The 72,089-nt window shown below is 43.2% G+C and overlaps 1 long non-coding RNA gene across 1 annotated transcript; it reads left to right on the top strand.

Annotated features, from left to right (window-relative positions):
* The first annotated feature begins 23,720 nt into the window (after positions 1 to 23,720).
* On the top strand, positions 23,721 to 55,069 carry LOC119259525 (uncharacterized). The gene is made up of 5 exons (XR_008554146.1): positions 23,721 to 23,841; positions 49,500 to 49,624; positions 51,300 to 51,414; positions 52,303 to 52,946; positions 54,503 to 55,069. It is a non-coding gene; the product is annotated as an uncharacterized LOC119259525 (long non-coding RNA).
* The last annotated feature ends 17,020 nt before the right edge of the window (positions 55,070 to 72,089 follow it).

A 72,089-nucleotide genomic window follows, 5' to 3' on the forward strand; every position in this document is an offset into this window, starting at 1 on the left:
AGAAGTAGGGAAAGAAGGCATTTAGGGTACATGGGTGTTCCTTGACTTGTGAATGGGTCATGCTGGATAAACCTATTGTAATCTATGAATGCGTTAAATGCACATAAGCTACCAAACATCGCAGCTTAGCCTCGTTTACTTTAAATGTGCTCAGAATACTTATGTTAGCCTCCAGTTGGGCTAAATCATTTGACACAGTCCTACTTTATAATAAAGTGCTGGATGTCTCATGTAATGTGCTGACTATTGTACTGAAAGTGAAAAAGCAAACGTGACGAGATGCAAAAACAAGAAACATGACATCCAAAAAACACTGACAACACAGGGCACTAGAGGGTGTGCATTGATTGCCCTGGTGATCCTGTGGCCGAGAGGGAGCTGCGGCTCACGCTCATTGCCCCGTATCAGAAAGTTTCTCCTGCATATCAGTGGTCTGGAGAAAGAACAAAACTCAGATCTGAAGGATGGTTTCTACTGAATGTGTATCACTTTTGCATTATCATAAGCCAAACCATCACAAGTCAGGGATCATCTGTGATGGAAAAATGAGAACCAGATAAATCTGAAACAGAAAGACTTGCAAGACAAGGTGGTATATTCTAACTCTAGAGAACCACGTAGCTGGTGAATAAGGAGGAGAGGCTTTCTTTCTCTCACACACCTGGCCAGTAACAAGTCCTCTTGATGACGTCCCTGAGACTCAAATTGCCACTGTTCTCCATTCTGTCACTACTACCAAAACCTATGCCATATCACCCCCTTGTTGTGAGAGCCCCAGCTAAAGTTTTCTTGCCTCCATGCTATTCTTAAATAATAACCAAAATATTCTATGTAAAAAAATAAAGGCTATCATGTCACCTCTTTGCTTATAAACCTTCAATCACTTCCTCTTAGAAGCAGAAAATTCATACTGTATCAGGGCCTAGAAAAACCAGCTCAATCTGACCCCTGCTGGTCCTTCTTACTTGTCTCCTGCCACTTCTGCAGGGCAACAGATTCCCTCCTCCCCCTTCCTCTCACCCTCGGGTGGCTTGTCCATTCTTACCTTGCTTGACTCATGTCATATCCCGCGTGCCCAGGGCCATCTCCCCTGAGCACTCTACCCCTTGCTACTGCGCCTTAAGTGTAAGAAGTGGAGTGTGTGTGTGAGTGTGTTGTGAGAAGGGGACAAGGAGACACACAGGTGGGAGGCTTACAGGAGGACAAAACTGGGGTTTTCCCCGTGCAGGGAGGGAACTGTAGGTCTTACCTGCAAAAGACACATTCCCCCAAATAAGTTACAGAATATTTTTTACCACCAAAATTCCCTCATGCTCCTTTCTAACCAATCCTCACAGATGTGACTGTGTTTTTATTTTTGTCACCAGTCCTTTGGACTTCTGGAAGTTCATCAGGGGAAAGTGGTGGTCATCCTGGGGTTGGACTGGATTTCAGTCCTTCGGCACAGTCCGTGTGACTCCCTAAACTTCTGGTTTGTCTCTTACATAGTAGATTATTACCACCCCATCCTCCCCGCACCCATGTTGGCAAACGCCACCGACTTATAGCAAATAGCCAGCATTTGTCAATGAGCCCAAGAAAGGACGTTTTCTTCATTGCAAATTTAGACAATGTCATAATTTTTGCTTCCGCAGTTATCTGATGTCTTCAAAAACCTTGTCTTAAAACACTTTTCTATTTTTTCTCCTCCTCTCTGCTCTGAGCTGGAGATTTTACTGCCCTTAGTTCATCAGGCAGCATAATCCTATTGTCTAACGTTTTAAAAAATGACAATTGCTCCTGTTTTCATTGTTCTCATGAATGTTTTCCCTTTTGTATATGATTGTAGTGGCAAACTAAAGATGGGATAGTTGGAAAACATTTGGGGTGTAGGCAATAGGGGTACATGGCCAGTAGAACATTTATAAACAATAATAAAACCAACTGAAAGTCTGGTTTTCATTATCACCAAAGTCAGAGATAAAATGCTCCCTTCCCTGCCCCCAAAGTATCTTTTTAAAAATCTAAGTTCTCAGCAATTTCTTTGGTTACTGCCTAGTTTTAATAATATATATGTATGTTTCAAATAAGCACATTTTTTACTACTTATTCTCTAACAAACAATGGAGTCTACAGGGAAATTAATTGGAAGCCTCCCAATTATACAGTGACCCCAGCACAAATGGGCTCAGCCACAGACGTTTGTTTGGAGAGTAAGTTTGTGAAGGTTCAGAATCACTCAAGCTTGCTTTTGGCCCCATTTGTGACTCCAGTGCCCGTGGCTCCACATATTCCTGCATTTAAACAGTAGATTTGAAATAAGCAGTGATAACTCAGCATTCTCAAGACAGAGAAGGAGGGCTTGAGCTGTTTCAATGTTCTCATTCCATGTGACTACACTCAGTCTGTTTATGTTTAAATTTAAGACAGCGACAGAGATATAAGCACACCTACCACACCATCAATTCTAGGGGGAGGAGGAAAAGGACGAACACCCCAAAGTCATTATTTGTATGCAATAAATAACAGAAAAAAGAGTGAAGTACTCAAGTGGCAGGGTTAAATTTTCTCAACCACTTTATATTGGATCTTGAAATGGAAAATAGTCTTTTTAAAATAGGAAAAAGTTTATGTTCTAGAAAATTCATAACTGTAACATTCATACCTAATCTATCGATGAAGAAACTGAGGCTGAAAGAGGCAAATTTTCTTGTTTTCAAGTTCAGAGTGCTTCCTCCTAGAAATGGTGAAGGAGAACAGAAGAGAAACTGAGCAAATAAAGAGAGAGGCTTTTACTACCAGAAGAAAATACCAGCCTGGACTGACTGAAAAAAATGATACAGTGGGGAATTTTCCAATATATATTTTTTCTCAGTGTGCGATTTTGCATTTCTTCTGGATATTCAAAAATTATAACTACCCTAAATGCTTCTAAATTGCAAGTAAAAGGAAATTCCCTGAAATAAAACAGGATTGCCTTATATTAACAGTGGCTCAGAAGTCTTTCCAATAAACCTTATAATTCTCCCAATACAAGAAAAAAAATGATACATTGTCAGGGATGCTATTGAAAATAAGTAACATTCAGTAGAGCAGAGGTTTTCACCAATCAAGACAAACCAACTGTGAACCTGTTAGGGGGAAATGATGTCCTGAGTTAATCCCATACACAAACCATTCGCATAACTACACAATCAGCCAAATATATTTGCCTGATTTATACCAAATATCAGTTCTGTGGCCAGATGATTTCTTCCTCTGCCATTAGCACTCGGCTACTCACATGGATTCTTAACTGAACAGTGGGAAAACATTCCAAACAGTAAGTCAATGTCTTGTAGTAATTTCATAATACTTTAACCCATTCAACTGAGTCTTCCATTCAAATATTCTCCTATGCCAATCTCATTTGATTAAGAGTAACACTTTTACTCCCTTTGAGCATAAGGGAAAATTATGGTAATCAAGACACCTTCTGTTCAAATGTTGCTCATTTTCAATTCCAGAGGGTAGCTTTGCCTGACAAGAGACTACCAGTTAATATCATTCAGGTCTACCTTGTGTTATTTAATCCAGACAGTTTAAAGATTGAGCAAATGGTGGGAGAAGAGATAGCTGTATGGAAGTCAATGCAAATTAAAGGAGCTTTCTTTTGGAAAGATAAGGCTGTGTTTGGATAAAATCAATGTTTCTCAAGTCCTGATGGGGTAAAGAAGGTAAAACGGAGGCTTACTTAGCCTCACGAACATGAATACTAGATAATCAAGAGTGGTAAATCCAGAATAAATAAAAGGAAGATAAGATTGGAAGTGAGAGGGAAGCCATACACTTCTGAAACCAATTTAACTGGCTAAAATACAAGTTGATTACAGAATTTAACTGGCTAAAATACAAGTTGATTACAGAATTCGGCTTCTTTGGTGGATGGCAGGGATCTCGTAGATTATCAAGAGGCAGGGGTGATAGAGACCTTCCTCTCCTTCGAGGGTTATGTTGAATGTGGCGTCCAGTCCCGGCTGCTCTAGGACTCTCTGGGAGTCCTCCTTGGACACTGTCTCCTGAAGTGTAAGAACCCAAGGGCTGGCCCGGAAGCACTGTTCTGATGGTCTCATGTTTCATCTTACTGGGCTAAATATTAACTTTCAGCCTGAAGTGTCTGTCACCAAGTCATCTGTCTTGGTAAATGCTGTTGGGGTCTCTGCATTGCAAGGAGGCAATGAATCTTCCCTGCTGACAGTGAGAATATCCACACCAAGCTGCCATCGAGATTTCTGCTTCCCACAGTGTTCCTGACAGTAAATTAGGCTTCAGAGTGCACCAAAGATTGTTTACATAACCCCTGATACCTGGTAGATTTGTCAGCCTCACTTCCATGGACTGTGACTTTAGTAGAGCCAGAAAATGTTTAAACTATAAGGCTGCAGATAATGTATAAAATTATCGGTGTGCTTTACAACAACTCACACTACTTTATTTGGACCTTCCCCTCAGATCTCATAAATTTCCTGCTTCCTTTTTCTCTTTGGTTCTCTCAATATCTTGCAGATTTCTTCTGGCTTCTTTATGAGTTCCAATTCCACTCCCAAAGAGAGTGGCTTGGGCTGGCCTTGAATGAAGCTTGTCATCTGCCTGCGTGCATAGCTCTTATTGGTAGAAAGTTTGTCCTTTGACATTGGAATCTGATTTTTTTAAGAGTCAAGGTTATCTGGTTCTAACTTTTACACAGTTCTTACTTCAATCAGGCTAAATTTTTTTGCCCTACGTGTTTTATTCCTTTGATGTAATTGAAATGGCTGCTTTGTTCTCAGAACAGCAGAGGAGCTGCTGATCTTGAGATGAATGATACACATATAACATTATTGAGATAAATACTTGGTATGGAGGAAAATTTTTTTTTTTTTAATAGAGGCATTTTTATTTATTTATTTATTTATTTGTTTGTTTGTTTGTTTTTTTTATACATGCACTGGGTACAGTCAGAAGCGCGGGAGGGTGAGAGAATTCACCAGAGCCAGAGCGGGGAGCAGAGCAGGCAGAAAGACCGAAGCACACTGCTGAGGGGAGCAGCGGGCGGCAGGAGAGGTCTGCGCGCCATGTGGGACCCTCCTCAAGTGTCCGGGGAGCAGCCGGGGATCGAACCGGCGCCGCAGAGGTCGCCGGCAGCTTCACAACCCAGCGCTCAACCGCTGCGCCACCGGGGAGGCCTGGAGGAAAATTTTGATTCTTTGATTCTAACAATTCATTATATCTGTTGTTTATAGATTTGAGCAGGTCATGACTAATTAATGGATTGTGAAATTTAAAATTTGATGGCTACAAACCAAAATTTGTTTCTTTTAAACAGAGTGGGATGAAATAGAAGAGCATGGATACAATATTTCCCCCGAGTTTTATTGAGATACTCTTAAAATAGGAGATAATCAAATGAAACAATAAAATAGGATACCGCTTCTGTTGTGCTCCTACCCTATTAATTAGTTGACTGAATAATCAACAAAGTAATGATTTTCATAAATTCATAATAGAGTTGAGGACACAATGTAAACCAGATAAAGCCATAGCACAAACACTTTAACTAAAAGAAAGCCAGAGTTGTTCTGTTAGTATCAATCAAAATTGACTTCAAAAGGACATCATATAACTATAGAGTGGTGAAAAATTATAAAAAAGAAACAGTTCATAATGTGTATGCACTTGAAAACCTTAGAGAACTGAATGAAGAAATGAACAAGTAAGTCCATAATTATAGGAGGCTATCTCACTTGGTAATGGAGAGAAGATGTAGATAAGAAATTAGATATAAGAAAAAAATATAGATAAGAAAAAGATATAAATCAATTGAACTACTCTGTTAACCAACTTTAGCCAATTGGTATTTATAGAATATTTCACTTTTATAGATGTCTCCTATAGATGCCTTTACTTTTATAGAATATAACACTTCAGTAACAGAATATAAATTCTTTACCTAGAATACAAGTTCTCTACCCATGAAACATTTGATAAGATGCTACTTTTGGGCCATAAAACAAAACTGAACACATAATGAGGAACTGAAATTACACAGATGATGCTCTTTTGATAAATGTTTTAAAGAAGAATCATTAACAAAGCTCTTGGAAAGAGTATTGTAAAAAAATCAAATATTTCAAATTAAATGACATACTTCTAAACAACATGTGTCAAGTTACCACCAGGGAAATTAGGAGATATTTTGAATTAAATGAAAATTAAACCACAATATATAAATATTTGTGTGATGTGATTATGGTGATAGGAGAAAATGTATAGTATGGTGGAATAGAATAGAAAATGAGTATTCAGTTATACAAGTTTAACATATATGAGAATTAGATTTAGCAAAGATTTCAATTTCATCCTGGACTTAGGAAGAAAATATGTTAGTCAACATAAATTAACCTGGGTACAAGATTTAAAAAAAAATGCTAGTAATAGACTGAAAATACATTGGAAAGTACATTGGAGTTACTAAATGGTTAGCATCTACTCATTAAGTGGCTCCATTTCAAAAACACTTAAAAATACATCATAAATCTTGAGATTCTCAAAAAATTTTGCTGATTGTCACGGGTAGTTTTAAAAATGCATGAAGTGATTTTTAATTTCTTAAAGGAGTTTTACTAGATAACTGTTTTGGGAAAATATTTTGTTAAGTATAGTTAAACTTTATTGTTTACTAAATCGTTCCAAAAGTCCTTGGCTTTGTGGGAGAGAAAGTACTAAGTGGGGCAGAGAAACTAATGACGGAACTTCATATTTTTAGTTGTAAAGGAATTCCATTTGGAAAATATTTCAACAGATGTTACATGGTTAACAAGTTTGGTTACTTCACTGATATTTTTAGCATTGTTAACAATTTTAATTTAAAACTATGGGAGAAACCAGTGCTATATTTCAACATGTCAAATGTATCCAAGAAGTTCCAAAGGATGTTGTGATGGCAAGCAAGATTCAAAAATAGTCACCCAGTTGCTATGTTTTCCCAACACTGCTGTAATATATTGAAAAGAATGCTATTAATGAAGCCAATTTGAATGAAATAAATTTAGAGATATTGTTACATTTCACTTTTATGTCCCAAGTTTGAATAACTTTTTTCCAGAAGAGAAATTTGAAACATTAAAGAAAAAAGGTTTCTTTGCAAATCTTCAATTAATAATTGATTTAAACGTGGCCCACAGAAAATAAAATAAATTATTGTATCTGAGCACTTGATTTATATCAAAGATGCTTTGTAAAACATAGCTATAACTTAGCATTATTTTGAATTAAGAATATAAGAGAATTCCCATAGCTAAATAGAAAAAGTGTCTATCTATAATTACTGTTCCCAGTCACGATGGCACATTTGTATAAACTAGAATTTTCAGTATTGAATTGATCAAAAATAAAGGAAGGCAATAGGAAGTCATATGTTTCTAGCTAATGAGAAATATCAGGGAATAGGGTTACCGTGTAATACCATGTGCTCCTCCTTCACAGACTTTATCATAACTGTGATGTGATTTTATGTGAGAGAAGTTATGTAGGTCATTTCTGTCTCTTTCACTCACTCTATGCTTCATGAAGGGAATTGACCAGATCTGTTTTTCCCTGGGTCCCTAGCAATTAACCCCAGGACTGACACATTTACAACCAGTAAATATTTCTGAAATGAATGGATGAATGTGTGGCTATAAAGTATAAAGACTTTGGGGATACCAAGACATTCTTATCTAACCACAGTTGAATCTGACCTTGAACCTCTCTAGCTAATCCAGCCAACCACATCACGCTTCTTCCTGGCTGGAGTCCTCTTTGCTGTTGACAACCAGAATATCAGGTCCTGGCTATCCTCTAAACTCCGAGGGTTCCGGTAACTTCTCAGCTCATTGGACCCCGCCTTGCCAACACTGCGCCTGCTCACTGAGCATGCCTGAGTGCATCATGCATGTCACATGTGGCAGGCTGACTGGCAGAGAGATGGTATGCTCAGTAGGAGTGTGAACTGGCAGCTTTGGAGCCTGATCATCCTGAAGCCTGTCCTCCTTTGCCTGACAGACAGGATCTCCCAGTGCTCTGGATGCTATTCATTGGCGATTCCCTCTCCTTGGGCCAAGATCCATTCATGTACATCCAGCTTTAATTTAACAAACACAAACCTTCACGTGCTGTTATGGTATGTGTTTCATTTTCCCCTGGTGTTTTTAATGGTGTGCATTTCTTATGTCTCAGGTGCTTCTGAGAAGCTGGGTGGTCTTGCCTTTCTTCCCCTCTTGCCCCACCCAGCGCAGCACCCTGTTGGTGACCCAGTCTCAGGTAGTGTTTGCTGACTTGAGCAGACTGATGACAAGTAGGTGGCATCTAAGTGTCCTACCAGAGCCCTGGATTGTGAGCTGGGGGACGTGGAGGCCAAGTCAACAAGCTTTAATTTCCTTAGAGAAGATAATTTCTGCTCTAGTCACAATAATGCATAAATAGTAGAAGCATGGATGTGGGTGATGGGTGTGGATATCCTGTGAAATATAAAGTATACTGCAAGTGTAAGGGGTTATTATAATTTCCAAATGCAAATATACAAAGCAACAAGGGCTGAAGTAGCTAAGACTTTAACTTGCAGTACCTCTGAGTTACAGCTCAAGGCGGGTGCCAGCGGTGACTGGCTTTGCTCTTTATACAGCCAAAGAGAGTGATTCATTAGCTGCTGTTACGAGACCTATATATGTAGTACCACCTGGGTGTGTGGTCATTGGTGCCAAAGTTATTTGGTCACTGGAATTTGTGAGAAATGCCTGGAGCACGTCACTAGTGCTTTGTGGGTGGTGATAGTAAACTTCCTTCAGAAGGACTAGGAGATTAGATCTGAAGCTATTATGGGTTAAAGGCCCTGTTGAAAGTGGATGAGTGAAAGAACGTGCCTCCAGCAGGTGGGGGGTGGGGGCGGAGAATGGTTTACAGCCTGCAGCAAAGTTTCCCCCTCCCCCCCAAAGCTCTGCCCACAGGTCTGAATTTGCCATTCTTTATTGAGGTGGTTTCTTTCTTCTACTCCCAATTAGTCATGAATTCCTTAGGGCTGGGGGCAGTCATATGATAATTTGCAGCCCTTGAAACCTATCAGTAACTTTTGGTGACTATTTGGAGGACTTAATAAAAAAGATAGCGGAGACTAGGTCCTTGGTCCCACAGTGTGGCAGACCCGTGACCAGCTAGCTACTGAACTGTGTGCTATGTGTGAGGGTAGAGGCTCCAGAGAAGCCTTCCTTGGGAAGATGATGCTGGAATAGGGCCTCCCCAGTGGCGCAGCGGTTGAACGCTGGGTTGTGAAGCTGTCTGCAGCCTCTGCAGCGCCGGTTCGATCCCCGGCCACCGGGTGAGGGTCCCACATGGCGCAACAGACCTCTCCTGTCTCGCCTGCAGCTCCCCTCAGCAGTGTATTTCATCAGTCTGTCTGTTCTGCTCCCCGCTCTGTCTCTGGTGAATTCTCTCACCCTCCCACACTTCTGACTGTACCCAGTGCTTGCATAAATAAATAAATAAATCTTTAAAAAAAAAAAAAAAAAAAAAAGATGATGCTGGAATAACATCTTGAAGGAGAAGAAGGCTGAGGCCAGGGGAGCAAAGAGGGGATGGTGGCTTGGAGGATTCTGTCATATTACACACTTAACATGCTTAAATATTTCACGATAACTTTGCATCGATCATCTCAATTCTCACAGGAATTCAGCGTGGATGGGGTAATCCTTAGAGCCCCTTTCATAGAGCAGGAAACCAAACCTTTACACATGCATAAAGGACTTGACTAAAGTCACACTACAAGCTGTAGGAAAACCCAGACTTAGAATTTCTTGTAACTTTTATTTCCTCACTCTTCACTGTAGAAAACATGGTGCAGAAGGTCTGACTCCACACCCAGAGCGGTTCTTTTGAGAGCTCCAGAACTGCCTTGGGAGGAGTCACAAGAAGCGATTAGAAGTTGGGCAGATCAATGAGCTGTTTAGCAGAGTTCAGAATGGAAGGATTTAATGAGTAACTGGGACTTTATTTACAAACAAGAGGAAGTCACTGCTAAGAATGTAGAGCCCAGTGCGGTGAAGTCCAGAGGCCAATCCCTGGGCCCTGAGCAAGCCCTGTGAGTGAGGACACCACAGCTGAACACGTTAGTTGTTGTCCAGCGTTTGAAACTTAAAAAAAAAAAATTCTGTTGGACTTAAAAAAACTCAAAGTTCCTTCTACAGAACTCTATTCCCTTCATCCCTAAATTTATGAACATTTAAAGAAAAATCAAATCCATATGTTTTGGGATTAACAACGTTTAAATCATAAAACAACATTGCCTAAGCACTCCTTGATGTCCGAGAGTAGGCAGCCTTTCGTCTTCTAAATCAGAGCTCATTTGTGAGATACATCTCCAGAATGTTCTGGCCTGTATAGAGTCTTAATATTCCTGGGCTTTCTCAGATGAAATGCATGATCTGGAAGCAAATTGTTTTCATTCTCTGGGCCTCTATGTTCTGGTCTGTAAACGAGTTTACTAGCTGGTCTCCATGTTCCCTCCTCCCCATAATATCACCTGCTTTTGGTATCGTGGAGATTTCTGACTTACAAACATGAGACTGTCTGGGTTTGAGCTCTGGCTCTGCCCTCTGTTAAGTTTTTCATGATTCAGTCTTTTTGGTCTGTTTCTTTGTTTATAGTAATGCAGTGATAATGTCACCTGGTAGGGTTGTGGGCTTAAATGGGTTCCCACAGGCAGAATGCTGAGATCCAGGCCTGACGTGCAGAAAGCATAAAACAAGTGCAAGTCATTATTGCACATTTGCCTTCCCTTGACTGTGATAGAAACAACCACAACCACAGCCACCATTTATCCAGGGCTCCCAACTGGGCAGGTGTTACACACTTCACCTGCATAGTCTCACTCAGTGTTCACAACGAACCTACCTGGGAGGGGATATTTTTATCTCTTGTACAAGAGGAGACTGAGATGTAAGAAGCTTGTTCCATATATGTGCTAGAGCTGGGAATTAAAATGAATCTCTGATGTCAGCAGTTTTCAACCCCCGCCCCGCCCCCCCCCCCCCACACACACACACACATACTCCCTCGTCTAAGGAAAGCACTGACTATATCCAGGGTTGGAGACAGGGGTCTGCTGTCATTTGAACCTGGGCTGTGCTGGAAATTATGATTCAGAAAGCAATAAATAAACACCAATCTGTAGCATAGATCCGCATTATTCATAAATTGTCAGTGGTCCTAATTTATTCCTCTCATAAAAGTCACTTTCTTCCTTTAACGTTAACTTGTTGATTATTCCTGTGTTTCTGCTGAACATTTTCCCCAGCAACTTACCATCTTACAGTCAAATCCAGCCAAAAGCTCAAGGATATGCCACCTGTGGACAAGGAAGAACATTGCAGCATTTTATTTTTTGACAGTAGCATCACCCCAGACAAAGGCAACCCAGCACACGGTCTTTTTTATTTTTATTGAGGCAGCACTGGTTTACAACTCTGTATAATGACCCCCCCTCAGGTGTTGTTACCACCACCAAGACACTCACAGTCCATCATAGTCCATATTGCGACCTCCCCACTCTGATCTCCCCCTACCTGTTCCCCTTGGTAGCCTCAGTTCTGCAGTCAGATTTCTAGGGTCTTTTATAGCTTTGGCTTTATCGGACCCTTTGTTCATTTCATTATTTTTCACATATGAGTGACACATTGGGTATTTGTCTTTCTCCTTCTGACTTATTTTGCCTAGCATCATCCCCTCCAGTTCCAACCTTGTTGCAAATGTCAAGAGATGATCTTTTTTTCCTAGCTGAGCAGTACTCCATTGTGTATTTCTGCAACATCTTCCCCATCCACTCATCTTTCCTTGGGAACTTAGGTTGTTTCACAGCTTGGCTATTGTAACAGAGCTGTAATGAAGACGATCTTAACCAAACAAATGAATGATCTTCTATGTTTCTGTTGAAAACAAATGCTAGGGCCTCCCTGGTGGTGCAGGTGGTTGAGCGCCGCACTGTGAAGCTGTCCACAGCTACTGCGGCGTGGGTTCCATCCCAGCCGGCCGGCGAGAATCCCACATGGCGTGGCAGACCTCTCCTGTCTCGCCCGCTGCTCCCCTCAGCAGTGTATTTCTTCAGTCACCTGTTCTGTTCCCCGCTCTGTCTCCAGTGAATCCTCTCACCCTCCTGCACATCTGGCCTGTACCCCAGTTCTTGTATAAAAATTAAAAAAAAAAAAAGAAATGCTAGCTTTATGTACCTACACATTTCTTAATACGTAGAAGAAAAATCATTCTGTGGGTATCTCAGGCAGTGGGAATGGGAGGCATGGACACAGGTTCCTCAGTTTATCTCCACAGCCTCATCTCGTGACATTCTAGTCCCCTCTCTTTGAACTTCAGTCCCACTGACCTTTTAATGCTCCATACATGCTATTCTCCTTCCTACCTCAGGGCCTTTGCACATGATTCTCTGCCTCCGTTTTCCCCAAGTTTCCCTTAACCTTTACTCTAGGCCTTCTTAATTTCTATGAATTTTCCAAAGGTCAGCTCAAAATACCCCTATCAGGAAGCCTGGGCAGAATCTTGTGGTTGCATGTTCTCACAAACACAGGTGTTAATCAATCTGCTTGAAAGTAAGCTAGTTCCTTGATAACCTGGAACTTTCTTTTCCCTCATTTTCACCATTATATCCTTTGTGCCAAATGAAATAATTTGTATGCCTGGTAATGAATGAAAAGTTAATAGTTTCCTTAAGGTGAACATTTTGTTTCACTTCTGGAACCCAGTGCAACTCAAATATTAGTTCTTAAAGAGATATAAGGGAGTTTCCATTTGGAGTCCAGAATCTACCTTTTTAAATTAATCTCGTTTGGCCCACACTAGCAAATAATACCTCAGGCATTGTGGTAAAGCACAAAGAACATGTGTCATAGAGTTAAGACCTGATTTTAAGCCCATTCATTTATTAATTCTAAAGGTATTTGGGGTTCAGTCACTGTGCCGGGTGCTGGAGAGACAGCAGCCAGCAATCTGTGGCCCTTTCTGCAAGAACCTTATGGTCTGGTGAGGAAGACACTAGTTAACAGTTGAGATTCACAGGACATGTGCTAGGAGAGGGGTCACTGACAGGTGCTCTGGGGCCCAGTGGAAGGGAGACTCCTACCATCTCCTGGTGGTCTGGAAGGCTCTCCAAAGAGCAGATCCCTGGGACTTGGGTGCCTCAGGACGCATGGCTGATGGTGCAAATTGGGGAGCAGAATGGACAGGACAGGGTAGGCCAGCTCACCATAGTGCCAGCTCTGGGAAGAGGGCATAGGGGATGGCAGTGAATGTCCTAAATGGCAGGCCTTCTAGAAGGCTTCCAAAATTTCAAACTTTTCTCTTTCTCTTAGATACTTAGAAATCAGGTCATCTGCCCTCTTTCTGCCTCCAGGCTCATCCTGAAGTTTAAAGGATACTTTTTTTCTCCTATGTTGTTTTAACGAAATTGCAAAGATCAGAGATTAGTCCCCATGAGATGGTTTGCAAACACTGAAGCAATAAAGTTAAGAAAGTGGGTGACAGCACAGAATTTCATAAGGATTAAAAGTTAATTTAGGGCTTTTATATGAAACCCCCCAAAGGTTCTGGTCATAAATTCTCATTCTCTTTTCCCTGGCCACTCCTTCCCCATCCCAAACTCTCGTGGACTTCAAAGTCTCCCCAGCCGCAGAGCAGCTCCCTGGCCATGAGCAGGCTCAGGGAGCACGGGGACTGGCAGAGTGAGGGCTCTCCTCTCTGCTTTCAGAAAGACACCGCCTGTCACGCAGGTCACTGTCCTCGGGATGAAGGCACATTTTCAAAACATTCGGAGTCAATGACTCTAGACCTGTTGGTCTCTTGCTAATATGGGATAATAAATTTCTAAATTCAGCAATGACAAATAACCCTTCGCACATTATTAATACTTCATAAAGCAAAGTTTCCAACTTGGGTTTCGTTCCTGGGTTTCTCTTATTATCTTCCCTCCTATTGTTCTGTTTTTCTCCTAGTTTTTCTTTTCTCAGCTTCTTGCAGCTGACTTTTCTGAGACTCCCTTCAGTTGCATTGTTAAAATGTTTTGATTGTTAAAATGTTTTGATCATTAAGATGTTTTGATTGTTAAGATGTCTTGATTGTTAAAATGTTTTTCCAAGTAAACACTCTGCTAATTGAGACTTTGATAACTTCTTTGAATGCCCAAGTGAGATTAGTTTTTATAAATTACTTGTCTTTCTTGCCATTGTTGCGGCTTGGCTTTAGGCTTTCTTTTATTATCGAGTTGATGGGGACTTTATAATTTGTCCTTTTTTTTTAATTTAACTCACAGGATTTTTTTTTTAATTTACTTAGTTCTTTGAAATCCTTTGTTCCACTCTTACACTTTCTTTCCTCTTCTCCCTGCCCTGTACCATACTTTATTTATCTCACAGCTTTCCCTCCATTTTCCCTTCTCTTCTCTTTTATTCTCCTTTCCTTCTTCGCTCTTGCCTGTTGATTTTCTCACTGGGAAGCTTTACTATTATGAAAGGTAAAAAAGATTGTGACATTTCACTGGAAGCCCTACCAGACCAGCTGTGACTCTGAGGAAGGGTTTCCATGAAAGTTCTTTTAAAATCCATGCTATGTGACTTGAAAAAAGTTTACCATGGGATAGCACAGTCTGACATTCTTAGCAGAAGCCCCTCAAAACTGCACATGCAGATCAGCAGTTTCGTTCCATAACTCGTTTCCATTGAAAACATGTTCCTTCTCTCTGCTGCCTTGATTCAAGCCGGGCGTTGCTGGGAGTTCAAGAACATGTGCTCCATGTAAACGCCAATCTTCCCCTTCTGAAAGTATGCCTCCTGCAAGTCACAGCACTTGCTCTCTTAAGCAGGCGTCACTAGCACTTTCCTGCCACTTCTTAACTCTCTGTGTTTTATAGCCTTCCAGGGAGACAGGAGTTGGAGTGCTTAAGTACCCCTCCCGGTGGATGGACAGCAGCTCCAAATATCTAACAGATGTCGTGCTGTATCTCGGGATGAATCCATTATTGATTCGGAACTCTTGCTAGGGTAACTTTCGCCAGGTTTCCCTTCACACTTGCAACGAGGAAGCAGATTGAGCATCAGCAAGGAGACAAGACAATAACAATAAACAGACACAGTTTAAAGCAAGGCAGGAAGAACAAAAACAATCCCTGGTCCCCTCAACAGTCGCTCTCCTGCCAACGCCAGGCTGCAAATCACTTTCTGTTTCCTTCTCCCTGAGCTCACACACATTTCAGAGACACAGGATCTGAAAACGTGCCCATTTGAGTTCTTGTTCAAGGAAATATTTGGATAAGAGAGACAGAGCTAAAGAAATTCAGAGTCATCTTGGAGGAAGTTATCAAAAGAGATGGTGGTGTTCGGTCTGGGAAGTGAAAAGGACGACTTAATTCTCTGTTCCTGCCTAATCAGAATCACTTGCAGCCTCAAAAGGAGGTCCTGATTACAGTGGACGCCAAAGGCATTTTTCCATGTTCAAAGCGGAATCCATCATCTTCTCCCCCTTCTTCCAAACCTGCAGTCTCTCATCCAATTTACCTAATACATCACTGTCACGTTCGTTTTTCTAAAGCTCCTGACTCCGTCTTGGATGTTTCCAGGAAGTTGGCGTGATAAAAATATATGAATTAGTTTATCCAGCCTTTATGAATCAGATGCCTGCATGAGGGGACCTGGAAACCATGGAGCCGAGTGTAGAGAGAAAATGGTCATGTTAAGGAATCAAAATAAAACGAGAAGTAGAATCACAGAGCTTTTTTGTGATGTTACAGAGAAGGCGTTATCTCAGCAGAAGGGGTGAGGCTAGGCATTATCAGGGATGGCTTCTTGGAGGAGGTGACATATAATCTGAATTTCCAAGGATAAGCAGTGTTTTCCTACACAGACTAGGTAGCTACTCATAGGGAGATATGGAGGTGTGAGCAGTCATGGTGTTGAATGGGAGGGTGATGAATTCCAGACCCAAGCATAGGGACCACAGAGATGGATGTTTGAGGGGGTTCTGGATAGGCAGGTAGGCAAAGTTCAGAAGGTGGCAGACTGCACAACATGCTGAAGATTATCCTAAAGGAAAGGGGCACTAGTCTTGGGTTTTAAGCTGGGGAATGATGTAATCACATTTCTACTTAAGATTGATGACTTGAGGATAGGGGAGAAGATGGGGGCATGAAAGGAAAGGTCTTGCATGGGAAGGCACTGACATGAGCCACTAGGAACAAAGTGCTGTAGACAGTATGGAACAGGATTGATAGGGGTTGGGGAGAAATTAATGTGAGAAGCTGAATAATGATAAATAATAAATGAATGAGGGCTGCTAACCTGATCTAAAAAAAAAAAAAAAAAAAAAAAGACCTTCAATGGTCTCACATGACTTACCAAATTAAGCTGAAAATATTTAGGCTGATATTCAACACCCTCAAGAATGTGGGTCCAATCTATCTTTTTGACTTTATTTCCCAATATTCCTCTGCTGGGAGAAAATGTTGAGGAATGTTAATTGCTTTCCCTTGTGTTTTCTTGATTCCCTGTCATTCCTCAAACTTTTGCTCTGTGTTCCCAGTTAATTCTCCTGGTCCAAAGCTTCCCTTTGGCCAACGCATCCAGGCTCCTTTGTCATCTCCCCAACTGAATGGAACCTTTCCTGCCTTGGAGGTTTTGTAGGAACCTGATTCATTTCTCTAATGTCATTTAATTCTATAATCTCTGTAGTTGTTTACAAGTCTTTTCTCCTTTCCATCCCCCTTTTCAGTTAAGATATAGTCTTATGGAGCGCTGCGATTCTCTTATTTTTTTATTCCTTTTCACACCTCACATGTAGAATGCTGTGTATTTCTGCTGTGAAGTCAATGTTTTTTCAAATTAAAAAATTTCACTTCCGCTGAATTTTCCTAATTACCTGGAATAAAATGGAGAATTAGAACATATAGGCAGATAATCCAAATGAAAATGTCTACTTTGGTCATATCTGGCCATTGCTAAGTGAAATTTAATGGCAAAATTAACCCAGAAAGGATTTATTAATTGAGCAAAGGAAAACACATATAAAGTTTTATGCTCCAAAATATTGTATCCATCAATAAATCTTGGTTATGTTTGGCACATTTCAGAGAGACAAACAGATTGTAAAGATATTATTGATAAGATTCTATAAACTAATATCCTGCTATTAATTTTTATTCCAAATTCCTATTGACTTTAATGAGGATTCTGATTTTTTTTTTAAGACTGTGACTCCATAAAAGTTTGAAGTGAATTTGTTTTTAGTCCTATAGTGAGGTATGTGTGGGTACAAGCAGAGAAAAGTGTTTTAGGACGTATTTATGAACCATACGTGTTTACTGATTTAAAGGTATTTGAGTAAAAACTCCCCACAAAGGACACAAACATGAACCATTACGTGACTGTTTGCATCATTTCCATTTTATTCCCCAATATGATGATCATTATGATATTTATATGGTGTTGGGTTTTGAATCACAATGAGCACATCTATTTAAAAATGAAAAAGATTTGTTTCATCTCTACATGATTCTTAAGAATCAACCTTATTGCCGTTTAACTGATGTGGAACCAAAGCATAAAATGGTGAAGCTAATTGCTTGAGAGCATGTGACGTGATTGATGGAGTTTCTTTGTCAAGATTTTAGCAAAGTTTCTAAGTCCAGTTCAACTCCACTTCTTCCCAATAGGCTTGCCTGACCATCCTGAGCCACACAGATCCTGCTCACTGTGTTGTCTCGAAAGCCTTGTGTCACTGGCTCTTTGGGCTACAAATTCCTTTAGAGACATAAAGGCTCATGATTAGGGAGTATTTAGCAGGGCCAGGTTCTGAGGATAGTGGATGGAAGAACCCAGTGCAGTACCTTCTCAAAGTCCCTTCTGGAGAAAAGCTTGAGGTGTCATGGGCTCACAGAGGGGAGCTTCACACTTAAGCTACCCAAATGGACTGGAGGCTCACAGAGGGCCAGCAGCTTGCTCAGTCAACAGCCAAGTATGCAGTCATTGCAGGGATTGAACCGTGATCACCAAGCCTGAGATCCCAGGCCTTTTCCCCTGTGTCATTACTCTCTGGAACACCTTACTGTGTCCTATGAGACAGTCTCCAGTACACAGAGATGGTTGCTTTATTGAAAAGGAGGTGATGTTGTTTCTTACTGCATTTCACTCCAAATATTAAATTAATGTTAAGTGACTCACTAAACCATTTGCGTGTTTTCAAAAGGTGAAAACCACCCTGGAGGCATGCTTTTCTGGAATGAGGAAGGTTGGGAGGTCAGGACATGAAATTGAAGGAAAGGTACAAACAAGGTCACTGTTTAACTCCTTGGCTGAAATGGGGCAGCCCTGGAGGCTTGCGAGGAGTGTTGGGGAGAAGACTTGCAAAATGAGTGAGCGGATTTGAAAGCAAGGGGCTGGCTTCTCCATCTTCTGTCAATTTCAGCTCTGTTTCTATATGTATCAGGCAGGGAAGATGCAAGTGCAGGGTGAATTTTGGATGTAAGTGGTCCCTTTTTTATGCCCATTGCTCCATCATTAACCCTCCCACTTGGTCTTGGAAATGCAAAGCCCAGCATCTTCCATCTGCTCCATGTTATTTATGATGATGCCTCTAATTATGTCCAATTGAGTTGCTGTCGATGATTAAAGGTAATAGGTAATAATAACTTGGCCTCATCATTACCACCATTATTATTAGCTCATTGATTGCAATAATTTCTAAAATTACCCCTTGGAATAAAATATGTTAAGCACCTGGTTTATCCTTTTTAGGGACATCTGCTCTAAATGTGTGATCGCAAAGGACTAACGTGTCTTGTTCTGAAAGGAAAGCAAACAATGTTGACATTGGGAGTCCTGTATGTGCTGGTATGGGTATATTGTAAGATGATGAGAGGAGGAAATGATAATCAGTCTCAAGTTCAATGCTAGAATTGGAGCTGTTAAAAAAGGGGGAAGGGGAAGAAATACATAGGCATGCATGCACACACACACACACACACACACACACACACACCCCAGAATATTCTGCAGCTACTGCAATCTCTGCTCCTTCACATCTTGAAAATGCCCCAACTTTTGCCATGGCAGTGCCTCTCTAGGATTGTATAACAGAACACTGGGAAGGATGGGAGGCAGGAAGGATTACAGAGAGAGCCATGAATGGAGTGAGGAGGACAGTGGTCTGTAGGAGACCCTTGAGGAGGATCCTCTTCCTGCCTCAGTTCTAGAAATCCTACCACTGGCCTTTCATTCTTTTTGATGAAGTGTGGTCTTCTCAAGGCTCCCTCGGGTAACAGCCTGCCATGGGGGGCCACAAGGTATGTTTAAGCCTCGTCTGCTTTTCTGTCCTGTGTAAGCTTGGAAGTCACAGTGGAGATAGACACTGCCTATTCTTGGTGGTGTAAGGTACCAGGTGAATATAAGCCCCAGAACAATCCTTACGATGTAGCTGTTTCAAGCGTGTAGCTTGCCAGCAGTGCTCAGTGTAACTGGACACTAGCCACATGTGGCTATTTGTATTTATATGAATTAAAATGAATTAAAACTAAAACTTCATTTTGTCAGTTGTACCTCTCTTACTTCAAAAGCTGAATAGCCAGTGGTGTTTACATTTTGATCAGTGCAAATGTAGAACATTCCATCACCACGGTAAACGCTATGCAATAATGCTGGAGATGTTGAAATGTTGATTAAGGATGAGTGTGGGGACCTTCTACTAGGTGCTGACTGCTGATTTGCCAGAGGATACCCCCAAATGTATGAGTCACATATAATCTATCTGAATCCATCCAATTCTGAGAGTCTCAGACTCTTTTAAAAAAAGGAAAAAGAAATAAGATATATGATTCTATTACCTATATAAAATAAAATAATGTGTAATAGTGAACTTTTATATTTGTTGTCTCATTAACTACTCACAATAATCCTGAGAGAGTGGATAAATCCATTTTATAAATGAATAAACTGATCCAGAGGGGTTAGATAACTATCCAAGGTCATACATACCTGGTATACCATAGGAAGTGGGAGAGCCAGTCAGGCCTTTCGAATTCATGCTAAGCAGAATAATCCAGATGGAAAAAGACAAAAATACAGGATGACCTCACATGTTGAATATAGAGACACATCACAAAGGGTCAGTCAAAACCAAACCAATAATAAACTCTTAACACCTGATTACAAACTGAGACTACCAGCGGGGAAGGTGGTAGGAGGGGGTGGGGAAGGAAAGGGGCTGATGGAACGTGGTGGAGTATTGTTGGGGCACCGGTGATGGTCAGGGCATGAAAGTGTACATTTGTAGAGGTTTCAGCCTATAACCCCCAAAGACACAATGGTGTGAATCAACTTTGCCTTAATAAACATAATTTGAAAAAATGCATCCTACATATCTGTAGGTTATATCTGCATATTTACTCTTTTTATCTAGATTTCTATGCCCCAAGTGAACTCGACCATAATGTGATCAGACCAAATGCAAATTAAATCTGAGAAATAAAGGGAAAATGTTTATCATTTTTTAAAATTCTGAATTTAGTTATTTTCCAAATCGCTCATGCTGGCTCAGGAACAAGCAGTTCATTTTTAAAAACAGCGATTGAGTGAAAACACTGAGTTCAACAAGAAGTAAATTTTCTAATTTCATAGATTTTGTCCCATTTCAGAATGACAATGGGGGAAGTTTAACTTCCTTTCTAATTTTTACTTCTTTCTCTTGGACCAGGTCATCAGTTCCCTGAAGTTAAGTGTGGTTCTGGTCTGCTCTGCCCAATCTGGGCTACTCCCAGGTCCCAGGCCATGGTTACCCTGGTTTTTAGGACTTTCCATATAAATCCTCTGATTGCATTCACAGAAACCAAGGAATGTACATGTCACTGGTATATACACACTTGTGGAACCTCTATGTGACTCCAGGGGTGTGATTTGGCCTGGCCTCCAGTCCCTTTAATACTTTCAGGGTCCCTGAAGCATGTCATGTTTCAGCAAAGAGCTCTAGTCACGTTGTATCATTAACTTTATGAAGTGTTGTGGAATAACATTTAGTTTGATTCTGATAGAATAAAGGTGCAAATCCACACGCATAAGTTAAAAATGAAAATCCCTTTTCTGGTACCGTATAAATAGGTGCCAGGTGTGAAAGGAGAACCAAAGTGGTCTCTGAGGATGCTCTTCCGAGGAGGCTGAGCTTTCGCACCAGCCCCTCCCAGCCCCGTGGGGCACAGGTGTGAGGGGCTGCCCGTTCCTGCGGTTGCATCTGACATCACTCCAACCAGGTTTTCAGGGAACCCCCTACATCTTCCCCATCCTTCTTTCTCCACCATTAGTAAAAATCAAAAGTGAATTTCTGGAGGGAAACCATTCTTCCTCGATTGGGTTGCAAAGCAGAAAGGATCAGATGGGACAGTTCTCAAAGTTCTTCTGTGGCTTCCGGGGCTACACTGCAGGGGAGTCATTTCCTTGTTTGCAAGAGAGTTGAGGCTTCAGTTCAAGAGCTGAATGGTTACACACTGCCTAGTAAGGTAGGGATTTCAGGACAAGAGTTCTCCCGGTGCCTCTGGACCTGACCCCCACTCTCCCCAGTCCAACCCCCATCCATCGCCAGGCGTCCTTGTCTCTGCCAAGCCTCCCATTCCCCTTAGCAGCGCCCAGTGGTGTTCTCTGAACTCTGCGCAGTCCCTTGAGAAATATGGGCAGAGTTCCTTCCAGCTCCTCCAAACGCCACCCTGTGGGCCTCCCTTCCCTTCTCTGGGGTCCCCATGTTTTTTTCTTCGGTTTTTCTGCCTCTCAAGGTGACCCAAGACAGGCCATGGTTTACCATTGTTTCTTCACAATGAAGTGTAGGGACTTATCAGGGCCCTTAGTGAGGAGGCTCCGATTCAAAGGCACACCCCAGTGAGGGGGATGTTTTGTTCCAAGGACTGAATAAAGTCTGCCCTGTAGACCCATGAATCTGAGAAAATTTGTGGGCACAGAGCTTCATCAATACGGGGAATCTCTCTTAAGGTTGACAGTTGTTTTCTAAGCTATTGTTTGGCTGAGGGGGCAGGGAACAAGCTTCTGTGGGGCCTGAGCATGCGGAGAAGGCCTAGATGAATAGTCAGCAGTGGAGGAGGCCCCCAGCGCAAAGCACTTGGAAGAAGAGTGGGAACATGTGGTCCACTGGTGAGCTGTGTTTATTCGTCTGTCTGGTGTGTTCTGAGAGGAGGGCCAGGCCAGCCAGAGGTCGGGAGTCAGAACCCTTTGAAGACAGACCCAGCTTCTGAAATGGATCTGGCCATCCCTGGCTGGCTCTGAGTCCCCGGCCGTCTGCAGCCTCCTCAGTCCTTACCTCTTGCACGTGAATTGTCTATAAATTTCGCTGGTAGGGAGGTAGATAGGCAAAAGCGTGACTTTATTTTTCTGGAACTGAACATTCTCTTGAACCTGTTTCTGTCTGATAGCAGGGATTTTAGTCACTTCTAAGCTGGTTTAAAATGAGGCCCCCCAGTTCGTGTTCTGCTCCCCCTGGGTCGGCCTGAGTGTCATGAATGTTTTGGAGGAGGTTGGCACACACACGCTGGCATCAGGGTTGGGGATCATGGTGCTTCTCCTGGACCTTTGTGCTGGTCACATGGGGCTCACCTCATGCATTGTGTCCCTCCTGCTGGCTCCAAGATCCATCCTTGGCCTCAAGTTTGTCCCATCTGTGCTGGGCTGATGGCCCATTATCAGATCTCTTTGGCTGGGATCCCAAACCTCCCCCAAGGACAGGGAGTGTCAGGATGTTCTCCCACATCCCTAGGGCTTCAGAACACTCAAAAGCTTGTCTCAGCCTTTTGTCCTAACTAGCCCCAGCCTCTACTCCAGCTCAGAGCCCTGGGGGTGGGGTGGGCCTCTGAGAAGCTCTCCATCTTAGCCTGAAGGACAGGAAGGGAGATGCTAGTCCTCTTTCTTCCAGGAATTAACTTCCCTTTATCCCCTGCACCCACCCAATTGATCTACAGTGATATCACCGTCCTCTCAGCCTGGGCTCTGCTGCAGAAAGAGGGAGGTGGGCGTGCAGTCTTTTCTCTGAGACGCCCGCAGTGACTAGGCGATCCTGAACCTTTTTCCATCTCAATACTCTTCTCCATCCAGCAGATTGAATTTATGCGATTTGGAGAGGGGACCTGCCTTCTTCCTAACAGAACTATTTATAGTGTAAGGCTTATGCTCCGATTACATCCAAGTTGTTGAAGACTGAAAAACCTTTCTCCATCATAAAAGCCTGGCTCCCCCAATGACAGCCTTGACCCTCAAGAGTATGATTGCTTTGGGTTTCGGTATTTTAGAAAGAAAAGTCGCGTTGATTGTACACTCTCTTCTGCCCTAAAGTAATAAGCCAGTCAAAAACAAAAACAAACAAACAAAAAAAAAACAAAAACCTGGGTTTTTAGATAATGGTGCCATGAAAAATAATAGCATTAGTAAGAATATGTGGATTTCGGTTACAGGATTCCCTGCCTCACTCCGAAGGGCCATGACTTGCTTTGCCCACTTTAGCAAGAGCAGAATCTCATGAGAATAATCAGGGAGAGGAAGATCAGCAGGAATACCTAGGGAACAGGGGGGTCCCCAGGAAAGGGGGCGGTTCCAGGTTCCCTGCCCCACCCAAGGGAGGGTGGAGCTGAGCAGGGAGAGAAGAAGCTGCAGAGGAGACTGAGGAAGGAAGGAAACAGGATGGAGCCAGGAGGAGACCTGGAGGAGGCACATGGAGCCGAGAGACACGTGAAGAAACTGCGTTTGTCTTTTGCTCGTGGACGGGGTGACACAGATGTTGGTGAGACCCGTGGGGAGGTGACAATGGCGGGTTTTGATTTTGCTCGTTTCCTCTAAGACTTGTCTGGTTGTTTCTGATCCTTTTCTGTGGGTCCCCACTGAAAGGTGTTTGACTTGTGGCAGGGTTTGGGGCCTTTCTCTGGGCCAGTCCTGCTTGAGTGGACTTTTACCCGCGAGGGGACGGGTCACTTTGGGTGCTTGATTTAGAAACTAGATTCTTTGTCTTTCCTGTACTGTTTCCTAATTGTATTAAAGTTCCTTCTGATTAAGATCTCATATGGTTTGTGTTGATGGGACGGATGACAGAACCTTTAGAGCAGGCAGGTTTGGGGGGTCTGGGCTGCCCCTCTCCCTGCCCTGTAACACCTAGGGAACAAAAAGAGAGGCATTCTGAAAATTTGAAATATGACTCTTGTAAAGGCATCATGAAAAAAATGCTAGGTGAACTAGAAAACTATAAAAGAAATTCTGGTTAATCTCAGCTCTATCATTTAGTAGCCACAAAACATTTCATAGGAGGACCTTGCTGGTTTCTTCATCCATGAAATGAATATAATAATATTTACCAGTTTTGTCTACTTCAGACGTATGTGTCCACATAGAAATATGAGAAGATATTATTTTCAATAATCTCTGTTCTCTGTAGAACAGAAATAACTATGCTTAACAATGGTTGGGTGAAACGTGGTGATTAAGGAAGACACATGGTTCTTAAATGATAGGTGATTTCATTTTCAATTTTAAAGGGCATGTATTATCTTTCTAAACTTAATAGTAAATCCTTTTAGCTCTCTTTCTCTTTTTTCCTTTCCTTCTTTTTCCAGGAAGAATTTAGACATTGCCTACTGTAACATGGTCATTTCAACACAGAACTGTAGTCTGTGGTTGGCCTTTTGGGTGATTTATCAATCAGTAGGCATTGGAGAAGTATAAGCACTTGGATACACACCACAGTGGGTTGTGGGGAGTAAAAATAAAAGGAAAATAATATGGTCCCTGCCCTAGAGAGGTTCAAAGTTCTACCAGGGAGGCACTGGTCAATCTTGAGTTACTCAACAAATATTTATCAAGTGTTTTCATGTGCCAGGTGCCAAGATTACAGCAGTGAACAAAATAATGAAAATAAGTATGGGGTTTATTCTAGTGAGATGTCACCAAAATGCACAGATGTATTTTGAAATATAATTAACTACTTAAATTTCGTGGTTCAGCGGATTGGTACTGTAGGGTGAATGTGGGGTTGTTTGTAGGAGACAAACTTCAAGGAATTAAATTCTGAGCTGGAGTTTGAAACTTGGAAGAAATCCTTCAAGTGACAAGCCAGGAAGAAATACAAGGGAAAGACTCAGTAATAAACAGGGTTTGTTTTGGAGTTAATTAGGGATCTTGTTGACTTGAAAACAGGTATATTTTAAAGAGAATTGGGAAATTTGACTAGAGAAGAAACATAGAAGACCATGATACTTCACAGAAAAGTTTGGTTTGATGTGGTTGGGATAGAAAGATTGTGGAAAGTTGTGGGTGAGGTGGTCGGAGGGTATTGGGGACCCACAGGCATATGGCATGAAGGTCATCATATTCACAGATTATGGATTTGGAACACTTAAGATTTCAAGCCACAGGAAGGATTGCACATGGATTTTCTTTCTTTCTTTTTTTTTTAAAGATTTATTTATTTATACATACAAGAACTGGGGTACAGGCCAGAGGTGTAGGAGGTGAGAGGATTCACCAGAGACAGTGGGGAACAGAACAGGCAAATGGACTGAAATACACTGGTGAGGGGAGCAGCGGGCAAGGCAGGAGAGGTCTGCTGCGCCATGTGGGTTGCTCCCTGGCAGGCTGGCAATCGAACTTGTGTGGCAGAGGCTGCAAGTAGCTGGATAACAGTGTGTTTAAATCTTGCACCACCAGGGAGGCCCTGGATTTTCATTTTCAAAGATCTGCATGCTACAAAGCTACAAAGAAGATGGGAAACTACCTAGACAATTGGCTAAGGATGGATATTTAAAAAAATCCTTAAAGAGCAGATTATTTAGTTAGTTAAACAAGTCTTATTGTGTTAATCCCCATCTACAGAAATGTAGCTTTGTGACATTTATATATGAATTGGAATGGAGTTAATGAGATGACTTGTGTTGTATTTACTTGGAGTGATCAAATCTTGTTTCTATTGAACATCAGGAATGAAAATAGGAATTTTGACTTCTGAGGAACAGTTCCACTGCACAGAGACAAAGCAGGCCTTGTGGTATCAATTTAGATTGCTTTTCTTTTTCTTAATCCAGTAGCCAAGGGCAAATCAGTGACCAGGCATTATTTTCCAGACATGCCTACAAAGTATCTTGGAAAAACTAATCAGTCTTCTATTGAGAAGTTAGATGATAGCAGCCAAATGTCTTATAAGCCATGGCTTTTTTCACAGAGATGGTTCCTGGTGCCACTAAGAGGAGGACTTGGTTAGGGATAATGTGATTCAGGTCTTGCTGTAATTGTATGGAAATTCCTTGGGTGAAACATGTGGGACTGGGAAAGATCAGAACTGTCAATGCTCAATGACTTCTAACTTTCCAAGGCTTCGGACTGCCTGGTGGGGTCTTCTTGGCGCTCTCATCAATCTTCAAGTTGGTAAAGTCCTTTCTAGCTAAAACACTGCTTCTCACCATGGGCTCTCATTGAAATCTGAAAGGAATAGAATGTGTATTTGGTCAATGGAATTGGCAGACAGAGTTGGCTTCTGGGGCATCTGGACATTGTTCATACTAAAACCTTTTATTTGTTCATTTAGAAACGAACAATCAGGAAAGCAGCTGTATTTGGGGGATATTTGCAAAATGAATTATTTCAGGTTGGGTTTGGCTACTGTTCCACATGCAGCGGTCACACTTACTACTCAACAGATTTTGGATAAAGGAGGAAAGCCTGACTCCTCAAATTGTTTGATCTTAGTGGCATCACCTATTTTTGCAGATTCTGGCATCTGGAATGTAAATTAGAATGACACGTTTAATATTTCTGTTTACTGTTCATAATGGGTCCCCCCTGAAGATCATTATTCAGAATTGGCTCCTGAGGGCCTGCTTTTCTAATTGGCCCAGTTCTCATCCAGCATTTTGGTTATTCCTTTCTCTTCCTGCACAGACCATGAAAAGGATAGTGCTCTCCAATTTTCATGGAAAACAATAAATCATTAGAGCTGTGGAAATGGATATTTATGCCCAGCAGTTCATCAATGTTTGTTGAATGAACTATTCCAGTCTTCTAGAACATTTTTTTAAAAAGTTCATATTTACCCTCTAGGAATTTTTAAGAAGGAACATTGTAAAGCCCAGAAACATTATGTTATGCCTCCTGTTTCACTCAATTCTGTAAAGTTTAATCAACAAATACTGGATATCTGGCTCCAGATACTATTGGGAATGCAAAGGAAGAAAGGAGTGATTTCTATTCTTTAGTAACTGTATTTTACTCAGAAATTTATTTATTTCAGAAATAAAATAATTAATAAAATAATTTATCACAGAACTGCTCACAGTTCTGGAGGCTGAAAGTCCAAGACCAGGATGTCAACATCCTGCACCTCCCTCATCTTGCAGATGGTGGCCATCTCACCCTGCCCTTGTGTGGTGTTTCCTGTGGCTGTGCACTTTTTGGGGGGGGTTCTCTCTGTATGTCCTAATCTTCTCTTCTGAAAAGTCTTCAAGTCCTATTGGATTAGGGCCCACCCTTTTGATTTTTATTTTAACTTAATTAGCTTTAAAGGCTCTTTTCAAACATTGTTACATTTTGAAGTACTGGGGATTAGATGAATTTGGAGTCGGGGGGCCGGGGTGCAATGTAGCCTAAAAAGGAACATTTTAGTGTAGAGGAGGAGCTATACACCTAATGACTGTTATACAAGATAGAATCAGCCAGCTGTGGGAGCCAAGCAACCTGGGCATTGTGAGGAGAGAGTGCGTCCATCTGCCTGGGTGTAAGAACAGGGGAGGCATTCGGGGATGGCATGTTTTGGTGATGGTTGCTGAAGAACAGATTCCAAAGAGTGAGTTATTAAATTGAGTGATTGAAAACTTCAAATTGAAATATCAAAGCTAAAAAAAAAAATCAAAGCTGTCAAATATCAGCAATTTCATATGGTATAACATAGCAAATTTCTTCTTCTACTAAGTGTAGGGTAAGGGTTGGCAGACTTTTTCTAGAAAGAGCCAGAGAGTAAATGTTTTAGATTTTGTGGGCTATGTGGTCTCCTTCACAGTTACTCAACTCTGCTGCTGTGTATGAAAACATCCACAGAAAATCTGTAAACGAGTCGGTGTGGCTGTGTTCCAATAAAACTTTATTTTCAAAAAGAGGCAACAGACATAACTAGTGAGTAGAGTCAGGGCAATGACTCAGGATCCTGACTTCCAAACGAATGTCCTTTCCTTTACACCCTGCTAATGTTATTCCTAGGAGCTATCAGGTTTCTAACTAAGTATTAGAAGGTATTTTTATTTTTAATTCTAAAGTCCATTTGGGAAAAGGAGAAAACTTCTAAAACCATTCCTTCTTCTCCACCCAAACACACCCCCCCAAAAAAAAACTCCACAAAATTGGATTTGACCCTGAATCATAATTTGCTCACCCTATGTAGGGGAAACTTTAAATTCCCTAGTTTTCGTATTTGTTGAAATGTGTCTTCCCCAAAATGTTCACGCCTGCACAAGGCATGGACTTACCCTTGGGTGACATGCCCGGCCCTACTTTTCCAAAGAGAAGACGTGTGACATCAGAGACTGGAGAGACTAGAAAATACCTTGGCTCCAACTCGGTGCTGACATGGGGTAGCCGACCACAAACCTAAGCCGCTTCCGCCTTGTTGTTTAAGTCTTGGCACCGGCGTGTTTTGTTTCTATTTTATTGGCTCCTTAGTGGAACTGCGGAAAGACATGTGGCTCCTTTCATCCAGGAGGGCAAACAAGCACTGCCTCCCTTTTCACAAGCTTCTCGGTGCCCCTAGTGCAGGAAGGGCTCCGGCCCAACATCAGCTCTCTCCAGCTGACGAGAACTTCCAGAAAACACAAACAATCCACGGGCGTGGAAGATCCGCTCACTGTACACAATCACCCCATGACAGGGAGGAAACTGGCAAAAACTAAAGCTCCAAGTGAGGAGGCAGTGGTGTCACTGGGGGCTGCTCTCCTGATAGTTCTTTGTAAGTGTTTATAAAGTAGCTGCCCCAACACCCCTAATTCCACACACACATTCCTCGAAGACTGCAGGTAGAGGGGTGACTGACCAGTCAAGGTAACAGTCCTGTTCTCATAGAGTTTTCATTCACGGAGAAGACAGAAAATAAACAAGCAGAAAAGTATATAAATCATATCATTTCAAATAGTAATTATCGTTTATAAAGAAAATAAAACGGAGTAATGGGATGCAGATTGAGGGTGGCTGTTAAGAGATGGTGACAGGATTTGAACAGTGAAGGGCTCAGCATGTCATGTGCTGCCTGGGAGCCTGTCAGGCAGAAGCAGGAGCTGCACAGGCCTGGAGTGAGGACAGGCCTGGTGCAGCCAGGGACCAGCTGGTGGATGTGGTCAGAGAAGCGTGAACTGTGGGGGAGAGGTCGTGGAAAGTGAGGTTGGAAATCTGCTAGGAGATAGTGAGGCCCCAGGACATACTGAGTTCTAGAAGATTCATTGTCCCAGGTCTAAATACCTCAGACTGCTGCATTGTAAAAAGTTCTTGGGTCTTTCTTAGCATCATGTTTTCCTTTCTTTTTCTGTCAAGTTGCCTTAGCTTATGCCCAGGCTTTTAATGCCCTGCCTTTAATCTCTGGGATAAGAAGCAAGATAATTAATCTTATTAAAACTTAATGTTTAAGATAAACTTGAAGGCCAAGTGATAATGTGAGAGACACTTCTATGAGAAAGTCCATGGAGGGTTTTCTAGTCTTTTAAAAGCCCAAAGACCTTTTTCACACCAAATTCCCAGCTGTGTTCTTGCTGGTTAAAGACTACTCTTGTCCAACTTCTGGATGAAAGTGGAGATGTTACAGGAACACAGTCTCTCTTCTTTCTAATCATTTCACTTATATCTTTAGCAAGAAATCTAGATTTCTGGAGGAGTATACTGATCACTTTCTGACAATCATGTCTTTCTAAGATTCCAAATAAGCAAGAGACACCAGGAGGCTGAATGTAATTAATATTCAAGACTTGGTTGCTCTCCTCTCTGCCTCTCCATTCCCCCTTGAGTTCCTATGAGTCAGCTACAGAAAGCTTCTTTTGCTCCTTTTCTACTCGGTTAGTAGCAAGAAGATGAATAAGAAAGTCATTTATGTTCTTGACTATGAGAGAAGTGTGTTTGAACTAGGCAGGATTTCCATCAGAAGAGGAAGAGGGTGTTGGAGGTTAAAGGCACAGCCTCTTGTCAGAGCCTGAGTGCCTCCAGGCCTCAGTTTCCCCCCTCCATTGCTCTGCCTTCCTTATCTTGTGCTATGTGTGTATACCATGAAATCCTTTGGCCAAAGTCTGACAATACTCTTTTTCCCTGCAAAACCAGCTCTGAAGCCCTATTTTCACTGATTTTATCTTTTCAGAAGCACTGAAGACCAGAACACTGTTTAGCAACACTGACATTGGTCTTCCCACCAGGTGCAGGAGACAGCCACCACGCATGACCTTGGGGACACATAAGAACCACTGCATCCTCCCGCCCCTTCCTGAAATTTCCTCACCGCAGTTGTAATACTCTGATTTAAATTGCTTGTCTTCCTTTGAAATGGAAGCGCCCAACGGAGGAATAATGCCTAAATTCTCCAGTCAGCATTGATCCTTGTGGGGGAGTTAGGTTCTTTGCTGATATTAGGTTTTTACAGGAGGAAGACAAGGGAGTGTGAGAACACTGGACTCGCTGCAGCTCGGAAGCTGGAATTGAAGTTTGGGGTAGTTTGGGTGGAGGTGAAGTTTGAGGGAGAAGACCCCAAAAGAAAGGCTAGAAACACCAAAGACGCACTTGACTGACTTCGCGATCGTCTGTGGTTCTGATCTCAGGAGATCGCATTGTGCTGGTTGTTTCCTTTCTTGGTTTATTGACCCCGGGCTCTGCTTGTTTAGTGTCCAGCCCTTTGCTCAGGCCACTGCGTCATGCCAAGCGCTTCTACCCTATGTGCTGTGACTGGCGAGGACTATTGGGTCAGGTTTGGAAATCACCTCAAAGCTTGCGGCGTTGGTCCTGGAGTTTGGCTCCCCTTTAGTGCGTATTGTAAATAAAAGCTAGCCCCCGCTGACTGACTACTTTCTCCTGCTAGTGTTCCCTCCCTCAGTCAGGTGATCTGGTTCCCAGTCACAGGCCCTTCCCTGCCTTTCAACAGTCTCCCTTTCCTAAGTCGGTTCTTTATCTTGCACCCTACATTACCCACGTTCAATGGCTCTCCTCCTTGTCCATTAATCCCGGATGTGGAATCTTGTCAAATCTTATTTGAAATCAAAGTGCTCTTTAGAGAGCCACTAAATCTCCTTCATCGTTCCTGACAGGGATATCTTCAAGGAGCTCCATCCGATTTGTTAAACATGACCTCCTCTGCCTGGTCCCTGCAGCCTTCCTTCAACCAAGTGGGCTTCTCCAGATGCTCTCCTGCCACATCTTTTAATAATGCTTCCAAGAACTCCTCTGCTACCCCCCTCTCTCCCTAAGCAAACCAGATGTTACCCAGGCTGATCTCCTATCTCCCTTCTTGTCTTAAGAGGGATCTTAAAAGAAATATGAAGGATGGATCTGGCTATTTTCAAACCCTTGGAAGTTTCTTCCAAATAAATGAATTTCAGTTACCATCTCTTTGCCTTGTCTGCTCTTCCCATGACTGCAAATTAAAAAAGGCAGAATGAATTGCCATGTGTTTTCTCTTGCTTTATGTCATATTTGTTTTCAAACTTGCCTTCAGGTCACTTAGCTTCAGATGTTAATATGAGATTTGAGGCAGCTCAATATATAATATTCCTCTCAGTGTGTAACACACCTTAGCTCAGAATCATTGGAGAGAGACACAGGTACTGGAGAATAAACTCTCCCTTTAACACTTTAAGTAGGTGGATCTTCTGTTATTTTAAGTCTGTAGCAGATAAACTATTTTTGGAATAGTTGGATTTCACGCCCTCTCCCCCTCAGGGTAGAACCCACACCGCAGAGTAAAACTCTCTTGACAGGCTAGCAGATCCTAAAGTGAGGAGGGAGGCACAGGGTCTGGGCCAACCGTGCCCACTTTTCCAAGTTCACACCACACTGGGAAGTCACTCCTCCTTAAAGAGTAGAATATTTAAGCCATGAGGGGAGAAGGTAAGAGAAGAGCACCTCTACAGGGAAGTTCAAGTAGTGAGGAATGGCCCTCTTGTAATATTAGGTGCATGAGAACAAGTTGTGTGTGTGTGTGTGTGTTTAAGATTTATTTATTACTTATGCACACTAAGCTGGGGTACAGGCTAGAGATGTGGGGGGTGAGAGCATTCACCAGAGACAGAGTGGGGAACAGAACAGGCAAACTGACTGAAATACACTGCTGAGGGGAGCAGTGGGTGAGTCAGGAGAGGTCTGCTGCGCCAGGTGGGTAGCTCCCTGGCCAGCCGGGGATGGAACTTGTGCTGCAGAAGCTGCGGATTGCTTCATAGTGCGGTGCTTAACCCCTTGCGCTTCCAGGGAGGCCCTAGTTGTGTGTTTTAAAAGGCAGATCTGCAAAGCCTGATTTAAAGTCTAAAGAGGGCAAAAGAGATCCAAATGTAGAAATGAACCCCAAATGATTCTGATGCAGTTAGTGAGCCCCACTTTAAGTAACATTGCACTGTTTATGTATCCCAAAATAAATAGAATTTGGTAAAAACTATTGGCAACAAATCAGATATATAGATCTAAAATCTGTGTCATTGGGTAAGTGGCCCTTCCCAATCTCACAGAGGGCTAGAGGTTTATTTGAAATGAGTAAAATGGAAGAACTTTGGGTTGGATTTAGCTGGCACATATGTCAGTGTAGTCGACAGTGGAGTATCCTACTGAAAACCAGGAGAAGTCTATGTGTATTAATGCTGACTGCTGAGTCCCCAGTCCTTTCTTCCTCCAGTCCCAATACAGCTTCTAGAATACAAATACCCCAAGTAGAAAATTCAAAGAATATCCTTAAAGCAACATATTATCACAAGAGAATAGACCAAGGGTTCCCCACAAAAAACAACCAGATAACACAACAGAGAATCAAAGTCAACAGACACCATCTGCAGATGACTATAGGAAGACTCCTAGCCCCGCATGTGATTCCAGAACCTTGCCATTCTCCAAGAAGAGGCAGCAGCTATTTCCTCCTCTTGAGACTGGCTGGAATTTCACCTCAACAAGTGGAATGTGTTGCCTGATTTTTTAAAGCAAAGTCATAAAAATGTAATAAGTCTTCTGCCTCGCCCTCTATCTAGACTCTTGCCCTTATGACCTTGCCATCATGTGGCGAGGAAGGCCACACAAGCCCATGTGGAGACGCCCACTGAAGAGCCAAAACCCAGCGCTACCCATAAGACCCAGCAGAGATGGGTTTTCCAACCCTCGGGCTTAGCCTCTTTGAGCTGAGGCCTCTGACAGCGAGTAGCAAAAGGCCACCCTCCCTCTGCTCCATCCAAATTCCTGAGTCACAGAATACGGGCACATTAAATGGCTGCTTTATACCACTACACTTTAGAATAATTTGTTCTGAAATCATTGGAAACTGGAAGGAGCATTAATTAAACATTTAAGCAATTAAACTTAGAGTAATTACATTGGAGTCATCTTCCCCAAACATTTTCAGATCCTTAGGGAAAGCAATCTGCCATCTTAGGATGTCTAAAAATTGTTTGTGTGTATTTGGGGAGCAGAGAGATCAGATTATGATGGGAGGTACTCTATAGGGTCCATAATTCTCTTAAAAGCTTTTCTGGAATTTTAAGCTATTTGATTTTTCTTTGATTAAAAAAAAGAGGATGAGACATGAACTCATTACAAGAATAATAAGTTTCAGGATTTTGCAAAATGAAGAAAAAGTTTTGAATAGGCTGAATAGGAATTCAAAGACGACTTCTAATACATTCCAGAGCTCAGCAACGTTTTTCATATTGCCTGCTGTTTGGGATTATATTCATCACTGCTGCATTCGGTTACAGGTGGGGACATTATTTTGGAAAACTTCCTTTGTATTGTCTTTGTAACCTAGATCTATTGCCCATGACATTTTAGCTATTTAATAACTCTACTGTTCCAACAAAACCTCCCCAAGGGGTCCTTCAGGCTCCCAGTGTCCACCAACCTTAGCTCTCCTTAGGAACAATGAAAAACCACAGGTGTGAGAAATCTGAGGATTCTTTCTCGAAGGGGTCTTTCTACAGTCAGTTATGTTTTTGTCTTAAAATAGATCTTAAGCTCCATGGAGTAGTTAATCTTAGAAATTCAGAAATGGAAAACTGGCCCCCAAAGATTAAGTGATTATCTAAATATGTTAATTCCCTGTGATAGTTAATTTATTACCTCTATCTTCCTGGTAAAACACAATCTACTCTGCAAACTTCATACTGAATATTTTCATCAGATGAGAACCAAAAAGTCTCTTGCAAGGAAAATACATCTCTTTCCTCCAAATGAGTAACAGAAAGACAGCCCCATGCGTATGTAGCTTATAAGAGGTGTGAAGAGATTCTGAAGTTCCATGACTAACTCATCTGGTGTGACATTTTTCATTTAAAAGAATATTGTTTCCAGCTTGTGCTTATTGTAAAAATAGGATTCTAATATTTACTGAAATGAAAAATTCATCAGCCTTTCGCCTCCCCTGAAGATTTAGGGGTGCTGAATCACTGGCAAGCCCTATTGATTCCAGAGATTCTTAGTGGATGTCACTTTTTGTTGGTCTTATTGCTTGGCTTGGGAGAGATAATTAGACGTGGAATCTGCCTTTGAAAATCTTGCAGTCTAATAGGGAGGTAATCCACACAGAATAATGATTGATATGTAAGGTAGAAAGTGCAATGGGCCTTATGGAAGGTAGACACGTACTGACTGAGGATTAAGGGGGGCAACTGGTGGTGAGAAAGTCAGGGAGGTGGTATAAAGGGGAGGGGAGTCAGAGAAAGGTGAGTTTATGTGCAGCTGGGCTTGAAGAACCCACATGAGGTTTGTTCAGGTTAACAATAAAGATTCCATTTGGCTAGAACGTCTAAACCATATCAGTGGGGTGGATATGGAACAATGGGGTGCTGCTAAAAGGGGAAAATCCTGGGGCTGCAATTGTATGGGGAATATAAAAATAAAATTTATTATTAAAATAAAAAAAATATATCATGAAAATTAAAAAAAAAAAAGGAAAAAAAAAAAGGAAAAAAAAAAAAAAGGGAAAATCCTCTACCCCTTGCCAGTCTTAGGGGTGGGTCTGGGCATCTGTGATTTTTAACAGACTCACCTTGGGTTCCTCATATGACGACTGGATTTGGGGACCTCTGGGTTGAGGTGTAGGCCTCAAAATAGGGTATGTTGGGAAAGACGTTGGGAAGGGTGGTTAGTGTCACATCCCAAAGGCATTGGGGTATGAGATTTATTCACTAATTGTGGGCCCTTGAGAAAAAAAGCAGCAGATCAGAGTGGTGCTTGAAAGCAGTGATCTGCTCATGTGTACAGGGTGGATATAAAGGACGAAGACCCAGGATGGGTAAGAAAAATTAGGTGGTGCTTGGACTGTCTCAGGACAAAGTAATTAAAGAACACATTGGAGGACCAGTGGCAGGTCTATGACGGAAAGCAAGGATGAGCTTCCAACTCATTCACTCTTGTCATTTACTTTATTTCTTCTGACGTCGCACCATGACCTTGACACGTTCCATTGAAGACCTTCTTTTAAACCCCGGAACACTCCTGACCCAAGTTCTCGCTTCTTGGCTAAAAGCAGTGTGCTGAAACGTAAGGGCTAGTTTCTGCTGTCATTGTTTTAAGCAAAAAGCCCATTCAAGTCATTGATCCCCAAAACCACCTTCCCCCTAGAGGTTTTCTCTCTCCCTGACACCACAGTTGTGAGTCAGCCCCAGCTGCTCCCACCCCAACTCTGACTCACTGAACCCCAAGTTGCATCAGAGCCACAGGGCTGCCACAGAGGGTGAGAGGAACCAGGAAGAAGCCCCAATCCAGACACTACACCAAGGGTGTCGTTCACCAGGATTTCGGTGCAAGGGAAGCAAAGCTCTCATTAATTAACCTGCACCCAGGACACCGGATTGGAACACACAATACTATTTTATAAACCAGTGAAGGGGGCTAAATGCTGACAAGTAATCCACAACACACTATCAACTATAAGATGCTTTACATTCCAGAGTAGTTCAAAAGTCAAAAAAAAAAAAAAAAAGTCTTAGAATCTGTGACACTAGATAGATAAGCATGAAAACGACATCACTGAAACAGTGACCAAACTTAAAAAATACATAATGCAAATTGCAGTAACCACCTTAGGTCACTTGAATTCACTCTGTCCATTAAGTTTATAATACAGGGTCTCCCTGGCGGCTTAGGGGTTAAGTCTCAGCACTATCACTGCTACGGCCTGAGATCAGTCCCCAGCCAGGGAGCTACCCACATGGCACAGCAGACCTCTCCTGTCTCCCCGCTGCTCCCCTCAGCAGTGTATTTCAATAGATGCACCTGTTCTGTTCCCAACTCTGTCTCTGGTGAATCCTCTTACCCCTGCACCTCTGGCCTACACCCCAGTTTTTCTATGAAACAAGCAAATAAACAAATAAATAAATGAGTTTATGATACTTTCACTCATACCCCAAATATGGGGTGGCCGAGAGGAGCAGGAGGTTTGATGTTCACCCTGAGGCTTCCATGACTTCTGGAACAAACCACTCTACACTCACCAGCTAGTGCTTTCCTGCTTTCTATTAGCAGCTCATGCCCATGGCTATTCTCTTTTCTTGTGCCCAAGCTCTCTTCCTTCATGTCTTAAAATATTTCTTGAATTTTATTTTTATGTATTTCTGGTTCTGTAGGTTTGGGGCAATATTATAATACATTAAAGTCTTTTGCCTCTAAACACAAAGAATTTCTTTCTGGCTGATATTTCCTCATAATACCCGTCCCCCCAACCCCCCCATCAGTTCAGTTTTCTCTTCTGCTTCGCCTCCCTCTCCTCTGTTCTCATTTACCCTCCAACATACCCTCCTTGTCATGCGCAGTAGTTAAGCTCTCTCTGACTTCTGTCCACTTCTGGGACTATCTTTTCACAAACTGAAATAGCTATCAGTGTATTTATCCCACAGAGGAATTCTGCTGCTACTCTCGGCAGTGAGGGGCAAGAGTAGGGGAAATCCTTTATGTTTGTTGTAGTTGTTTGTTTGGTAAAATGCACAAATCTCAAATATTCATTTTGATGACTTGTGACAATTACAGACTCTCCTGTAACAACCAACAGACACAAAATATAAATACCAGCACCCAGAAAGCACCCCCATGTCCCTTTACAATTAAGTCAGCCTTCCCCCCACAGGCAGCCAGCTTCCTGGTTCCCATCACCACAGATTAGTTTAGTCTAAGATTGATCTTCATCTAAATGAAATCACATTGTGTGTTCTTTGGAGTCTGGATCCTTCAGCTTAGACTGCCTTTGAGAATCACTCATGTCCTTGCATATGATAGTGGTTCATTCCTTTTTGTTGCTGAGTATGCTTCTCTTCTCTGGAAATGCTATATTCTCCCTTTTGTTGATGAACACTAGGCTTGTTTTCATTTTGTAACAATTCTGAGTAAAGCCGCTATGAATAGTCTTTTTGCAGACGTATGATTTTCTGTTGTGATTTTCAAATTTGCAATATTTTTTCTCTCCTGTCCAAGAGAAATAAGTTAATTTCTCTAAGCTATCATCAAAATCAACAACTAAGAACATGTGTAGTTAGTTTCCCAGGCCAAAGGCATGAAGGTGCAAATTTAAGGGGAATACTGTCCCAGAGATTTTTATAAATATCTAAATTTGTGATTATTGTATATGACATGGCTTCCAGGGGCTCTGCTTTTCCCTGTAATTCTATTTCCAAACAGACCTTGCCAGTCTATCTGAACTCTCACCATTTAAACTCAAGGACTGAATATATTTCAATAGTTTTTTTTTTTTTTAGATGATCTAACACATCTCAACATTTGAACTCTCATTCCTGTCTGAGACACAGGAACAGTCTGATTTGGATACTGTGTTTCACAATCTGTGATTAACATTTCCAGACTGAAATGGAACCTTCCAATGAAAGAGTTGCCAAGCTGCTGTTTGGGACCATGATTACTTAACCTCCCTGTTTCCGTGAAGAAGTCTTGCAATTCTGTCATTGGAAAGCTCCATGGCCTGTCTGGGCAGGTTTGAGTAGCTCACCTTGTGTTTCTGACCCTTTGCTTCCCTCTCTGTATGACGGAACCGTAACTGCCATAGAGTCATGTGAGGAATAGATGGGATTGATCATATGTCAAAGTTGTGGTGGGGCCCATTCCTGCTGCTGGCCTCTCCAGCCTGTCCACTCTGATGACCGTGTTCCCAGAGATGGGTCTCTCCAGGTTCTGTCAGCTAAGCTACCTCCCTTGACCACTGGTTATCAGTTGGTTTTGACCAATGGGAGGCCCAACCTAGAGGCTATAGAAGTTTGGGGTATTGTTCTTCTGACTCCCCCACTGCCCACAACGGGCTGTGGCTCCACCCTGGCACTGCATTCCCCACCATCTCCCTTGGCTACAGAGCTGCTTGTACTCCTCCTGGTCTAGAAGTCATAATGGCGTCCTATAGATTGAGCCCCTGAGACCCCACTTCTGGGCTGTTCCTGTAACTCTGTTCCTACCTTGGAACATAGTCCCTTGTAAAACTCTCTTGAGCTTCTCCTTTAAGTGGGCCATCTGTTTTCCACCGGGCCCTTGCTGGTGCCCACACCCAGGCCTGCCGGTGGTGCCTTTCGCTACCTGGAGAGACTGTATCTCAGGCAGCCTCAGAGCATCTCGGCCAGATGAACGCAGCCTTTGGAACCTGGCTGAGTGCAGGCTGAAACATTTTGTTTACGTGGTGAAAATAAGGGGAACGTTATTCTTGAAAAGGGATTTCTTTTTTTACTTTTGGCCAAACACTTCCTGCCTCTGACACATACACATACCTATAAAAAAAGAAGAAGACACTCTGGATTGTATTTACGAGGGAGCTGGGCGTACAGTTCTCCTTTCAAAGCTCTTCACATGGAAAGGAAACTGGCCTTGACATTTACACAGTCCAGGAGAATTCCAAATAGAATTTGGACAGATTGGGAAGTTACCATCTTGGAGTGTGTGGGGAACGCAATCCTGGTGGGAAGACGTGGTGACATATATGAGACAATCCATAGATGTTAGGAATGCGCTGCTCTCCGAGCCTCTCCGCTTCAGAACCCAACGGGATTGCCAAACACATGCATCTGTTCCTCATGATATCACATGAGCAGGCCATCCAATTAGAGCACGCCGCAATAAATGCGAGGAGTGTAATTTCTGAGTGTATTTATGATTGCTTAATGTCAACAAAAGGGACTTTTAAACACAGCACATTCCTTACCCTGGGCTCGCAGATCATGCTAAACACATCCAAATGCACGGACTATAAAAGAGAGAAGGGGCACCACCCGCACCAGGCTCTTTGCTTTCTGCATCTGGCCAGCGTCCACTGGGAGAAATGTAAGTCAGAGTTTACCACATGGATTACAAATGTGCTGAATTGCAAGAATGATTATTAAATGAAAATATCCATAGCACCTGCAGCTTGTCCCGGAAAATTCCCCCAGGGTATTGTGGGTGCTTTTTAACATTTTTTTTTTTTTTTTGAGGAAAAAAAGTAAGACAGGGTGAGATGCAAATGGCAACTCCAGCTGCTTAAAGTAGCAACTCCATTAATGTTCCTGAAGGCCTTGCAGAGTCAGTTCAATCAATCTGAGCTGCTTGCATTCCCAGCAGGAGGCCGGGGGCAGTGAGGAGGGGCTGGGGGAATATCATTAGCCTCTCTCCTTTGAGGTTCCTATGATGAAGAAAATGAAAATAATAGTAATGTAAAATGGCAAGTGCTTTGGTAAACAAAGCACATCAGTGTGGGGGAAGCAGGATGCGGGCTTCCTAGCTCAGGCCCAGCAGTAGTGTTATTCTCTTATAAGGTCAAGGCTTCTTCTGGAAACAAAAACTGAGCAGCTATTTGGATTTTGTTGATTTAATACATGACTGTATATATATATATATATATATATGTGTGTGTGTGTATACACATATATATATAGAATACTCTGCGCATGTGTAATATTTGGCCATGTTTCAATTAGCTTCTGTGTGTGCTTGTGTGTGCGTGCACATGTGATATCAAAAGGAGTAACACTGAAAGAAGTTCGACCAAGTGGCTAATTTCTGTAATCTGAAATCAGAATATGTAAAGTCACTTACCACCTCCTTCTGTAAGTCCCCAGGAAATCACTTATACAGCAGGAATGATTGTTAAGCCTCCTCACAGGTAAAGAGAAGGATGAAGAAGCAATTTGGGTGCTTTCACACACACGGGCAACTCGACCAGATGTGTCAGCATAAACATGACTTGCGTGAACCTGGAAACGAATCTCTCCAGAACACGTCACATCTAGGTCACCATCTTTTGGTTAGCTGCTAGCACAGAGAATGCACGTGTTTAAGTTTCTTCCTAGAGTCGGAGATTTGTGGCTGAAATGATGTGCGATGTGTATATGTATTCGTGGCTTTTTCTACGTGAAGCTTTCATAGAACAAACGTGACACTTTTTAAAGGGCTTTAAGATATAAGTGTTTGCAACCATTTCCTGCCTCAGCCTCCCTTGCAGCCCTCTGTCAGGTGTGGACTCTTACAGAAGGTTCTGTGGGGTGTCTGGCCCTGGGGGTTGGGGTGCTGATCTGAAAAATGTGAAAACAGGACCTGAATGAACCTATGAGAAGCTGAGGTGACCCACCTTCTGCAGGGCAGTCGGCTGGAGCAAAAGCAGTGACTTAGCCATGTGGGAGGAAAGCGGAGTCAGAAAAAGGTGAGAGCCACAGAGAGGGGAGTGTTGGGAGCATTCAGGGCAGTTTCAAGATAGTGAGAAAAGGGATTTTGGTTAAGGCTGCCAAGGTATGATGAGTGAAATTTTAGAAAGATAATAGCTTAAAGCAAATTTTTTTTTTAAAGATTTACTTATTTATGTATACAATAGCTGGGATACAGGCCAGAGGTTCAGGGGGTGAGAGGATTCACCAGAGAGAGAGTGGGGAACAGAACAGGCAGATCTACTGAAATACACAGCTGAGGCGAGCAGTGGGCGAGACAGGAGAGGTCTGCTGTGCCATGTGGGTTTCTTCCTGGCCGGCCGGGGATCAAACTCATGCTGCAGATGCTGCGTATCATTTCACAGTGTTGTGCTTAACCCCTTGCGCCACGAGGGAGGCCCAAGTGTAAAGCAAATTTTGATGATTATGCATTGCCAACCTCTTTGCTATTTTCTCAGATTTAAAGAATAAAGAATTTTTGCAACTTCTCTTTAATGCAATCCGAGATCGCTCCTGAATGGAATTGTATTTTGACCTGGAACACCAGGCAGCTCGGCCTTACATGGCTTACATAAAGATAATAAAATGTAACCATTAGAAGAATTTTAACAATTATTTATTGTTGAATATAGTTATATTTTCAGTTATGAAAAGATTTCTCATATTTTGCTGAGAAATATGTGGTCAAATGAGGGAAAAATGAATAGGACATGTGTAGCTCTATCTGTATCTTATACAAAACGTGAGCTGGCAGAGACTGAGAGATATGCCAAAAAGTCAGGTCTAATGATAAATTCCCCACCACAATGCAGAGCTCATGCCCAAGAAATGAGACCCCTTTCCTGGTACCCTGCTTTTGAGTTGTCTGAAAGGAGTCACCAAGGGCATGGAGAAAGAGGAACTTCCTGTACTGTTGGTGAAAATGTAGAGCAGCCCCTGCAGAAAGCAGTATGGAGGTTTCCCAAATACGAGAATTAGATCCACCACATTATACAGCAGTTCCATATCTTGGTACTTATCCAAACAATGCAGAAACACTCATTCTAAGGAATATGCATTACTAGGTACAATGCAGCAGTATTTATACAAGCTAAGCTATGGAAACAACCTAAGTACCTAAAGTCAGAGGAGTGCATTAAGAAGATGTATATTTACAATGGAATACCTCTCAGCTATAAAACAAACCAGCAAAACAGATGAACTCCTGTCATCTGTGACAATATGGATGGAACTGGAAGGGATTATACTAAATGAAATAAAGCAAGAGGAGAAAGGCAAGTATCGGATGATTTCACTCATATAAGGAATATAAAGAAAAGAAAAAGGAACAGACAAAACTAAACCAGAACATGTCCTATAACTCTGACTGCAGAATTGAAGCTACCAGAGTAGGAGAATGGGGGATGGGGAGCAAAAGGAGAGAGGCCCCAATGTTCTGTGGCGGAGGATAATGGGTGCTTGGTGGAGGGCGTGGTATAACATACATGTGAACAGTGGGGGGCGTGGTATAACAACATGCATGTGAACAGACGTGAACCAATTCCCCTAAATCATAGTTTTGTTACTGTAAACAAAAATGGGAAAATTTTGAAAATTGTAATAAAAATGAATGACTACAAACATACATACTGCACACATACATGTGGCATGCATATTACACACATACTACTTGCTTAAATGGAACCCTGAATCTATGATCTATTTCAAGAGGCTGAGGTTGTTGGGGTCATCTACCCATATGCCTCGTTTATTAAGGGAACACGCAGGCATAGAACGCCTGATCCAAGGTCACAGAATTAGCTGGGGGGGGGGCTAGGGGCATTTGACCCCGCAGGTGTAGGTTTCTGGGTACATTAACTTCCCTGCAAGCTATGGTTACTGAGACCCACATGCTCAGGGTTCATCTAAAAGAGACACACAAGAGAGTCAGGCAAGGGAGAGAGAGTCTATCACATACTAGAAACACCTCAGAGAAGTGCCTATTGTCTCTCGTGACCCCCAACTTCTGCAGGGTCAAGCAGGGAGCTGCTGCTGGCAGGAAGCTGCCTCAAGCAGTGTGCGGGCCTCCTGCTGGGAGGGCTTCCTCCACTTGAAGGGTCCAGCCTCTGGTGTGCAGGGCCTGCAAAGGCATGTTAATGACCTCCCTGGCTGTTAAACTGAATGAGGTTTCACACCTGTAGCCTTTACCTCTACTTAATATGCTCACTCCCTAGACAGGAAGTATGCTAAAGGCCCTTCAGTGATGGCACTGATAACACACAGGGCCTGTCACCTTCTAACACACTGGAAAAGGCCTGAGATGCCACAAGTGTAATGTTGCTGAAAAGCTGGGGTTTGAAATTCTTCGACTGCATGAAATCCTCAAATCTCCATCCTACTGAAAATTTGTTTTCCATGTTTAGAGAGAAGAGCATGAGATACAAATACAATAATATAAATCTGCTCTATAGCCTCACTGTAATCAAACTGGGAACATCATGTAAACATGTAGCACTTGTGTGTTAGTTCTTTTACTTTGATTTGCAAGCTTCTATCTTTGAATTACGTGCAAAACAAAATGAGAACCGTGGGAAGAAAATGTATGACTCTGCTTAAGTGTTTGCGTATTGGCTGGAATTAGAGATCCATGGGGGTCACAGGAAATCATGAAAAAAAAAAAAACATTTCATATAGTTGCCTCTCCCCCTGCAACCTCCTCCCTATTGTGCCAGCCTAGTCAATTATCCAAGCTCCTGGAAATTTCCTTCTGCTTTTAAAGGAGGCAGGAGACTATTTCTGCCTGTGATGACCCAGTGTAGCATCCAACAATATTTATAGAAAACACTTAAGTATTTTCCTTATGTCTAAATAAATTCCTAAATATAGACTTCTGCTTCTGGCTATGATGGGGTAACTTGTGGCAGACTTAACTCCTGCCAAGAACAACTAAAAGCTTGGTTTTTAAAAGTGTCCAAAGGCATAAGAGAGCTACTGATACCACAAGGACCTGGGGGCCAGATGCTTGAGAACAGAGAAATTCAGCAAGGCAAGCACATTGATTTCCTTCCTACTCAGGACATTTAGCAATTTTTGGGTTAGGGTAAAGAAGTTGAGAAGCCAGTGGAGGAGCTTTCTAATGGGCAGAGAAGAGGTAGAATTTTGGGATTATTAAGGACTAATGAGAAAAAGATTGGAATTCTGGACTAAACAGCTAAAATTGGGGCCAAGATCCTGAAGAAAAGGAGGGTACAGAGAGGTGAGTCTGATACTTGGCACCACATTTTTTTCTCCAGGCGTTTGACAAGCTGTGTAAAACCAGGAGGCTGATTGGTGAAACAGAAAGCAGCTGAAAAGCAGAGCAGAGTTTCTGGCAGGTATTTGAGGCTGACAAATTTTTAAAAATGGCGCTTAGAACTTGGAAAAAAGAGATCATTGGAGATACCTCGGCTCTCAGGAGGGTTACCTGTGCTGGTGGCAGCCAAGCAGAGGAAGAGAGGCAGTCCAGTCTCAAATCAGTTCAGTCTCTGGTTGTGAACTTCTCCCTCCTGCTTTGCAATAGAGAGGTTACATCCTCTCCTAAAGAAAACCCAAATCATTTAGACATTTTATACTCAGTATTGATATTCAATAACTAATAATCAGGGATGCTGAGAAAAAAATGAGTTAGTAAAAATACCAGAGAATACAGAGGTGATTCAGACACAGGAATTATTAGATGTGGGTTAAAAAATAGTTGTGATTAATTTGCTCAAGGAAAGAACTGGCAATATGAAAGATTTCATCAGAGGACTGGCATCTATATAAAATAACCAAGTGGAAATTCTAGAACTGAAAATTCTAATATTTGATATTAGGAAATTAACAGGTGGATTGAACAGTGATTTAGACAGAGCCAAAGGGCTTTTTGAGCTTGAAGATAGGTTAGTAAAAAATATTGGAGAGAAGCATGGAGGTTAAAGAAGGGTAATTATAAAAATGAATATAAAGACAGAGAAGTTGCAATTCTAACACAAAGTTTCTAAGCTTCTTCACTATTTGACATTTTGAGTCAAATAAATGTAGGGGAAGTGTATTTGTCATAGGGGAAATAAATATATGGTCTCTAATTGGGGGCCACTAGTCTAACATGAGTTTAATATCAGAGAGGGCATAAGGCAGAGATAATACTTGACAAGAAATGGAAAAGAATTGATTCAAGAAACCATGCAAGTTCAAATCCCTAGACATAGCACAGTAAAACTTCCAGAAAACAAAAACTAAAGTGAAAATAATAAAAGTAGCCAGTGGAAAAAAGAGATATTACTTACGAAAGAGTAAATTTAAGACCACTTCTCAGCAGAAATGAAGGAGACTATGTGACTACAAAAATATCTCTAAAGTGCTGAAAGAAGATAAATGCCAACTTAGAAATCTACAACCAGCAAAAACATCATTCAAAAATGGATAAGAAATGAAGATACTCCTGATAAAAGCTGAGAGATATCACTAGTAAATAGAAAATGCAGGAAGAAAAGAACAATGGAAAGTTTCATCAAAAGAATATTGACTCCAACAAGCAATAACAATGATGCCTGATGGGATTTAAAAGCTATGTAGAAATGAAATATCTGGTAATAATAACAGACATACGATATGGGAGGGGAGCACAAAACAGAGTTAATAGAGCAGACTTGAGATCTTTAGCATTAGAAATGCCTGTTTGCAAAGTTGATACCCCTCTGGGAACTTAAAATTTGAGAATGTTCCCACCATTTCTTGAACCGCGAAGAGAAGGCTCACCATACCTGAACTGATTCAAGTTGAGCACCTGTTTTCCTTCTGGAAGTCTGGAATGTTGGTATGTGTTGGACAGAGAGTGTCTACATAGTTAGTACACAATCAGTATCATGGGTGCTGAGTTCCAAATGAACTTCCCTGATAGGAAAGCATTTGACATCTTACAACTTCTTGCTATAGGAGTTAAGCATATATTGAGTGATTTCTCTAGAAGATTCTTGGAAGTTTGCACCTAGTTCCTTCCAAACCATGTCACAGGCACCTTTTCCCTTTTCTGATAGCTTTGTGTCCTTTTCTTTGAATCAAATTTGTTATATGTTGGGTACTGGGAGCACTCCTCGTGAATCATATAAACTGAAGATGGTATTAGGAAACCCAGCTATAAGGTCTATTAAACTTATCTCTATATACATGAAGAGTAGTGGCTATTCATCTATCTCTTCATAGTCAACATCTACTGAAGGTTGATTTGTACCATTCCCTGATTCAGGTATTGGTTACACCAAGCGAAACAAGATAAACCATCCTTATTCTCAAGAATTTAATCTAATTTGAGATGTAGACATTAAAGAAAGTAGCTGCAGGAGAAAACAGTGAATACTCCATTATCATTTTAATATTTCCCATTAAAAGTAATAAAAACCCTGACTTAAATCATTTTAAAAAAATTATTTTAGCTTTTGAATATTCTGTATGTATAGAAAGTTAGAGATAGGTGGACAGGATCTTTGAAGTCAACGAACCCCTGTTTAAATTTTAATATTAGAATATAGCACAACACAATACATTAAAATTCAGCATGGTGAAATGACTTATGTCTGTATACCCAATGAATTGTAATGTGTGAGATTAAAACCCCTTCATTCTTTTTCCCGGGCAATGATATACCACATTGCACATGTCAGTTACCTTTTGAGTTCATCCATCTTATAGTCTCAGAACAATAATCAAGCTAAAAAGAAGATATAGGTGATTATGCAAGCTTTTGTATGGATTTGCATTCATTCTAAAATCTTTGCATAAGTGCCATTAAAAATTCTTAAGGCAGGGGGCCTCCTTGGTGGCGCAAGGGGTTAAGATGCAACCTATGAAGCTGTCTGAATCCTCTGCAGCACAAGGTCAATCCCTAGCCAGCCAGGGAGCAACCCACGTGGTGCGGCAGACCTCTCCTGCCTCGCCCACTGCTCCCCTCAGCAGTGTATTTCAGTAGGTCTGCCTGTTCTGCTCCCCACTCTGTCTCTGGTGAATCCTCTCACCCTCACATCTCTGGCCTGTACCCCAGCTCTTGTATGCATAAATAAATAAATCTTTAAAAAAATCCTTAAAGCAAATAATATGTTGATTCATTTATTAATCATCCACCAAATGTTTATTGGTATGCTGATGTGCAAGACACTGTGCTAGTCACTGCTGATATAAAGGTGACTTCACAGAGGGAATTGTCTGGAAATGAATGAATACTACCTAAAAAATTATTAATAAGTAATGACTAAAGATGCCATAAAGTTGTGTGGCATTTTCAAAAGGCCCAGTTGTGTTACTTCCATATTTCTTTCTTCCCTACCCAGTCTAATGGCAAGTCTCTGTCATTTGAGTTTCCTTAGTGTATCTCTGTTCCTTGTACCTCAAAAGCATCAAACCTTTAAGCCAAGTAATAGAAAGGACTAGAGAAGCTAGTATCTTCCAGTAAGACTTTATCTCTGTGAGAAGATACCTCTCTGTGTGACATGCAGAATTCTGCCTGGGCCTACTAGGATGCAGAGGCACAGGAGTGCTGAGTCAGTGGAAAGCACACAGTGGCCACCATCATCAGTACTGTCTTGATTATTTTTATTGCATTGATGTCTTCTGAGGACTAACAGAGTTAACACAGTTCCAGCACCACGCATTACACATCATTCATTTCTTTTGAGAAAGAAGGTGGACAAGGCTCATAGGGTAGCTGGAAAGAGGGTTAAGGTGGAAGTGAATCCTTTGTTTTTAGCATAAAAAGTGATCTATGCCAAATCAAAACTACCATGAGATACCATCTTACACCAGTGAGAATGGCACATATTAAAAAAACTAGCAACAACAAATGTTGGCAAGGATGTGGAGAAAAAGGAACTCTCCTGCACTGCTGGTGGGAGTGCAAACTGGTCCGACCACTATGGAGAGCTGTGTGGAGATTTCTGGACCTACTAAACATAGAGCTCCCATAGGACCCAGCAATTCCACTCCTAGGTATTTACCCAAAGGACACAGAAACATCAATTCCAAAGTGCACCTGCACCCCTATGTTTATAGCAGCACTGTTTACAATAGCTAAGCTTTGGAAACAGCCCAAATGCCCAAAAATAGATGACTGGATCAAGAAGATGTGGTACATATATACCATGGAATATTACTCAGCATTCAAAAAAGATAAACACATGCAATTTGCAGCAACATGGATGGCACTGGAAGGGATCATGCTCAGCGAAATAAGCCAGAAAGAAAAAGAAAAATACCGGATGGTCTCACTCATAGCAGGAATCTAGAAAACTTAAATAAGGGACCAGGAAAAAGAATAACTATAAGAAAGTGAAAATCAAAATCAACAAAAAACTATGAACCAGAGACACTCTATGGGGTGGTGGGGGCGGGGAGGGGAGGGATTGGGGTCAAAATAAGGGGACTGCAATTGTATGGGGAATATAAAAATAAAATTTATTTAAAAAAAAAAAAGTGATCTATTCCACTCTCTAAATCCAAGATCCTTTTAAGGAAGTGCACGCTCTACTCTTCTACTTTTTTCTCGAATGCTCTTACTGCTTAGTCAACACCTACACCAGCCCCGAGAGCCACGCACAATCCTCTGTCTCCATCAGCGATTCTCCACGTGCAATCTAAGGACCTCAGCCTCCACATGCAGCTGGTAACCTGTTAGAAATGCCAATTCTTGGACCCTCTCCCCAGATCCACTGAACTGGAACCTCTGGGTGACCAGTAATCTAATCTGTGATCTGTTTTAGCAGCCCTCCTGGTGGCTGGTGTACACAGCTAGAGAGCCACTGTGCTCAGCCTTCCCTGATGCAGCACCCTGACTCGAGATGCTCCACAGCTTCTCTTTGCATCCTCAGTCTCTAGTCCTGCACCGCTTTCTCTAGGAAGTCATCCAAGACTTCCCAGAGCTAAAGGAAATGTGTGCTGTCTTGCTACAATGTCAACACACCTGAACTAATTCACATTCAACTTTAACTTGTTCTCTAAATGGTTTCATGTGTGGGAAGCAATGAGCTCAGATACTCCTTGGGGGTAGAATTTTTGCAAGACAGACTGAGATATGCTTTCTCTGCTGAGTTAAACCACCTAAGACTGCTTTGTCTTGGGTGGAAAACAGGGATCCTCCCCTTTAAGGTCAGGAGTGACTTGGAAGACTGGCCTTTTGTCTTTTCCTGTCTGAGGCGAGGTCATTTAAGATCTCAGTGAGTGGCTTTGGAAGCCTCTCTGCTTTTATTTATATATTTAACTTTTTAAAAGATTTATTTATTTATGCATACAAGAACTGGGGTACAGGCCACAGGTGCATAGGTGAGAGGATCCACCAGAAAGAGTAGGGAGCAGAACAGGTGGATCCACTGAAACACACTGCCGAGAAGAGTGGTGGGCGAGGCACGGGAGGTCTGCTGAGCCATGTGGGTCAGCTCCCTGGCTGGCCGGGGATAGAACTCTTGCTGCAGTGGCTGCTGATAGCTTGATAGTGCTGTCTTTAACCCCTGCACCACTAGGGAGGCCCTCTCTGCTTTTATTTAAAAACGTTCTCCTTTGCTGGCAAACAAGCCAGGGAATCCAACTTTTTTTTTCTCCTTTTAAACAGTGGGGTATTATTGCAGCTTCAGAAGTGTTGCAGAATTTGTAAGAGAGCCTTTGAGAAAAGGACACAAGCCTCAAAAGTCCTCAATGATTTGCTTGCTCCCTTTAAGACCTTCAGAAACTCTTGAGGTACATGAAAATGTTTTCCTTTAATTTTTAATTTTTGTTTTACGATAAGGCTAATTAAAGCAACACCTGTTTGGAATGATACCGTTGGTGCTGGGTCAACATTTCCATTGGTTTATAATCCAGCTGTGAAAACTCAATTTGAACTAAAACTTGGGTGTATTATATCCAAACCCAAGAGGATTCAAAAGAAACACTAATATACCAGTGTGCATATTAGGGGGCAAAACAAATAGAAGCAAAGTGGTTTCAGGTGCTCCTTAGCACTTGTGTCGTGTGCAAATAGTCTTTACGACCATGGTTTGAAGGCGTTCAGCAACTCATGTAGGTAGGATGCCTTTGGGTATTTAAAAGGAATGAAAACAGGCCAGTTAGTCTATGTAAAATACTAGCTACTGTGCACGCCTGGTAATGAGACTTCTTTCATCAAAGGGGTCTTAAGATGTGAAATGACTGCTCTCTTGTTTCTCTGGATTTAAGACCCCCTGGAGGCATCCTGATGTGACAGATGACAGTATGTCGTGAGGACCAACAGGCTGCTTCTGTCCTCCTGCTTCTATTGGGAGGCTGAAGTAGATTTATGGGCATGTCATGTAGAGAAACTGGAATGTGGGTTCCGGCTGGAAATAACACTGTAGACGAGAGCTTGTTTGATAGTAGTTCTCAAACATTTTTTAATACCTACAGAGAGACCAATAAATAAAGCAGAAGAAAGTAGAGCTGTTCAGATTGAGTCATGGGGAGAGCCCTAAGGCCCCCACCCACTCCGCTCAAAGATACTCAGAAACCCAGGGGGAGCTTGGCATGAGAAGCACAGTTGGGGAGCTACTGTCCTGCCAATGAGAAGAGCAGGGACCCGATTCCGAACTTTGGGTGGATATGTTCTTTGGGAGCAGAAGTTTGACCAGTTGATGAGAGAGTGAAATAAATGTTGAGAAGATTATTCTTTTTTTTTTTAAGATTTATTTTTATTTATATAAGAACTGGGGTACAGGCCAGAGGCGCGGGAGGGTGAGAGGATTCACCAGAGACAGAGCAGGGAGCAGAACAGACAGACTGACCCGAAAACACTGCTGAGGGGAGCAGCAGGCGAGACAGGAGGGGTCTGCGCGTTATGTGGGTATCTCCCTGGCCAGCCGGGAACTGAACCCATGTTGCAGAGGCTGCGGACAGCCCTGCACTCAAACAGCTGTGCCACCGGGGAGGCTCAAGCAGACTTTTCTTGAAGATGCCTCCCAGAAATCCTAAAACAAAACAAAAACAAAAAAGTGACTTCCACTGACCCTGTGAAGTTTTCAATGGGGGTCTTTTCTAAAGTCCCTGAGCCCCTGGAGAAATGGGGATGGGAATTCCTGCTAAGCTCATAGTTTTGTGGGGTGTTTTTGAGGGGAGTCTAATAAAATGATGGATTTTAGATCATTTTGCCTTGAAAGACATTAAGACAGCTGAAAACAGCATAGAATGTGAGCTGTTCTATCAGGAGGAGAGTCACTTCACCCAGAACCCCGGGATGGTGGCCACTGGGGCAGTCTCACGACCCCACGTGTTCATCCCCAGTTCCCATTTTCTCCTCTTTCTCACAGCCTGGATGCTCATGCTACCCTTTCACCCCTACACCTCCTGTCAATCTGCAGAAAGACCTGCTTAGCCGAAAGTAACCACAGACCCCCCCCAGCAGGCCAAGAAGTTAGAAGTTGCCTTCTGACCTTGCAGAATTCCAAGCACACAGCTCAGTCTTGGGTTCCCAGCTCTTGTGGACACTGAGGAGGTGACCCGTGTTCCCAGTGTGCCAGGTGAGTGTGCTGCGGCCATGGCCATGGGGTTTCTTCTCTGTCTCTCTGTCCCTGTCTTTCTCTTTCTCAGATTTTAGGAAGCCGACAGGACCTTGCACTCTGACATGGCACTAGGAAACTAGAAGCTGTCCATTTCTTAAAGAACCTGCGGCAGACAGCAAGCAGGGCCCCACTGCCAACACTCTAGTCTCACACACACGGCACTTTACCTCCCTCCCAAATCTCCCACCTGACATCAACCTTGTCCTCAAAGTGTCAATGATTGAAGACCACAATAATTGCATTTAGACACTCTTGGGGATTTTCTTTAATTCTGGATAAACATTTGTGTTAAAATGATGGGTGTCTAATGGTTGGATATTTTTTTATCAGCAGATCTGACACTGGGGACAGAGGGTCAATCCCATACTCTTAATCCCACCATGCCCCCAGCCAACACTGCCTGCAGACACACGTGACCAGGAGTTTCCTTCCTCCTCCTTTCACTTTAATAGCATGTTGGCTCTCGCAGCAGTGGCCTGTAACAGTAAGAGGGAGGGCAGAAGCGAGGGCATGTGCACGGCAGACCCGCATCCAAACTTTCTATGATGGCCACAATTTCAGCTTGTTTGGTTACTTCTGGGACAGTGCGAGAAGCCACTGAAGTCATGTGGAAATAATATTTTAGCACAAAACTGCATAGACTGTCTTTTAGGTCAGGAATAGCAAAAATATTCTTGGTGACGTCATGTGACCTGATTTTTTGACTTTTAGAAAAATACGGTTGCTCTAGATAGGCAGGCATTGGGGGACCTCAAATGATCATGGCCCATCTTGTGCTTTGCATGTTACAAAGTTAGGAAAAATTCAGGAGAGGAGGTGAGGGCAATGAATGGCTTTTGTTTGCAGTTGACAGCCCAGTGATGGCTGGAGAACACTCTGGAGGCCCCAAGAGTCATCTGTCATGTGAGCTCAACGGCCAGCTAACCCCACTTGATGGGACGGGGCTGGAGGCGACTGAGGGCTGCCGGGCCTCTGCCCCCTGGGAAGGAACACAGAGCGTCTCTTGAGAGGTTCAGAGCCCCTTCTTTCCACTGGGCTTCCCCACATTTATCTTGCATGACTCTCCAAGCTGGAATTTGACCTGTGAAGCCCTGATTCCTTTTCCATGTGATTCTTCTGAGCTATGGCTTCCACATTGCATTGCCAAGGCCAATCATACTGTTGTACGACTGTAACAGAGATGCCCCAGGAACAAAATCGAATGGCAGCTGCTTACTAAAGCAGCTGGGGGATGGAACTGAATTCAATGAAACTGATTGTGGTCAGCCCAGCTCTCTCACCTCGCCAAGGCTAAAGGTGAGCTGTGGAAGTTCAATGGTGAGCTCTGGTTCCCAGAAGCAGCTAGTTGTAGCAATGATCCTGGGGTCCAGATCTCCTGCTTATCCTTTTCTTAGAATGGACTTCCCATCTGTTTTACACGCATAGTCAAGAGGGAAAGACGATTCTTGTTCCAACACATATGCCTGCAGAGTTTCTGAGCAAAGTACCAGGTTGGGAACATTTTATTTATTATTATTTTTTTAATAATAAATTTTATTTTTATATTCCCCATACAATTGCAACCCCCCCATTTTGACCCCAATTCCTCCCCTCCCGCCACCCCCCCCCAAAAGTGTCTCTGGTTCATAGATTTTTGTTGATTTTGATTTTCACTTTCTTATAGTTATTCATTTTCCTGGCCCCTTATTTAAGTTTTCTAGATTCCTGCTATGAGTGAGACCATCCGGTATTTTTCTTTTTCTTTCTGGCTTATTTCGCTGAGTATGATCCCTTCCAGCGCCATCCATGTTGCTGCAAATTGCATGTGTTTATCTTTTTTGAATGCTGAGTAATATTCCATGGTATATATGTACCACATCTTCTTGATCCAGTCATCTATTTTGGGGCATTTGGGTTGTTTCCAAAGCTTAGCTATTGTAAACAGTGCTGCTATAAACATAGGGGTGCAGGTGCTCTTTGGAATTGATGTTTCTGTGTCCTTTGGGTAAATACCTAGGAGTGGAATTGCTGGATCCTATGGAAGCTCTATGTTTAGTAGGTCCAGAAATCTCCACACAGCTCTCCATAGTGGTTGGACCAGTTTGCACTCCCACCAACAGTGCAGGAGAGTTCCTTTTTCTCCACAACCTCGCCAACATTTGTTGTTGCTAGTTTTTTTAATATGTGCCATTCTCACTGGTGTGAGATGGTATCTCATGGTAGTTTTGATTTGCATTTCCCTGATTGCAAGTGATGTTGAACATTTTTTCATATGCCTGTTGGCCATTCGCATTTCCTCTTCAGAGAAGTTTCTTTTTAGCTCTTCTGCCCATTTTTTGACTGGATTATTTTCTTTGTTTGTGCTGAGTCTCATCAGCTCTTTGCAGATTTTTGTGATCAGTCCTTTATCATTAGTGTTGGGTGCAAAAATGTTCTCCCAGTTGGTGGGGTTTCTCTTTGTTTTTGTTATTGTCTCTTTTGCTGTGCAGAAGCTCTTTAATTTGATGTAGTCCCAGCTGTTTATCTTTGCCTTCACTATCACTGCTTTGGGTGATGTGTCTGTAAAGAGGTCTTTGATGTGCATATTGGTTGGGAACATTTTAGAGGCCATTTCCTCAGATGAGCTCTAAGCTTTCAAGCCAAAGCAGAGGCACCATGAGGAGCAGCCAGGAAGGCACACTTAGGTCCTCCTGTCACATCCTGTCCCTGTCCTGTCTTCCTGCTTAACACACCAGAGCCTGCCGTTGGTATAGAGCCCAATTTATTCCCTTTGCTGCCCTTCTGATGTATCTGTCAGCAGTCAGGGTGGAGGATAGGATTCCACCTGCAGGGACAGGCAAGGGCCTCAGGAGTTAGTTGATCTGACTAAGTTTTGTCAAATGTCACCTGTGACAGAATTTAAGTGATGGTGCCATAGGTAAAAAGAATAGGACGTGGGATCCTCATAGGTCCAGGAAGAGGAGACACATGAGCCCCATTCAGGCAGCACTGAATTGCTTTTGCTCAGATTCTTGACTAACACATGTGAAATAATGAACATACAAAAATAAAATCTCATGTGATTTAGTGCTCTGCTGTGTCCCAGAGACTCAGATGTCACAGTTTTCAGACAAAGGAGATAATGATGAGGATTACGTGTTGTGCTGGGAAGATGTTTTCTCATCTTAAAAAGCAAAACAAGAGGAAAAGCTGTCTCCCCCCCTGCACCCCTCTCTTGCCTTGGAGTTTGGACTGGGCTTAGGAAGTCACTTCTAAAGAACAGAGTCTGGTGAAGGAAGAGCAAAAACTTCACAGGGAACGAAATATTAACTAAAGCAGCTATCATCAGTGTTACGGTGTGGCCACATGACTGCCTGATATGAGAAGGATGCCTTTGTGCTATTGTCTTCCCAAACCCACAGCCCTGGCTAACCACAAGGAAAACTCAGACTGGGGCTGCTCTGCAGCTCCCTGGTCAGTACCCACCCCCTGGCCAGTACACAATAATGGAAACAAGAAAGACCAACCAGAAGCTACCAGGGAGATCCAACAGTTACACGCAAGGTACCACCCTGGGTTGGATCTTGGGACTGACAACAGTTCAAATAAATTCTGGAAGTTAGTTAACAGTAATGTACCGAATTTTAATGTAAATAGTAATATACCAAGTTTTGATATAAATATACTATGGTAATGTAAGATGTTAATGACATGGGGATTGGAACTGTTTTTGCAGCCCAGTTTGCTATACATTTTAAACTATTCCAAAACAAAAAGGTTATTGAAGAATAAAATCACAACCCACCCACTGATCAATAACCTCCTTTGGCACTGCCTCTCTGCTTTCACAAGGGAACCTCCCGAAATGTGATATTCATCTCTACTTATTGCCTTTTCCAGCCTCTTCTCAGCCTGTCCCTCTCTGGTTTTGGCTCTGCTGGGCTCTGCTCCCTGTGGTACTGTCGGAACAACTGACTCCTCCTCCTTGACGGTCACTCTCTCCTTGATGGTCTCTCTCCTTGACATCAGTGGCTCCCCAGGGTCTCATCTGCTCCTATGACACCTGCTTCCTGAATGATCTTATCCTCCATCTGTTTCTAGCTTTCACAGACTCTATATGTTGATGACTCTCCTTTTTCCTGAGAAGTCTCCCTACTGGAAACTTCTCTCGAGTGTCCCAGGACCACTCACCCAAAATATCCCCAACCTAAATTCACTTTTCTCATTTTCTTTCCAAAAACAAACAAAAAACAAAAAAAGCATAGCCAAAACCACCATCCCTCCATTCCTACCTTGGCGAGTGGCACTGGTGTTCATCCTGTTGTCCAATCCAGAAACTTGAGAGCCTCGAGCGTTGGTGATAGCAGATAGATTCCTTTCCTGGCTCTCAGGAGCCCTTTAATGACTCCTCCACTGTCCTGCCTTAGTTCAGGCCTCCAGACACGCTCACCCACTCGCCTGCTGCAGCCCCTCCTGGATTCTCTCTCTTTTACTCTGCGTCTATTTCAACCTAATCTACACACTTCTGGCACTGGCATTTCTAAAAACAAACCCATAGCTCCCCTTCAAACCTTCAAAGACTTCCTATCACATTGACACAATATCCAAATATCTTTACACGCATTCAAAACCTTCCACCATCCAAGCCCCGTGCCGCCTCCGTGTCACTCCTGCCCTCCACGTGGCGCCTAGATCCCAGCTGCGACAAACTCCAGTCCGCCAGTTCTCAAATGCCTCTCTTTCTCTTTTGACCTTTGCACACTCAGACCCTCCTTCTTCAATGGGGCCCAGCAATCCCCAGTACTTGACTAAGCTCTATCAGTCCTCATCTTCGAGGAAACTGAGGCACAGAGAAATTTTGCAGTGTGCTCAAGCTTAACGGCTGATCAGTAGTCTTTCTCATTGAGGACCTTGAGGTAGAAGATCCTCATTATTGGTTTGCTTGGGGTGACTTCCCAGAGTAGCAAAAGGGGTTGGCTATGTGGTCTGATGGCTTATCAGAGTTCTTCATGAAGGGAGGAAGGAAAAACTGGGGAGGAATAGCAGGCCCTTTCTAAGTGTGAGACATGTGAGATTAAAAGAAAAAAAGGTAAAAAAAACATTTAGCAAAATGGTGGCGTAGTCCCCAAATTTAAAACATGGATGTATAACGATAATCCCCAAAGAAAAACGTCCACTTTGGCAAGTGATTCCTAAATTGGAATGGCTGATGGATGGCCAGGGAGCCACTGCTGAGATGAGGTATGATGCTGTCCGCGGAGAAGGGGGTGGACGCCGGTGAGTTATGGGCTCTAATTCCGCCTGGGACAGCGAGTAAATAACAGATGCCGGAGCAAAGCTGCAGATGGTTTGTGTAGCGAGTGTGACCAGAACCCCACGGAGGACTTGGAGCCTGGGAAATCAAACTGGCCTGTACTTTTTATGTTGTAGCAGTTCACACACTTGCCAGAGAGTGTCCGTTGGTGCGATGGTGACCCCGTCACAAAGGCCGACTTCCTCGGAATCAGATGTCACTTCCCGGCGATAGCTCACTGCTTCCCAGAAGGTGACAGTTACCAACTCTAGGGCACCCCCGGACTCAAGTCACCTAAGCTTGTCACCTCATCCCATCGATGACAAAGTGAACATTCCAGGCTAGAAGAGGCAGACCTGGAATACAAAAGTGAAATGAGAACCCTTTGAACCCCCACCTGCATATCTTCTTTCAAATTCCCACTTCTGGGTCCACCTTGACTGGATGATGAGGGCTGTTTGCCCAGAATTGTGTGAGAAACAAAGAGGGGGGTCTTCAGAGGCCGATACTATCTGTGGGTCATGGGTGCAGCTCTCCAGCTGAAACCACACACGACCCACACCTTCCAGTCCCAGGGACTCCCAGGAGTAAGCAACTTGGGGGTGGGGCCCATCTCATCCACGAGTTACCTGGAGCAGAGGAAGCTTCTGGAGTCAAGTTTAATAGCCTGGAGGAGGAAATGGAACCAAGGTAGCATCCAGGCTGAGGGGGTACAGGCAAGTGGCTTCCTGGGGTGTCAAGGCATGATGAGCCCCTTATAGAATGCCATAGGTGGGCATTGTGGATTAGATGCACATGTGTTTGAGGACCAAGCACAAATCCTCTAAGGTGGGGAAACACAGCTCCTTTATTTATTCCCTCAGTCATGAGTCCATTTGGAACGTCTATACCCAAAGGATCAAGAAAGAGGAATATACCATATTTCCTGCCCTTAATCTAAGAATCCCCAACTCAACCCTGGACATCAGGCACATTCTATTCCCTGAGTGCCGGGGAGGGACTCCAGGCAAGTTACCATCCCAATCTAGCCTGAGAAACAGATTTAGAAAGATGTATCTTGATAAAGGTCATTATAAGAACCACATGGATTTTCTTTGCAAGGACATTTGGGGTTTTCTGGAGGAGGTGGTATTTTCTGCTGAGACTTGAACTGTTTGAGCGCAGAAAGGTTTCCGAGATCAGTGAAATGCATGTTCAACAGTTGAGAGGAGAGAGGATGAGGCTCAGAATGTCTCTGTAGTGAAGTAGAGGGCGGGAAGTTCTAGGGGCCAGAGAAGAAGCGGCTGGACCTGCGGAAGTTCCCACATGGGGACTCTATGCTGAAGATTCTCAGGAGCCCTGAATAATTCTGTGTCAGGATAGAGACATGTTTTTTTTTTATCATTTGTCAATTAAGTGGAGGATGATGAAGAAAACAAGACCGTAAAAACAGGGGAAACCCCTTGGCGATCCCTCAGCTTGTATTCTAGATGCTCCATCTCCAGCACTTACACTGAGGCCAGAACCAATAATACTAATTTCTGCAGGTCGACCTCCTCAGCCTCCAGGGTGGGTTGGGGCCGGCCTGCAGGAGGACCTCCTCAGCCTCCAGGATGGCTGGTGCCGGCGTACAGGTCGACATGAGCATCCAGCCTGCACTGGGGCCGGCCTGAAGGTCGACCTCATCGTCCAGGCTGGGCTGGGGCTGGCCTGCAGGTTGACATCCTCAGCCCCCAGGCAGGGCTAGGGCCGGCCTGCAGGTCGAACTCCTCAGCCTCCAGGCAGGGCTGGGGCCGGCTTGCAGGTTGACCTCCTCAGCCCCCAGGCAGGGCTGGGGCCAATGTACATGTCGACCTCCTCAGCGTTCAGGCAGGGCTGGGGTCGGCCTGCAGGTCGACCTCCTCAGCTTTCAGGCTGGGCATGGGACAGCCTGCTGGTTGACGTCCTCCGCTGAGCTGGGGACGGCCTTCAGGTCAACCTCATCGTCCAGGATGGGCTGGAGCTGGTCTGCGGGTCGACCACGTCAGTGTCCACGCTGGACTGGGGCCACCCTGCAGCTCGACCTCTTCAGCCCCAGGCTGGGATTGTGCCCGCCTGCAGGTCGACCTCCTCAAGCCCAGGCTAGCCAGCGGCAAGCCTGCAGGTCGACCTCCTCGCCCACAGGCAGGGCTGGTGCTGTGCTGCAAGTTTACCTCCTCAGCGTCCAGGCTGGGCTGGGGCCGGCCTGCAGGTCGAACTCCTCAGTGTCTAGGCTGGGCTGGGGCCGGCCTGCAGGTTGACCTCCTAGTGTCCAGGCTGTGCTGGGGCCGACCTGCAGGTCGACCTCCTCAGCCTTCAGGCTGGGCTGGGGACGGTCTGCAGGTCGACCTCCTCAGCCCCCAGGCTGGGCTGGTGCTGGCCTGCACCTTGACCTCCTCAGACCCTGGCTGGGTTAACTCCGGCATTCAGGTCGACCTTGTCGGCCCCCACGCTGGCCTGGGGCTGGCCCTCTGTTCGACCTCCTCAGCCCCCAGGCTGGGCTTGTTCCAGCCTCCCCGGTTGACCACCTCAGCCCCCATGATGTGCTGGGGCCAGCGTGCAGGTCGACCTCCTCATTCCCCAGTCTGGGCTGGGGCTGGCCTGCAGGTGGACCTCCTCAACCCTAGGCTGGGCTTGGGCCGGCCTGCAGGTCGATCTCCTCAGCCACCAGGCAGGGCTGTTTCCGGCCTGCAGGTTGACCTCCACAGCCCCGAGGTTGGGCTGGGTCTGGCCTACAGGTAAACCTCCTCAGCCCCAGGCTGGTCTGGGGCCAGCCTGCAGGTCAACCTCTTCAGCCTCAAGGCTGGGCTGGGGCTGGCCTGCAAGTGGACATCCTCATCCTCCAGGCTGCCTGGGGTCAGACTGCGCGGCGACCTCCTTATGCTCCAGGCTGGGCTGGGGCCGACCTGCAGGTCGATCGTAAGCCTCCAGGCCTGCACATCTACCTCCTCAACCTCCAGGCTGGTCTGGGGCCAATCTGCAGGGAAGTGAGCAGCACAGATTAAACCTGCCTTGTTCTACCTTGTCCGACCAGCAACTGGTGGGTCCAGATCACCAGGAGCCTCTCCCTGGGCAGAGTGGGGAGCCCTTGGGGTCTGTCTGCTCTTCTGCTGTTAGAGTTTCTTATTTTTCTCTTGCGAATTGCTGGGGAAGTGGTTGATCGGAAGCAAAATGCCACATTGCACGCCCACTGAAGTCTGGGCTCGAGGGAGAGGAAAGTATTGCCAGAGTGTTCGCTGTTCCCGATCCACTCCTGAACCTTAAGCTGTCTTGAACAGAGTTGCCAAACAGCTTGGGAGAGAATGGCCTTTGGGTGGGTGTGGGCAGGGGAGGGGAAGGGAAGGGAGCAGTTAGCCTGCTCCCTCAATTACTCCCTGAGAAGCAGCTCCTTTCAGAAGAGGCTCCGGTGGTGGTCTACACAGCAGGGTGAGTCTTTGACCATACCTTGCTATCGGATAATGCCCCTGGACAGCCGGTGCAGGTACAGGGCTGTTGAAATGGACTTGGAACTTTTACTCTTCCACTTGTGTTAGTTGGGAATTTCCTGGTGAGATCAAAATCTTGTGCTCTCCTTGGAAAGGGATGATCCTATCATGAAAGAATGACATTGTCTCTCTGGATTTCTGGGTGGTGCTCTGGGTTTTCACCAGGAGTCGGTGATGGGGAGGTGATGGGCAGGTGATCACCGGGACATCTGGCAGTGATCAAAGAGCAACTCATAGGCTCAGCCCCCAGGGGTGCAGCTGCAGCCCCACTCTAAGGCAGAGTCTTCCCTCCCTGTGCCAGTCCTTGCCCACCCTGTTCGCCGTGGGACATGAGGGTGTTGATCTTTCCTGTCAACCCAATTCTTAGCTGCAGCCTGGAGAACAGAGAATACTTAAGCAAGGGCTGAGTGTGACATGGTGGCGCCAAGAGCTAAGTCACTCCCTACATTCAGTAAGGACATCAGGGCGTGCAAGGGATCTGTGCACAACGCCTAGGGGAGGGGGTATGGTCTTGTAAAATACTAAGTCCCACGCTCCTAAGTGCTTTATTAACTGATTCAAGCCTTACAGGAATCCCAGGAAGGAGACATTGTTATCGATGCTTTGAGAAAGGGAACTCAAGGAACAGAGGGGTAAAGCATCTTGCCGAGGTTCACACTTGTAACACACAGCGTCGGGGCTGAAGGGCTGAAGCGTCAGGGCTGAAGGGCACGCGCCATGCTGCTGCTTCTCTGAAATGCAGGAGTCAGATTTGGTGTCAATCTTACAACTAAACAGCCTGTCTGGGTTCTGCCTTTCTCCCCAGATTTTCATTTTTATAAGGAGCCACTAGCCTCCCTCAAAGCTGTTGCCTCTGGGAGTCACTTCCATATTTCTAATGCGCAGGCGTCTGCTCTTTTTCTTGATCTTTCCATTTTAGATATTACCTATAGACTTAATTCTATGGACCCTGGGTTTAGCGCTTTCTTTACCACACACTTCTGCTCCTGCCCTAAACACAGGTGCAGCTCATCTCCAGGGACTCCCTTTGTAGTTCCCACCACATTTTAGGTTCAATTAATGTCCAGTATCTAGCATTATACAATTGTGTAAATGTTACTCAAAGGTAGTCAGGCAATATTACTCATGATCTTCCTCTATGACTTTTTTGTAGGCAACAGTTCCTTCTCTTGTCCTATGCTGTTACCTGTGTAACCACAGCTAAATCTCCAACTTTCCTAACAGAGCGAACGTTTCTTCTCCGTGTGAGCCTACTTCAAGCAGTCTTTTGGGTTTTGATTTTTCCTTGGAGTTATTCCTCCTAGAGCCATCTGTCTGTCCTTCTCTGCCAGTCAGGACTGTTTGTGCTCTGGGCTGATGCATAGCAGGTGTCCTAGGATTTGTGTTCATCACCACCCTGGGAATTTGCTTCTTGTGTTTCCTGAGTTGGACCCCTGGACCTCGTGTCTTCCTCTTCCTTCATTTAGACCCTCATTGGAGGGGGTGGTGGGGGAATATTATGTCTTCTAATAGCTTCCTAAGAAAAAATACAAAGAAGACTAGTTTGCAAGACCTAGCATGTCTGGAAATGTCTTTATTCTTCCCTCATATTTAGCTGTAGTTTGGATATAGAGTTGTAGATTGGATATGGTTTTCTGTTAGAATTTTATGGCATTTCTGTCAACTAGTTTCCAGTGTTATTTTGAAAAATGAAGCCATTCTTTACCCCTAAGTCTTTGTATGGGACTGATTTTTATCTCTGGAAACTTAGGGACTCCTATCCCACATTTCATGATACCGTGTCTGGATGGGTCTTGTGAACTCCATGTGCTGGGCATGCAACATTCCCCATGGAGCTGCAAAGTCCCTTGGGTCAAGATACACACACACACACACACCCCACATTCATATATAAGATAGATATATAGATAGATAGATACATATACACACAAATGTAAGAGACATATGTGTATAATTTCTTCCTCTGATCACCCCTTCAAGTTATCACATCAGTTAACAGGCAGGCTTCATGGCTTTATCTTTTAATTTTCCAATTTATTATTTTCTCTTTCCCTCTGTCTTGTATTTTTCAGAGTACCTTAAATTTTTTCATCTATATATTCTATTGAATTTTTAAATGTTAATTTTAAGTACCATAATATTTTGAGTGTTCCTTTTGAGTGTTCCTTTCATGTTCTTTTTTTTTTAAAGATTTATTTATTTGTTTGTTTGTTTATTTATACAAGCACTGGGTACAGTCAGAAGCGCGGGAGGGTGAGAGAATCCACCAGAGCCAGAGCGGGGAGCAGAGCAGGCAGAAGGACCGAGGTACACTGCTGAGGGGAGCAGCGGGCGGCAGGAGAGGTCTGCGCGCCATGTGGGACCCTCCTCCGGTGGCCGCAGCCGGGGATTGAACTGGCGCTGCGGAGGCTGCGGGCAGCTTCGCAACCCAGCGCTCAATCGCTGCGCCACTGGGGAGGCCCTATTTCATGTTCTTTTAACAGTACCTATCCTTTTTCTGCATAGATTTAATATCTTTTCTTATATCTTGGAATATTCATTCTTTTAACAATATTTTCCTGGTCCTTCAATTGCTTCTGCTTCCTGTGAGTTATTTTTTCTTCTGCTTCTCTCTCTCCCTTCCCCCCCACCACACCCCCTCAATTTGGGCTCATATGAGAAACTTGGTGCAAATGTCTTAGTGTCAGTCAAAGGCACAGAGATTCACTATTAAGTTGAGACCCTAAAAAGCTGATTTGAACCTGGACTGTGCATGCATTCGGTAGCTCTGATGGAGGGAGAGGTGGGCGGAGGAGGCCTGTGGAGTGTACATGAATCCATAAAATGGATTTGGGATTATTGAGCAAGGACCTGACAGTCCAATGGGTTCCTGGAATAGACAGACTTTAGTTAGGTTTAGATTTAATCCCATTGCTTGATATTTTCTATATTGTGTTGCCCTTCTTTTGTCTGCTCTAATCCTTTTTCATTTTCTTGGTCATTTGGGATTCATATCTTTTATGTTCCTTTATTTTAATATACCCTGTGGTTAAGGAAAGTGGACATTTGGGGGATGAGAAGAGTCACAGATTCGGTAAATTTTGAGTTGTTTCCTGGAGTTGGAGAGGGGCTGGTAGGTGAAAGAGTAAACAGAGCACTGGAAAGGTAGGAGCAGCTCAGCCTGGGGGGAGAAGAAGGGAAAAGGCCAGCCCTCGAGCAAGCAGCACTTGTGAGCCTGTGCAGGGAGACCAGAAAAAACATGTAGGAGCCTATGGCAAAGAAGCTGATTTGCCAGAAGAGATGATAAAGACGTCAATGTGCAGGTTTTGTCTCCTTCAGTTTTAGGGAGGTGGAGGAACTTCTCCCATTTTCTCACAGACCCACCTCCAGGGCTGGGGAGCTTCTGCAGTGTCCCTGGTGAGGCTGGGGTTGGGAGGAATCAGTCTCCCCACTGCTCCACCTTACTGACTATGGATGGGCCAGGTGGGCTCACTGCCCAGGGACATTCCGGAAGAGGACGTGCACCTGTCAGCAACATCTGAGGGCTGGTTGGGAAACATCTACAAGGTGAGCAGAGAGGCCATCACGGCCCATGAGTACCTGGGCTCAGGGAAGCCCAGTGGAGCTGAGGGAAGCTCACGGTGGTGCAGGTGTCAGTGAGGAAGGGCGGGTCCCTCTGCGTCCTCACTGACAATGGTGGTTTGATAAGATGCATCTTAGGACTTCTGTCGCGTTCATCTTCTCACACTCTGCCTATGAGCAAGTTGCTCTCTTGGCTGAAAATCAAGGAGCCAACTTTTGGTTGCACATAGGAGAGGGGATACCTGAGTTATTAACTATTTAAATATGCTCAGTTGGGAGAAGGGGTAATTGATGCTTAAATTATTGCCTTGAGTGTTAGTATTTAATTCCTCAGACTGTCTAGCACAGGAACTTACAACAAAGTAAATTAAATGTTAAATATATAGTTAATCAATTGACTAAATATAATTCATAATACTTTTATTTGTAGAAATAGGACTTACCTTTCAAATGATATATAGTTTTTTATTACACTTATCATAATGTTAATTTTCATTGAGAATAAGATCCAGGTGGTGTGCATGGCATTCAAAATCCCTTAAATCTGGCCCAGCCAACCTTTCCAACCTTACTCCCTATATAGGGCAACTAGGCAATATTTGCTGACCCCCCTAAATTCTTGAGGTTTCTTGCTATCATGCTTTCTATTTTCATTTTTGTTTTCTCTGCCCAAAATGCACTTCCAACCTCGTCTGTTAAAAATCCTCCAAAACCAAGTTCAAATCCAATTTCCTCTGTGACCCTGGATCTGTTTGAGCCCATTCGGAATGCTCTACCCTGTCATTAGCACAGATAACAAATCGTGTGCGGCGGCTCCACCATCGCCCTTGTCACATCTGCTGTGGCTTCCGATTCTGAGTGTCTATTTCGCTCCAATTCCCACCACCCTGCACTGGAAGACATGCGCTCTTGTGCCTTAACCAAGAAACTCAGATGAAGTAAGGAATACTCAAGGAATATTCATTTCATGCAGTGGCTTAGGTGGGTTGCACAGTAAGAGAACATGGGTTTTATTTTTGGTTTTTTTTTAAATACCACTGCAAAGATCCACCCCAGAGTAAGGAAAGCAGAACTTGTGGGAGAGGGGCGTGATATGCTAAAAAGGGGAACATCCTATGCAGCTACGTCATTATAGTGGGTGGTGCTACGGCCGCAGAGGGTGGAGATGTGAGCAGGTGAGCTCAGTCAGCCCTCCTCTAATTCACAGTTCTGCCTAGGCCCTGATCACCAGAATCTTTGAAAACTCCCTGTGACCCCTGGGAAAGGCTTGGGCTTTGCTGTGACTTTGAAGTGAGCTTGAACCTCTGAAGACATCTGAGGCCACACAATAGGCAGGTGAGATGTGTTGTTGCCAGACCAGCCCTCACCGTGGCGATGGTTTGCTGCACTCTGGAGTGGGTCTGTGAAAAACAGAACTTTGAGATTGTTCATGTGGCGTGCAGTGCACCTCTTCCAGATCATTGTCTCCGGGAGGTATTTCCCCTGGTCAGGGCTGTGGGGTTAACTTGGGAACTGGCCAGATGGCCCCTTGTACACAGTGATGCTTTCTGGAAGAGGCACACCCCAGGCTGTTGCGAGTTGTCCCCTGTCTTGTGCCTATGACAAGAGGCCGTCTGTACGGCTGGGGCAGGCCGTCTGTATGGCTCGCAGATGTCAGTATAACCAACTCCTGCCAAGCAAGGCTGCTGGCACTAGATCAGTGCTTCTCAAACTGCGCCCACATCAGAATCACCTGGAGGGCTTGTTAAAACAGATTCTGCATCTGACCCTGGAGTTTCGGAGTCTGTAGTTACATCTGATATCAGTAGATAACATCTGAGGAAGGTGCCTTCCTAGGTTCCCAGGTGATATGGATGCTGCTGGCCCAGGGCTGCTATTTTGAGAACCACTGTTATGGGCAGGAGAGCAAAAAGGTCGTGCATGCTAAAGCAAGTAGATGAATGAATTTGAGAATCAATTAGGTCTTTAAAGTACTGTGGGTTAAGGATATAATTGCATATTAAAGCTAAGAAGAGAGAGAACTATCTATGGTTCTTAATGTTTCTAGAATTATTCAGTGACTGGCTAACCTAAACTACCCTTAAGCAACAAGGGATAAGGAATAAATGGTATAGGCGGCTCTGAGTTGTGTGTGGAGTTATGTCACGAGGGTGTATATCCGGCAGAGGATTATTTTTTAAATCATGCGTGTGAAGCTTTATTGCAGCATAGAGTGGTCATTGCTACTAAGGAAGCCAACATTGCTGAGCTTGATCCTTCCCAAACCCACGAAGTTCATAGCCTCTGCCTGAACCTGACTAGGCAAGCTCTTAGGGGCATTCAGAAGGTGCAGGATGGGGTGACAGGCGGAGGAGGGTGGGGAAACACAGCAGGTTGCATCTCTGTTTTGCAACTTAGGCTTTTATCTAGAGTGTGTACCAAGTAAATACTCTCTCCTCAGATATTAAATGGGTGCTGGAAAAGCCCAGAGACAAGAGATGTATCAAGTCTATTTTCTCAATATCCCAATGTAACACCCCCCGCCCCCCTCCCGCCGCCGTATGCCAAGCACGCCCTGTGTTAGACCCTGATTGAGAAGATAAAGTCTAAGAGAGAACCCCATCTATCAAGGAACTACAGATTATTCCATGCATTCAGCAAAGACAGCGCTGAGCAACTAAACGCTGCCATAGCATTCGGAGCGCCTACGTTCCGGGAGGGGCCTAGTGTTGGAATAAACAGTTAAGTGCTTGCCAGTGGAGATGGGCAGAGGTGGGATGTGTGTTGAGCTGGGAGGGAAAAGAGAGCCAATACGGACCAGAGGGCATGCAGCATTTTGCTTAGAGCAAGTAGGAAGAGCAGCTCGATCCCTCAGCTGTGTGAGTTCACTGACACCCTGGAGTTTTAGCCTGTCCCTGGAGCCAGAAGCTGTGGGGAGGCCCACACCAGCATCTTGGCTTTCCTCTCTCTGCAGGTGAAAATATTCCTGTGCAACCTCTATTTAGGAGGTCCTCCACATGTGTTTTTTACCCAGCTAAGGATATAGGATCTTTTCAAATTGTATTTTTTAAGTACTGGGGTGTTCTTTTGAGGACTCATTAGGAGAGATATTTAGATATTCTTTCCATTGGCACCTTATGATCCAAATTCCTTCCTGGTAAATGCAAAAAAAAAAAAAAAAAAACCCAAAAAACAAAAAAACAAAACCTAAAGAATTATTTCTTTAAAAGGCCTCAACTTAAATACATCTGTGGAAACTAAGCATAATTTATTTTAAAATTAGGTTAAAAATGTTTGCAGTATATGCCCAAACTTTTCCAGATGTTAAAACAAGTAAACACTATTACATCAAATTTAATTTGGTTTGGTGTTTTAATCAACTTTTACCTTGATTTTATTTTTTTGCTTCTAACAAGGTTTATTCGTGTATTGGAGGTGGTCTTAAAAGTGTTAATTTTAGCTTTTCTTTATAATGCAAACACATGCACCAAGGCATTTTCTTATTATAAACTGAGTTAGATAAACTTTCAGTGTAGCTCTGCTTCATTAAACCAGGAAGTTTATACACCCTAACAAAAAAAATATGTATTTCCATTTCATGCTGGCAGCAATGGTGGTACTGTGTATAATGTTGTTAGTACTGGTAGCTGGAATTCTCCATGGGAGACTGATGAAAGACAGATGACAATAAAAAGGGCATCAGAAACCAAAAATAAAACGTGAGATATGACTTTAGAAGCAAGGGCACGCTTTACCAAGGCAGACCTTGTGTTCTGGAATGTGGAAGAGGCCGGACAAGCTTGGGAAGAGGAATGAGTAGCCTCATCTCCAGATTTGTAGGCAGGAGAGGTGCTTTCTAGGATGTGTGTTGCTTTGTGTCATTTCTCAAAATCGGTTTTCTGAGTTGCTTTGAATGTCATGAAAGGTGTTAATTTAGCTCTTGTTTAAGGGACTGACTGACACAAGTTTTGGATATAGGACTATACATCAGCCAAGGACTATAGGGGTTTGCCAAGGTGGAAGTTGGCATTTGGTTCCTATTATAGCAAGCATGCTTAAATAAGATCCTCCCAGATTGTGTGTTAATGAAGGTAGATGACTATATGTGTCTATGACTGTATTTATGCATGTTTATGCATACTTTATATATATGACAAAGTGATAGCAATGGCTTCCACCTTCCTTTTTGAGCTAAGGCTAATTTTGCCTTAGTTCTTTGTCTGTTCTACTCCTGCGGTTGTTGCCTAGATGTGGATGATGGGTGACAAGAAGAAATAAAACAACCAAAACAATATAGTTGATTCACATTGGAAAAGGGTGAAGGGAACTTGCAGGAAAAATGATTAGGTGGTGTAGGCATGAAGAGGGGTAAGTAATCACAAGATCTCAGGACAAATGCTGGGCAAGTTCTGGGGGTGCATTTTGAAAGAGAAGGACAAACACTGGAAGATTTCATGCTACAAGGAGGAGGACTTTGAGGTACAGACAGCCAATGCCATGTCAAGTAATTCTGTAATAGGTTGTGAATGGGGTTTGAAAAGACTCAGATGGTGTTCCCAGGGAACCCCCAATAATGAAGCACTCATTTTCCTTGTTTCCCTTGTAAAACTCTTTTCTGACCATGACTCCCTCTGGCACAGTTGATCAATCGTCACTTTTGAAATATCCTTTTTTGGCTTTCTAGAAACTCTAGTAGATTGCAAATTCATAGAAATTTTAACATCTTCTCATCTCCATCCATTGGGATTATAGTTGGCCGCAGATAGCAGATAATTGCTTCTTTTAGGTTCATTTCTTCCGCATAACAAGACTAGAGGTTGGCAGATTATGCACAGTGATGAGAGAAATATACCTGTCCTTCCAGTACTTTGACTAGTTTTTCCAAAGAGCTGTCTCGCTGTTTTTAAGTGGGAAAAGGACAGAGAGGAAAAGGAATAAAGCAAATGTCAGATGAGTCTATCTCTTAAGTCAAAAACACAAACTTTCCATATTGAATAAATTTCCTCCTAAATTTTAACAACTGTGTCTCCAGGGTCAACCCCTAGCTGCAAGTGAGTCTGAGAGACAAATTACTGTGCGCATTGCTCTCCACCTCCCCAAATAAAAGGGGGGTTCTGTATATTAGGAGGAGAAGACTGAATGCTCAGCAGCTTACAGGAACAGCTGCCATGTGTCCAGCCTGCCACCCAGAGCTGGGCGCGTGCCCTGTGGATGAAGGGACCACACACACTCCTGTTACACATTTCTAGTTTGTGAGCCTCAGTTTTAGACTTTTTGTGTCTTTCAAAGTTATACTAGATGATTTTGCTTATTTTATGTAGTCTGTGTTAATTAGATCAAGCTGGAGAGGGCTACTTCCTCTCCAAACTGAGGCCTTTGTGCCAATCCAAGGGAAAGATAGGCACTTGATCAGAGGATTCCCTGTTTCATCTGCCAACCCACATGTATTGTCCATCACCCAGGCCCTGACTCTGTAAGTAAGAGATCTGGATTTCGTAGGCACACGGGAAGAGTGTCACGGTGGGAGCCTCCTGGAGCGCCTCCAACCACACCATGTAATGGACCATCTATATTACTTACATCGGAGCACCACAACATTTTCCTTTCTGTTTACTTAAATATAGTGAATCTTTTCAAATCTACTTATGCTTTCTAAATCAGAGTGACAAAATTCTACTTGTTTTCATGTAAAGGGAATCTTGGTTATGTACATACATTTGGCTACTTGTATTGGCTCTTTTTGTCCCCTTAAATGGATCAGGTTGCTTGGTTCTGTTTCTTTTTCTTAGTTCATGGCTTTGTGTTTTGCTCTTTAGCTCATGCTACCTTTTTTATTTCATTCTGAGAAATTTATAAAAACCAAAAACTGGAATGGCTAGCAACTCCATTTATCCAAAATTGATAACTACTGTCTGTCACTATATTTCTTTCAAATATGACACTTTTTCATAACCTCATAAGGGTAATGTAATTGGGTACAACAGGCTGATGCTCTGATTCACAATACTTAGGCCAGATAAAATACAAATATCGTATTTTAAAGACACTGGAAAGTTCTGGAATTCACAAGAACTAAGACTGCATTTTCAGCCCATAGAGAACAACAGGGCTATGAAGATCAATCATTGACCTGTTCCCTTGGAGGACATGTCAATTCTTGGTGCTAGCTAGAGGCTAAGGACCAGGGAGCCATTCTGATACAAAGTGAAAACAGAAAAGCTTTTAGTGGCCTCGTGGAACTAAAGTGAACAGAATTAGTGTCTGGAAAGGCCTCAAATATAGGGCCACTTCCCCCAGAACACACATAATGAATTTAAGACCATGTGGAAAGTTAAACAACAACAACAAAAAATCCTAAAACTTTGGAAGACAGAGAGAAGCTAACCACAGTCTTTAGTTCTTAAAAGCAAAGAGTTACCAGGAGGTGTTAGCCAGAAAACAAAACGAGCAAGAATGATCCCCTAGGAGGAGTAGTTCATTAGTACTAAGCATTCTTAGGTGCTTTCCCTTGGAAACTTTTCCCTAATTCTGGGCAGAGATAGGGGTTTGAAATTCTAACTTGGTTTCTGGCAAAAGGCTGCTATTGGGGATAGGAAAACACAAATCTTTGGTGATCTGCAGTTGGAATGCCAAAGTCAGGAGGCCTGAGGCCTTAGCGCATGGGGTGCTCCCTTCAGTATGTGGACTTTGAAGCATTTGGTGGGGGTAGGTCGCTTTCATCATGAAGGACTACAGGGACCATCAAATTCTCAATTAAAAGTCCTGGAAGACTTTTTCCCTCGGACCAGAGACAAACCAGATGCATACTGACCCTTATAAAAAAGTTAAATATAGAAATCTGGTTCAGTCTCAGATTGGATTCAAGTGATTAATTCTCCACTCTATGTCATAGAAGTAAGGAGAAGCTTCTTCCATGAAGATAACAACATCACACACACACACACACACACACACATATTTGTAGAAATATATACATATGCATCTCCTACCTAGCATGTTGTACGTTACTGGACATGCAGAGAAGCAAGATTGTAAGAATGATCATGAAGAGAAAAAATAGACCATTGAGATGCTGAGGTTAACAGGCAAGGATTCTAAAATAACTGTGATTACTATGTTAAAGAAGTACAAACAAGAACAACAAAATAGATGAAATGATGGAGAATTTCATTACAGTATTACAATATTAAAAGAAACAAATGGATATTCCAATACTGAAAAAAATATATTTGAGATTGAGACTCCAGAAGATGAGTCTAACAGCAATTTGTCAGAGCAGAAGACTTGGTTCTTGGACAGATCAAGAAATAATATTTAGGGCCTCCCCTGGTGGCGCAGCGGTTGAGCACTGGGTTACAAACCTGCCTGCAGCCTCTGCAGCACCGGTTTGATCCCCGGCCACTGGCGAGGGTCCCAGATGGCACGCAGACCTCTCCTGCCAGGCTCACTGCTCCCCTCAGCAGTATGTTTCGTCAGTCTGCCTGCTCTGCTCCCGGCTCTGGCTCTGGTGAATTCTCTCACTTTCCCGCGCTTCTGACTATACTCAATGCTTGTATAAATAAATAAATAAATCTTTAAAAAAAAAAAAGAAAGAAAGACTATTTAATTGAAATACAACTATCAATGTAACCAAATGAAACAGTAGCAGCAAATAAATAAGAGCCTAAGAGATGCACAAAACCTGCTCAAACATGCTAATGATGGTTTAATCATATTCCCATAGAAGACAAGAGGGCAATGTAGAAGCAATAGTCTAATTCATAATGGTTGAGAGTTTTCCAAAATTAATGAAATACCCAACACACAGATTCTAAAACATCCCTGAGCCACAATTTGAATATACCTAAAGGCCATTAACCAGGTACATCAGCACACACTACAGAAAAAGCCAAGACAAAGACAGGCTTTTTGGTAAAGTTTTCTTATAAAATGAAGTCATATTGAGTTTCATATTTTTTGGTGGTATTTGGGTAGTGGTATTCCAGTTGATTATTGTCCACTTCTTTATTCCTCTGTGTTATGTATTGGGAGATTTTCTCAGCTCTGTCTTCCAAGGAGCCATTCTTTCTTCAGAATATCCTGTGTATTCTTTTTCTAATTCTTTCATTTCAGTTCTAATTTTCTAATGGTTTTTAATGTCTACTTTTCATCTTTCATAGCTTCTAATTCTTCCATGATGTGAGTGCCTCACTCGGCTCTTTGAGAATTTTAAACATCCAGTATTTATTTAAAAGTCTTTCCCAAATACCTCAATCATCTCTATATTGTCAGGAGTAAATAGTCCCATCTGTCGATTCTCTAGACTTCCTTTCTTGGCAGTGGAATCCCTACACACATTGCTTCGTTTTTTCTCCCTTCCC

The sequence above is a fragment of the Talpa occidentalis genome, unplaced genomic scaffold (assembly GCF_014898055.3).
Source record: "Talpa occidentalis isolate TD23 unplaced genomic scaffold, MPIMG_talOcc4v2.1 talOcc4.5, whole genome shotgun sequence".
Classification (NCBI taxonomy): Eukaryota; Metazoa; Chordata; class Mammalia; order Eulipotyphla; family Talpidae; genus Talpa; species Talpa occidentalis.